At 45.3% G+C, this 61578-nt stretch overlaps 1 protein-coding gene and 3 long non-coding RNA genes across 4 annotated transcripts; 2 read left to right on the top strand and 2 right to left on the bottom strand.

Moving 5' to 3' along the window:
* Positions 1-9949: 9949 nt before the first annotated feature.
* LOC128314549 (uncharacterized) lies at positions 9950-20126 on the bottom strand. The gene is made up of 2 exons (XR_008296323.1): positions 12244-20126; positions 9950-10074 (listed from the first exon to the last, which is right to left on the bottom strand). It is a non-coding gene; the product is annotated as an uncharacterized LOC128314549 (long non-coding RNA).
* A 3353-nt stretch (positions 20127-23479) lies between these two features.
* Positions 23480-34795, bottom strand: LOC113598688 (uncharacterized). Its single transcript, XR_003419356.2, has 3 exons — positions 34649-34795; positions 27651-27816; positions 23480-24595 (listed from the first exon to the last, which is right to left on the bottom strand). It is a non-coding gene; the product is annotated as an uncharacterized LOC113598688 (long non-coding RNA).
* Positions 24235-29425, top strand: LOC113598690 (uncharacterized). Its single transcript, XR_003419359.2, has 3 exons — positions 24235-24581; positions 27625-27784; positions 29059-29425. It is a non-coding gene; the product is annotated as an uncharacterized LOC113598690 (long non-coding RNA).
* Positions 33955-36415, top strand: GSX2 (GS homeobox 2). The gene is made up of 2 exons (XM_027056906.2): positions 33955-34711; positions 35386-36415. Exons 1-2 carry the CDS (start codon positions 34141-34143, stop codon positions 35724-35726), a joined length of 912 nt encoding a protein of 303 aa, XP_026912707.2. The 5' UTR covers positions 33955-34140; the 3' UTR covers positions 35727-36415.
* Positions 36416-61578: the final 25163 nt, after the last annotated feature.

The following is a 61578-nucleotide window of genomic DNA, read 5'->3' as shown; positions in this document are numbered from 1 at the left end:
TAAGAATAATAGTACCCACCCCCCACCCCCACAATGGCCTCCTCCGCAGATGCATGAAATGCCTAGAAGAAGGTCTGGCACACAGCAAATAAGGGCTGTCTAAGGCCCCATCCCACTAATCAGCTCTATGAGGATCAGCACAATTGCTCGCATTATGTAATGCTTTACTGTTTATAAAGCACATACATATCATTGAATATTCCCCCAAGACTCCTATGAGGTAACCAAGGAGGATGTAATTTAGTCCTTCATCTCGGAGACGCTATGTGACTTCCTCATGGCCAAATAGCTATGTAATAGTCAAACCCACGGCTTCAACCTCAGTGCACTGGGTAGGCCAAGCTCCTGAGTTTCCTTCTTAGCAGGAGCCAAGAGGCCAGTGGCTGCCCTCCGTTGAAGGAGCCGCTGCAAATGGGAGGGTGAAAAAAGGGAACAAGAGGAAGCAAGGTCAGCGTGTTCTAAGCGTGGCCCACACCCAGCGTGCTGTGACTGAGAATTCACCTTTCTGTGGAAACAGTGGCCGAGATAAGGGGCTGGGGCCCCAAAGTATCTAAACCATCACATAGCTGGAAACTTCCCAAGGGCAGAGGAAGTCACCCACAGCAACTCACAGCTCAGCCACAGCTCCTGCTTCAGAAAAGGAGCTGGATAAATGTTCTCTGAATGGACACATATTGCTACTAGTGCTAGTTCCAGAACAGCACGAGTTAACTAGGCTTCTGAGGACTGTGTGAATGTCACCCTTTATCTTAACACTGGTTCTGTGTGGGAGAAATGTTCTTAGTCTAAGATCTATTCAACAGAGAGATCTTTGTATCTCCCACTGCCTCGGTGTAAGGTGGGGGGCTGTTTTATTTTTGTTCTTCCTATTTTGCTCTTCTTTTTCCTGCTCTGAAAAAAACCTGTCAGAGCTAGCAAAGGGGTGTGGGACCTGGGAACGAGGCGGAGAGGATGAGAGAAGATGAGTCCAAAGTTTCCCTAATGATCGATGACATCACAATCCCAAACTCCACCCCCCAACCTTCCAGGGCCCAGTTTCCTGTCAAACTTCTTCCCCAGTTTCTCCCCGGGAACAAACTCCCCTTCTCAATATCTTTTCCCTCAGTGTTCAGTGTTCTCCAGCTCTCTACTGTACAGGCTCCTCTCCATTTGGCTCCCCTTTACATTCCTACCTCACACGCTGTCACGTTTACCTTCAGACTAAATGGCTCAAAACCAAATGAGATAATGCCTCAGAGGCCTCATGAGGCAACAGACAGACATTCAGTTGCTTTTAAGGCAGATATTCCTAGATTTGAAAACTTACCAGTTCTATCACTACCTAGCCAGTGGCTTTGGGCAGATTCAACTTCCTAAGCCTCCTTTTCTTCATTCTGAAATGGAACTCATGCCATTGAGGTTGTCAAAGATCAAATGAGGTAATGCTGTGGACTGAATTGTATCCCCCCACCTAAAATTTATATGTAGGAATCCTAACCCTCCAATGTGATGGTATTGGGGAAGTCAGGCCTCTGGAGGTAATTAGGTTTAGGTGAGGTCCCGAGAGTAGGTCCTTAGGATTTAGTGCCTTTGTAAGAAGAGACCAAAGAGCTTGCTCTCCCCACCAATCTCCCCTTGGTGTGAGGACACAGAAAAAAAGATTGCCACTGGCCTCACAGGAAGCTATCTCTCACCAGGAGCCAAATAAGCCAGCCCTTTGATCTTGGACTTCCAGTCTCCAGAACTGTGAGAAATAATCTTCGGTTTTTGAAGCCACCCAGCCTGTGGTATTTTGTCATGACAGCCCGAACTGACTATGACAGCATGTCAACCCTCCCTTTTTCACTCATTTATTCATTAAATAAATATGCATTGACTTATTCCCATGTGCCATATTCTGTGTCAGGAACGAGGGCTTAGCAATAAGATATTAAAACACAATCCATGCCTCCATGTAGCATAAAATACATTGGGGCACGAGGGAGGGCTGACGAGTAATTTCAAAAATGATTAACTATTAGAATTGTAGTCAGTCCTGTGGAGAAGTTTAGGGACCATGAGAACAGTTAATGGTTGTAACTCAACTCTGAGAAATCAGCAAAAGTATAAGGATGGGAAACAGAACAGAAGAGAAAGTTCCAGGTAGTGGGACAAGCATGTTTGTAGCAACAGAGGCTGCTATAATGGAGTACTATAGATATATAAAAAACAGAAATTTATTTCTCCACCCTCATGACCTATTCTTCTACCAAAGACCCCACCTCCCAACACCATCACATTGGGGGTTAAGACTTCAACCTATGAATTGTGGGGAAACACAAACATTCAGTCTATAGCAATGGTTAAAGAACCTGAAGCAGAAAAGAGCATGGCCTAAATCAGGTACAAACCAAAGCCACTGTGGTTGGACCATAATAAGGAAGGCAGAGCCAAACTGAGATGGGTTCAAAGAGGTTGATAGAAATTTGAAGGCCTTGCTAAGGAGTCTGAACTTCATCCTGAAAGTAAAGGTGATACACTGAGGATGTGAAGCCAGGCAATGGGTCCAAAAAAGCCAGTGCATTTTAAAATTTTCAAGTGGGAGGGGCACCTGGATGGCTCAGTTGGTTAGGCATCCAACTTTGGCTCAGGTCATGATCTTGCAGTTCGTGGGTTCGAGTCCCACGTCTGGCTCTGTGCTGACAGCTCAGAGCCTGGAGCCTGCTTCAGATTCTGTGTCTCTCTCTCTCTCTCTCTCTCTCTCTCTCTCTGCCTGTTCCCTGCTCACGCTCTGTCTCTCTCAAAAATGAATAAACTTAAAAAAGATTTTTTTTAATTTTCAAGTGGGAGACCAGTAGTCCAACCTACCCAGAATACATCTCCCACTTCTTCTGAAACCAGCATATCCCCAGATGATTTGCGGTAAATCATACCTCCCCCACTCTAAGTACTTGTGATTGGGTTAAGCTGACCATATCATCAATTCCAAGAGTGGGCTCATGGCCTAAAGCTGGCAAATCAGAGGCCATGGGATACCTTGGGGCACAGTGATTGCTTTGAATGGACACATGATTCAGACAACACCAATGAGATTCAATACCAGGACTTTTAATAGAACTATGGGGAAGAGGGAAAACTCCTTTTGTATGAAACAGGAGCTATGTCGCTCTTGCCATGGTAGAAAATGCTTAGAAATGTTGCCAACCCTGAGGAAAATAGGGTCAAGGGATGAAACAAACATGACTTTGTCTTCATGATCATGTTTGAATCTCCTGCGTTCAGCCCAGGTTTATAGGAGAGGATAGTGGATTCAGTTTGTGGAATGGGAGACACCAAATGGAGATGCCCAGTAGAACATAGATAAAGACATTAGAAAGATAGACGGATAGATGTGTGCATGGGCGAATGGATAGACAGACAATGCAGGGCAAAGGGAAGAAAGGGAAGAAAGGGAAGGAGGAGATGCAAAACAGAATTCTTGGCAGGGAATGCAGTCTCTCCTATGCTGTCCTGTCCTCCACTCCCTTGTGGTGTATTCAATAAACTCCTGTCGCCTTAAAAAACTATTCTTGACAGGAAATACATTGGGATCCATCAGATCCCATAGATGGTAAAAGCAGCCATAGAAATGACCGAGATGGGGGTGCCTGGGTGGCTCAGTTCCTTAAGCGCCAACTTCGGATCAGGTCATGATCTCAAGGCTCCGTGAGTTCAAGCCCCGCGTCAGGCTCAGTGCTGACAGCTCAGAGCCTGAAGTCTGCTTCGGATTCTGCGTCTCTGTCTCACTGCCCCTCCCCCGTGTGTGTGTGTGTGTGTGTGTGTGTGTGTGTGTGTGTGTGTACGCGCATAAACATTTAAAAAATTTAAAAAAAAAAAAAAAAGAAAGAAAGAAATGACTGAGATGGCTCAAGAGCCAAGAGGTGAGATGGCCTAGGGAGACTGGAAGAAGATAAGAGGATCTAAGATAAAGGAATTTCAGTGATTAGCAATAGGGAGAGGAAGAGGGACCGATGAAGGAAATTGAGAGGAAAAAGCTAAACTGGTGAAAGGCAAACTGAGACAGTGTGGTGTTACGAATGGAAAAGAAGGGAAGGGAAGGGAGGGGAGGGGAGGGAAGGAATAAGGAGATAGTAATTGTCCACATGAGATGCTGCAGAGATGATGTAAGATAGGAATCAAAGAATATCCGCTGTATTTAGAAGAGCAAATCCTAGGGAAGGACTTAATTCTGTAACCAGCAATTGACAGAGCCAACCAGAACCCCTTGACTCTGCAAACACATAGGAATCCTAAATCAATATAATCATTAAAAAACAGTAACAAAAGGGGAGCAAAACTCCCCACTCCTTAAGTGGAGACTATGCAGAGACTTCCCTCCAAAGAGTGCAGCGTGGGGGCGCCTGGGTGGCTCAGTCAGTTAAGCGGCCGACTTCGGCTCAGGTCATGATTTCGCAGTCCGTGGGTTCGAGCCCCGCGTCGGGCTCTGTGCTGACAGCTCAGAGCCTGGAGCCTGTTTCAGATTCTGTGTCTCTCTCTCTCTGACCCTCCCCCATTCATGCTCTGTCTCTCTCTGTCTCAAAAATAAATAAACGTTAAAAAAAAAATTCAAAGAGTGCAGCGTGGAAAGTAGAGATGACTAACTACAATGGCAACACCTCACAAATGCTACTGCAGCCAGGAAATCAAGGTCAATATCAACAGCTGTAAATCATGTTGATAATATGTACCTTTGTTATGATATGGTGAAAATGGCACCTAACCTTTCTGATCTTCCTCCTAAATACCCATAGCACCACCCTAACCATGAGAAAAACATTAGACAAATTCCAATAGTGAGGCATCCTACAAAATACCTGGTAGCTGTATTCCTCACGGCTGTCAAGGTCATCAAAAACAAGAACAGTCTGAGAAACTGTCACAGCCCAGAGGAGCCTAAGGAGACATGATGACTAAACACAATGTGATATCCTGAATGGGATTCTGGAATAGATAAAGGAAATTAGGTAAAAACTAAGGAAATCTGAATAAACTGGGGACTTTAGTTGATAATAATGTATCACCCACAACTGTATGGTCAACTAATCTTTGACAAAGCAGGATTCACTATCCAATTAAAAAAAGAGTCTTTCCAACAAATGGTGTTGGGAAATGGACAGCAACATGCAGAAGAATGAAACGGGACCACTTTCTTACACCATACACAACAATAAGTTTAAAATAGATGAAAGACCTAAATGTGAGATAGGAAACCATCAAAAATTCTAGAGGAGAACACAGACAGCAACCTCTTTAACCTTGGCTGGGGCCAGTTCTTACTAGACACATCTCTACAGGTAAGGGAAACAAAAGCAAACATGAACTATTGGGACCTCATCAAAATAAGAAGCTTCTGCACAGTGAGGGCAACAATCAACAAAACCAAAACGCTATCCATGGAATGGGAGAAGATATTTGTGGAATGCTGGGGTGGCTTAGTCAGTTAAGTGACCAACTCTTGATTTTGGCTTAGGTTATGACCTCACAATCATGGGCATGGAGCCTGCTTGGGATTCTCTCTCTCTCTCTCTCTCTCTCTCTCTCAGCAGCCCCCTCAAAATAAATAAATACACTTAAATTTAAGAAAAAATAAAAAAGAAGATATTTTCAAATGACATATATGATAAAGAGTTAGTATCCCAAATCTATAAAGAACTTATCAAACCCAACACCCAAAAAACAAATAATCTAGCCAAGAAATGGGCAGAAAGTATGAACAGACATTTTCCCAAAGACAACCAGATGGCTAACAGAAACATGAAAAGATGCTCAATATCATTCATCATCAGGGAAATACTTATCAAAACTATGATGAGATATGACCTCATGCCTGTAAGAATGGCTAAAATTAACAACACAAAAAGACCACAGGTGTTGGTGAGAAGGCAGAGAAAGGGGAACACTTTCACTCTGTTGGTGGGAATGCAAACAGGTGCAGCCGCTCTGGAGAACAGTATAGAGGTTCCTCAAAAAGTTAATAATAAAACTACCCTATGATCCAGCAATTGCACTATGAGGTACTTACCCAAAGGATGCAAAAATACTGATTTGAAGGGATACATCCACCCCAATGTTTATAGCATCATTATCGACAATAGTCAAACTATAGAAAGAGCCCAAATGTCCACCGATTGATGAATAGATAAAAAAGATGTGTTGTATATATATATGCATATAATGCAATTTTACTCAGCCTTCAAAAAGAATGAAATCGTGCCATTTGCTATGCTGTGGATAGAGCAGGAGTGTATTATGCTAAGTGAAATAAGTTAGTCAAAGAAAGACAAATGCCATGTGATTTCACTTACATGTGGAATTTAAGAAACAAAACAGAGGCACCTGCGTGGCTCAGTCGGTTAAGCATTCGACTCTTGGTTTTGGCTCAGGTCATGATCTCACGGTTTTGTTTGTTCAAGCCCTGTGTCGGGCTTTGTGCTGGCAGCACAGAGCCTGTTTGGGATCCTCTCTCTCTCTTCCTCTCTCTGCCCCTCCCCACTTGTGCTGTCTCTGTCTCTCTCAAAATAAATAAATAAACTTAAAAAAAAAAAAGAAGAAACAAAACAGATGAACATATGGGACGGGGGGAAAAGAGAGAGAGGGAAGCAAACTCTAAGAGACTTCTTTAAAAATATTTTTTAGGTTTAAAAAATGTCTCAATTGGGGTGTCTGGGTGGCTCAGTCAGTTATTTGTTTTTTGGGTGTTGAGTTTGATAAGTTCTTTATAGATTTGGGATACTAACTCTTTATCATATATGTCATTTGCAAATATTTTCTTTTTTATTTTTTTATTAAAAAAATTAAGTTTATTTATTTATTTTGAGGGGGCTGCCAAGAGAGAGGGAGAGAGAGAATCCCAAGCAGGCTCCATACCACGACTGTGAGATCATAACCTAAGCCAAAAGCATCTGGTTAAGCATCTGTGCTGATAGCTCAGAGCCTGGAGCCTGCTTCAGATTCTGTGTCTCCCTCTCTCAATCTCTGCCCCTCTCCTGCTTGCTCTCTGTCTCACTCTCTCTTGAAAATAAATAAATATTTTAAAAATTTTTTTAAAAAGAAATAAGAATTTTTTTAAAAAGGCTCAATATACACCAAACTTGTGATATAGGAATGGCCAACCTAAGAAATTAGTTGGAGAAAGGATCATATCAAGTATATGATTCCTGAAAAGGGCAAATGAGATAGGATCTATAATAAAGTGCCTGGAACCTGGTAATCACAGAGAATATGTCAGCTATTTTTCTTCTTATTATTTTATCGCTATTAAAACATGACAAGAGTGAACAAGAGTAATAGGAACGATTGTACTGAGATTAACATATGCTTTTCTTTAATGTTCCTGAACTTACTTATTTGCATGAAGTAGATATGATATTAGGATACCTGGCAACAGGAGTAGAAATGTGTAGTGCCAGCCATGAGCACTATGTTCCAGCCCTAAGCACCATCTTCCTAGGGGTGAGGAAGAATTTTTCTTTTTTAATTTTTTTTTCAACGTTTATTTATTTTTGGGGGGACAGAGAGAGACAGAGCATGAACGGGGGAGGGGCAGAGAGAGAGGGAGACACAGAATCGGAAACAGGCTCCAGGCTCTGAGCCATCAGCCCAGAGCCTGACGTGGGGCTCGAACTCACAGACCGCGAGATCGTGACCTGGCTGAAGTCGGACGCTTAACCGACTGCGCCACCCAGGCGCCCCTGGGCGAGGAAGAATTTTAAAACACGTCAAGAGGGTTTTATATTGTTTTGAGAAACTCAAACTTCTTGGTTCTCTGGGAAGACAAACAAAATGTCTTACTTAGTCTTTACTCACAGGTATGGTTCCAAAAACAGAAATTGATCATCTCAACCCTCACCGATCATTTTAAAAGATCTTTTTCAACGTAAAATTTGTGTGATGGGTGCCACCCTTAGAGTTTGTGGTCCCCAGAGCATAAGTAATGTAAAATAGCACTGCTTAACTCCAGTGGATGAAGTAAAGGTTGCCTGCCATACGATGTCAAAAGCTCTGAGGAAGCAACAGATACCCTCTGCTGCTTCCATAGTCACCTCAACAATTGTGCTCCTGAGGGAGAGGGAAAAAAGGTGATATAAACGGACTTGGAGCCTCCTGAAAGCAGAATCTATTTTGTTTGGGAAAAGAAACAAACACTTATGAGGCAGACATGCCATCAGGCACTGTTCTAAACCCTTTGCCCACAGCAACTCACCTAGGCTCACAAACATCCTTAGAATGTAAGATCTTCATCCCTACCTCACATGTGTGCAAATTGAGGCAAAAGGAAATTAGGTAACTTGGCCCAAGGTCACACACCTAGGAAGTGGTAGAACCAGGACTGGAGCCTAAACAGCGAGTTTCCTCTTCCCATTGTCTTTCCACTTTGTTTTTAAACTCCAGCAAGAGAACTATTCAGATTACTTCCCTCTACCTTCCCAATAACTACAATAGTGCTTAGCACATGTTTGGTGCCTTAAAAATATTAGATACATGAAATCATCCCGTTTCTTTTTTTCCTTGATTTCACACTGCATATACATATTTACTGTGTCTTCCCCCAGATATTTTTATAAAGAACGGTAAAATAGGGGCGCCTGGGTGGCTCAGTCGGTTGAGCATCAGACTTCGGCTCAGGTCATGATCTCGCGGTTCGTGAGTTCGAGCCCTGCATCGGGCTTTGTGCTGACAGCTCAGAGCCTGGAACCGGCTTCAGATTCTGTGCCTCCCTCTCTCTCAGCCCCTCCCCTGCTCATGCTCTGTCTCTCCCTGTGTCTCAATAATAAATAAACATTTAAAAAAATTTTTAATAAAAATAAAAAAGATCGGTAAAATATATGGATTTTCTTAGATTGCCCTAGAATATCTGTGGCTGCTTACCTGATTTAAACCAACACTGTAAATATGACATACAAGTTGTACTGGCTTTTCTTCTCTGCCATCTTTTAAATTCACAAATGTCTGGACACTACCCCTAAAATTATAGGCTCACAGAAACAGAATGGTGCCCAGAAGTCATCTTGTCCACACTGGCTCCAGAACTTTGCTTCAGTCTAAACCATGTGGTGCTTCCTTCTTTATTGAGCATCTCAATAATTACATTAAATAGCTATAGCATATTGAGCATAAGCAAAAATATGATGTTCTTCCATAGTTTTTAAAGACTATATTCTTTAAGGTCTAAGATTATGTCTTGGCGCTTTTTTTTCCTTTTTTTTTTCTCCAAGCCCTTGAATATAGCCTGGAATCCAAGAGTCATTCAATACAACCTCATCCATTAATTCTCATTCCAATCTCTGGGGACACAAGTTTACTCTTTCTTCTATGTGACAGTCCTTCGAATAAGTGAAGATATCCCCACCTAAAATCATTTTTCTTTGAGCTAAACCTGCCCATTTACTTCAACCAATTTTTCTTCAAGAAGGTAGATGCAAGTTCCTGACTCTTTGCAGAGGCTGTATTCGACTCCCACACCTTTTTTATTATTTGGGGATCAGAACCAGATATAGTGTGATTTGACCAGGGTGAGAGCCAGCCTCCAAGAAGATCCCTCCTGAGCCTCATTATCCAGTATTCATGCCCTTCTGTAGTCCCCTCCCACACTGAATAGAGCTGACTGGTACGACCAATAGGATTTGTGAACATGACAGCATGTGATTTCTGAAGCTAGGCTATTAAAGACATGGCGGCAACTATATTATTCTCTTAAATCACCCACTCTGGGGGAATGCCAGCTGAAATGTCACGAGGACACTCAAACTCCACCATAAGTAGGCTCAGATGGAGAGGAACTGAGGTTTTCTGTCACTCATGCGAATTAAGCCATCTTAAAAGCAGATTCTCCAGCCCTAATCAAGCCTTCAGATGACTGCAGCCCCAACTACCATGATGACTGCAATATTATGAGAGACCCTGTTCCAGACCACCCAGCTAAGCCACTTACCAATTCCGAACACACAGAAACTGCCGGAAATAACAAACATTTATTCTTCCTTAAGCCACAAGGTTTTGAGGTACTCAGTTACGTAGTAAGAGATGATTATTCCAACTAAGTCAGAAGACAAAAGGATTAGCTCTTCCTTCTTGACCCTGGATATCATAAGAAATGGCAGAAAGACCATTTGAAAGAAAGACCATTGAAAGGAATCTTTCAATCAATAGACTGATCAAACCATTAATTTTTAAGATTTGGGGGAGATGTGTGTGTGTGTCCATGTGTAAAAATTTCTCTGGTATCTTTTTTAGGTAAGTTGTGTGTGTGTGTGTGTGTGTGTGTGTGTGTGTGTGTGTGTGTGTTTTAAGTTTATTAAGTAATCTCTACACCCAACACAGGGCTTGAACTCACAGCCCAAGATCAAGACTCACATGCTCCTCGCACTGAGCCAAACAGGTGCCTCAGTTAAGCTGTTTTATTTTATGCCTCTGCAGCATTGCCATAATGCCATACTTACATAGACACTTAGCACGTAACTTTTTAAATATTGTGCTTCACCTTTAAGGCTTGAGAAGCACAACCAATTTTTGCTCATGAATGGATGAGATGGAAATCTATTCTGCACCCTTTTGGAACTCTCACTGGGAGCCAGTGGTCCTCTTGTTCACCAATGTTAAGATTTTTCTACACCTCTTTGAGCGTGGTACAGGGAAGAGTTGGATTTAATAGTCAGGCTGGACTTCTCACATGATTCAGTTTAGACAACGCCTAGCTTCGAACAGGAACTTAGAAGACAGTCTGCCTCTGTGTCCTTGTCTCACTTCTCACCCCACCCCCCACACTTAGGCACTAGCCTTGCTATGGTGTTTTCACTCACATCTAGTTTGTTCTTACAATATTTTCTCATAGCATTTTCTTTCTGAATGTCTGCTTCTTACATTTATACTTTGAAGTTTCTTTCTTTTCTACTACCATTGGGTAGTATGTCCCAACCTCTTCTGCAAACATGAGTTACTTTTATATAGAACTTAATTTATTTTTTTATATATTGAACTACATTTTTTTTAAGTTTATTCATTTAAAAATTTTTTTTTAATGTTTATTTATTTTTGAGAAACAGAGAGAGACAGACAGAGTGCGAGTGGGAGAGGTGCAGAGAGAGAGAGGGAGACACAAAATTGGAAGCAGGCTCCAGGCTCTGAGCTGTCAGCACAGAGCCCGACGTGGGGCTCAAACTCACAGACTGCATGATCATAACCTGAGCCAGTCGGACACTTACCCGACTGAGCCAGGCAGGGGCAGAAAGAGAGAGAGAATCCAAGCGGGCTCTGCACTGTCAGCCCGGAGCCCCACGCAGGGTTTGAAACTAAGATCATGACCTGAGCCAAAATCAAGAAATGAAGAATCGGATGCTTAACCAACTGAGCCTACCCAGGTACCCTGATATAGAACTAAATTTCAAAGATAAAATTCTCTCAAGTTAACTTTAGGCCTTCAATATTCAAGGTATTATATTGCTCCTAATGACATTAAGCACTTAAGAAGATGCGTGAACAATTTTAGGCTTTGGGAGATCCACTGATAGCTCTGTGCTTGATATATTTAAAGATACTAGTGTGTCCTTAGAAGATATAATGAACTTTGAGATACTCAGGGGGTTCAGAAAAATAAATGCACCTTACTACCATGAGAATAACTTAAACCTGGAGGAACAAAATAGTTCTAAGTGAACTTCAGAAATCTTGCTATTATTATTTTTTTTAATTTGTTAACGTTATTTTTAAGAGAGAGAGAAGGAGAGTGAATGGGGGAGGGTCAGAGAGAGAGGGAGTCATAGAATCCGAAGCAGGCTCCAGGCTCTGAGCTGTCAGCACAGAGCTCGACGTGGGGCTGGAACCCACGAACCGTGAGATCATGATCTGAGCCGAAGTCAGACGCTTAACTGACTGAGCCACAAAGGTGCAACCCCTCTTTTTCAAAAAAAAAAAAATGTTTAATGTTTATTTGCGAGAGAGAGAGAGACAGAGCATGAAATCTTGCTATTATTTTTATTGTTGTAGTTAATTGCACCACAGGAAGACATTTGGATTGAACATGTAAAAGAATGCACTCTTTGTTCAGAAAAATAAGGGGGAAATGAGGCAAAGAAAAAAGACCATCTACGTTAAAAATAATATTTATATCAGTGTTTATACACAGTGCAAAACATTTTACAAAACATTTCACCTATGTCTCATCTCACCCTCACAACAATCCAATGAACTAAACAGTGGGATGTTATTCCCATTCTATACATTTCAGAGGAAACAGGTTAAATGACTTACTCAAGCTCAAATGGCTCCTGAAAGGCTGAGATGTAGTGAAGATCAAAGACTCCTTTTGTTTCTGTGGGTAAGTTTCCACTATCAGGAAGGGAAGATAAATAAGAAGGAAAAAAATACAAACTTAATGGGAAAATGCGGCTAACCGTTTTTTACACAGTATAACGAGGCACTGCTGAGTGGTTATAAAAAAGCTCATTTACCTCCCCAAACACTTAACATTCCCAGGATGATATTTAAGAAACAGGAAGCTGGGTTGACTCAATACTTGTTATCCTCAGTTGTGCGGCGAAGCTAATTATAGTATACATTGCGTGGAGTTGTTGGGAGGATTAAATAAGATAATATATTTAAAGAATGGTAAGTATTCAATAGGTGTTAGTTGTTATTATTGATGACTGTGTTATTTCAATCAGGGTGGATCGAATACTAGAATAAGGAGCAGTAGATATGCATTTTCATGCCGCATTGTAATCAGCCTACCCTGAATTATCTTCCTTCAGTTCTCTTATCTAGAGAATGAAGACAATGTTCCTTTCTAGCTGCCTCCTTCACAGAAACAATTCATCATGCTGGATCGTGTTCTGAGCATCGAAAAGCTGTATAGAAATACAAGAAAATACCGCAACTATTTCTCTCCCCGTTTTTGTCTCTCCTTGCCCTCCTGAGCAAAGCCATACAACAGGGCAATGGAAGGGGTTTATGAGTAGTCATCCATTCAGACCTACGCAGTTGCCCGACAGCTTAAAAATTCAATGGCTGAACTGGAAAGAACAGTCAACTTGACTTCATTGTTTTCTGAGATTCAGACGAATAGCTCTTACCATCTGTAAGAGGTTCATGTACCATCTAAGGAACGGACAGATTATTTTGCCATGGATTAGCATAGTGATTAGCCCATGAGAGGTTTGTGCACAAGGAGATACTTCCTCCAAATGTCCTTGCAAGGCTGTTGTGGCTGCTGTTTACCTTAGAAGTGATCCCACTTTGGGGGTGCCTAGCTGGCTCAGTCAGTTGAGCATCCAGCTTCAGCTCAGGTCATGATCTCGTGGTTCTTGAGTTCGAGCACGAGTCAGGCTCTGTGCTGACAGTGCCGATCCTGGAGCCCGCTTTGGATTCTGTGTCTCCCTCTCTCTCTGACCCTTTCCCACTCTCTCTCTCTCTCTCAAAAATAAATAAGCATTTTAAAAAATTAAAAAAAAAAAAAAAGAAGTCTTTCTCTGTATGACTTACTTAACAGAAGACCATGGGGGAGGGGAAGGGGAAAAAAAAAGTTAGAGAGGGAGGGAGGCAAACCACAAGAGACTCTTAAAAACTGAGAACAAACTGAGGGTTGATGGGGGGTGGGAGGGAGGGGAACGTGGGTGATGGGCATTGAGGAGGGCACCTGCTGGGAGGAGCACTGGGTGTTGTATGGAAACCGGCTTGACAATAAACTTCATATTAAAGAAATAATAATAAAATAAAAGATTGAAATTAAAAAACAAGGAGTGATCTCACTTTGGTTCAGAGATCTCACTCTGTTGGGTCCCTGTAACTTCATTCCAACAGCATTCCTCCTGCCACCCCACGGCCAACCACTGGGAACAGATGTTCAAGGGCTTGTCACATGAGTAAGTGATCATTCTTGTCAGTATCACAGAGCAGCTCATCATTCATGATCAGATCATGATGGTTGACTAAGTCAGGGTCATTCGGACCCAACTACACGCTGTGGTAATAGCATGCGATTCTACACTGTCCTGCTTGATTTGAGATGTTTCAGGAATGATGTAACTTGGCAAATGAATCTAGAATCAAAAGCTCTTTAGATGATAATCTTAGGTCAACTGCGAGCGATGCCAATCAACCCATGAACGTAATGTTTCTCACATGTTGATTTTAAAATTAGTGCCCACTAATATGGGCTATTTCAGGTTAGTGAAATGAGCTTATAAATTTTAGATAGTTCAGGTCCCCTATCACCACATACGTGTCAAACGTCATTTGATAAATGCCATTGCCAAAGGCTTAGGTATTACTTTCTGTTCTCATTCCTGAGATGATCAAAAACAACATTATGATGGTCATGTTGAACAGAACAGTTCAGTCAGATTGAATTGAGTCAGATTAGGCTCAAATCATTAGGGAACATTCTTACAATCCTTTTTAATACCCCTTTTGTCTCGGATCATAATTAAAATAATATAGAAACAACTTTATTAATATAGTTGCAACTATATTCATCTGTATTGAGCCTGTCTTTCAGTTTTCTGTCCACTCAAACTTAAGAGATCTTCTTGTGATTTATCAACTATTATCTTCACATTTGCCTGCATGACACTGAATTACACAATCGAGAAATTTTACTGTATACTTTCTCTTCCAGGTTAGTGTTAAAACTTCCCTTTCTAGAAAATTGACTTTCATCCACATCTTTTGATTTCTTCCATCTTTTCTATATTTTCTTTCTCCTGAGACATGTTATTTCTTTCCTTTGGCTATAATCACAGTGACCTCTTTTTTTCTCTTCCTTTCCTTAACTAATATCTCAAAGATAGTTTAAATACTGACCGAACAACTGTATTAAAAATTTTAACCACATGCCGTTTTCGAAGATTAACAGTGAAGAAGATTTCTTTGCATTTAGACTACATTGCAGTAGATACAAAAATATTTCTTAAGAATATTTGGTCAAGGGGCGCCTGGGTGGCTCAGTCGGTTAAGTATCTGACTTTGGTCCAGGTCATGATCTCACAGTTCGTGAGTTCGAGCCCTGCGTCAGGCACTGTGCTGACAGCTCAGAGCCTGGAGCCTGCTTCAGATTCTGTGTCTCCCTCTCTCTCTCTCTGCCCCTCCCCAGCTCATGCTCGCACTCTGTCTCTGTCAAAAATAAATAAACTTAAAAAAAAAAAAGAATATTTGGTCAAAGGGGGGCATAGTTTGTCCTCTCTGGGACATTGGCTTATAGCCATCTAACTGTCAAAATCAGCATTTCTCACTGTGATTTTTTTAAGTTTCTTTATTTACTTTGAGAGAGAGAGAGAGCACTTGAGTAGGGGAGGAGCAGAGAGAAAGGGAGAGAGAGAGAATCCCAAGAAGGCTCTGCACTGTCAGTGCAGAGCAGAGCCCAATGTGTGGCTCAAACATATGAACCATGAGATCATGACCTAAGCCGAAATTGAACGCTTAACCAAATGAGTCACCCAGGCACCTCTCCCAATGTGATTTTATTCTGAGAAAATCTAGTTCTATGAAATGCTTCCAGAAAAAAAACAAAAACAAAAAAACAGAGAAGCGTATTTTTCTTTTTTCCTTTCTTTTCTTCTTTTTTCTTTTCTTAGTACCGATTGCTATGCTTTAAGTTGTAGCTAACAAAATTAAATTCAAACTGTTTCAAAACATGGAGATATTTATTGGCTTCACTGATGGCTAGAGTCTAGAGGTGGGGCAGGCAAAATGCAGTTTGCCCAGGCCTCCAGATCTATTTCTGGACTCTGCTTACATCTGTATATTAGACTCTTCCCTCTTCTCTGCAAAATGACTGCAGCAGATCCAGCCCTCATAGTCTCCAGAGTATTAAAGAGAATCAGTATTCTTTAAAATTTTTGAGATTGGCTCTTATTGGACCGTCTCAGGTCACCTGCTATTTACCAAGCCAATACCGTGGAAGGGATAACATACTGATTGGCTTAGCCTAGATCACATGTTCCTCTGTGGAGCCATAGATAGTGTCAGGTTCCCCAGAATTCCAAGGCTGAGACCACACACTATGAGTGCTGTAGAAGCAACTAACAGGTGTCCACTATCAATAAATTTGGAAAACACAGGCTTATACTCACTTCTAAGTTCAAGCACAGTCCTGAAAAGGAGGAAGCCTTCAAGCCTAGAGAATAAGCATCAGGAAGAGATCAGTCCCATGAGATTTATGATCACCAAAACTTAATATAAGACTGTTGGAACAGAAGCCCTCTTAGGAGAAAAGGTATCTGTTATGCTCACCACTTTTCCCTGGTGCATTGGAGAATGGCTGACATATTGTAAGCACTCAATAAATATTTGTTGAATTAATGAAAGAACTGTTTTGTTTTGTTTTTTACTTTAGAGAGAGAGTTCAAGCAGGGGAAAGGGGGGCAGACGGAGACAGAATCTTAAGCAGGCTCCATGCTCAAGACAGAGCCTGACACAGGGCTTTGATCCCACGACCCTGGGATCACGACCGGAGCCAAAATCAAGAGTCAGACATTCACCCAACTAAGCCACTCAGGCAGTCCTGAAAGAACTGGTTTCTAATGAAGGGCGTTTTATCTGAAAGCTTTGTTCTCATAGGGAAAGAAAATCCATAAAACTCTGAGTAAGCCCCTTCTGAGGAAATGGACATAAGGAGGGAATTTTTTCAATGCTCTATGAGGTCTTGTTGTGCAGTTGCTGAGGCGGACCTACTTTCCTTTACTTCCCCACCTATCCTTACCAAAACACTCATCTGCTGAGGGAAGCTATCATCCATGTGTTCCTGCAACCTAAAATTAAATTACAACGTTCAGTACACAGCCCTATACGAGGAGGAATGGAAAGAGATCCAGACGATACCAGAAACTGTTTTTGTCCTTTAAAAAATGAACACTAGGGGCGCCTGGGTGGCTCAGTGGGTTAAGCGTCCAACTTCAGCTCAGGTCATGATCTCCCGGCTTGTGAGTTCAAGCCCCGCGTTGGGCCCTGTGCTGACAGCTCAGGGCCTGGAGCTTGCTTCTGATTCTGTCTCCCTCTCTCTCTTCTCCTCCCCTGTTCACTCTCTCTCTCTCTCTCTCTCTCAAAAATTAATAAACATTAAAAAAAATTTTTTTAATTATTTAAAAAAAATTTTTTTAAATGAACACTAAAAACATGGCAAGATTATGAACTGTAGAGTTTCAAAGACAGGGGTGTGAATCGAGGCTCTGCTCTTTACTAATCATGTGACCTCAAGCAAATCACTTAACCTCTTAGAACCTGTTTTGTCATCTGTAAAATGAAGATGATCTCTCCTCATTCTTTAGTGTGACATGGCAAAATGCTTAGTACATTGTCTGCCACAATATTCAGTGAATGAATCATCATTATTATTCTCCTCATCCAAAAAACTTCAAACTGATTTAACTGAATAGTTCATTCAACTCACCAATTTTTCTAGGTGATGCCGAAGGCTAGTCTATAAGATATTGCTCTGGAAAAATTAACGGTATTCACAAACAAGTCTTAAGAAATTATGCCTCAGGATATAAACAGAGACGAAACTGACGGTTACCATATACGGAAACACTGAGGAATTGTGAACAATTTGAGTGGTTACCCTTAGGAAGAAAAAGTCATATGAAGACGCTACCATTTTGAGGAGCATTTTAAAGATTACAAATGGATTAGTGAGAAAAAGGTAGAAGCACTTTAAGTGGGGAAAGATGTAGGTAAGAAGCCTTGGATATGGGGCTGTGTGTGCTATGACCACAAACAGTCCCACCTGGTTGAGGCAGAGAGGTTGATCAGAATGCCATAGCACTAGGGCAGTGAGGCAATGTGGTAACTGATGGGAAATTAACAGGACCAATGACCAATTCTAGCTGATGATAAATGATGATACTGGATTTGATTCTGTGCATTGATTTGCCATTTCCTCCTCCTTTTTCCATTTACCTGCAATCTCAAAGATGAGCAATCTTCCTTCTGGAGGTGGGTATGACAGACCATTTTGCAAGCACTTTAAATCCTTCGGGAAACACAAACATCTTGTGACCTGGAACAGTCACTTAGGATTCTGACTCAGACTGGGAATCTGAGTAATGCTGTGCTAATAAGCCAGAACGAGGCCAGAAACATCTGGCTGCCCTACTTGATGGATCTTTGGCATTTGTCAGCAGGCCCTGTGAAGGTAAGGTTGAGTCTATCAGAAAATGTTTAAGGTCTACATGGGAAAAGAAGTCTTTTGGAATGAAAACAAGGCAGGGTACCTGAATATGACACCAGGATTTCCCTACTTTACTCTATTTCTATTATATAGGATGGGATGAGCAGAGAGTGCTCAGGCCAACCTTCTAAGGCACCTGGTTGGCCAAAGGAAGCCATTTTTATTATTTTTTAAAGTGTTTTATTTACTTTTGAGAGAGAAAGAGCACAAGCCGGGAAGAGGCAGAGAGAGGCAGAAGATCCAAAGCAGGTGCCCACTGACACAGCAGTGAGCCCGACACGGGGCTCAAACGAACAAACTGTGAGATCATGACCTAAGCTGAAGTTGGACACTCAACCAGCTGAGCCACACAGGTGCCTCTAAAGGAGGCTATTTTTACCTCTAATCCCATATTCACACCAAGCTGCCTTCCAATCTTGTTTTGGTTTCCAAATCCACTGTATTCCAGTCCCACTGTTGAGTGGTAGGTATTTGATTACATCTCAATAGACTGACCAAGAGATTATACAATTCCCAAGAGTAGAAAGTAAAACTCTGGAACAGAGTCAGCATTCAACAAATATGTTAAATACGATGTGCCAATTAGTCAGAAAGATACTATACCAAAGCAATGAGCTTGGCTGTCCTAACCATCACCTCAAACCCCAGTAATTTCATTTTACCCTGATGTTCCAACAATTATATATAATTTAAATACAATAGGCTGATGGAATCTTTATTTCCAACCCCAATTTCTCTGAAGTTCAGATCCATATTTCCAACTGCTATTACACATCAAAAATGTCCCATTGGTTGTTCTAACAGTACTTAAAACTCAAAGTGCTTACAATCAAAACCTTCACCTTCTTCCTCGTTCATCCACCCTATCCACAAGCCTATCTGAAACAAGGAAAAACTGCTTATCTTCTGTAACCACTATTTTGTTAACACTACCATTGCTAACAGGGATAGCTGAGCCAGAAATCCAACTCTGCACTGACTCATTTCTCTTTCTGTACCCACATCCCATCTAATTAGCAACCGAGGATTGTTGGCACTCCCTTCCAAACGACTCTTGAATTTAACTTCTCCTCTCCTTTCCCATCACCACGGATTAATGTGACCCTCATCACCTTGAGACTGACTCTAAGACTTTAACTGCTCTGGGTTTTCTCTCTTTCAATCCACCCTGTTAGTGATTTCAATATAATCTTTTCAATTCTCTACTTAGCATCCCTCAAAGACAATCCATCTAATATAGAGATATCTCGTACTCCTTCACCTACTACTCAGACCCTTTGTTTCTGCTGCCAAGCAGCCCTTGCCGTTTCTCCCTGTTGCATGCAGCCATTCTACCTTTACAGGGTGCATCTTCCAGGTCTGGGCTCATGAATGGACCCTTAGCCTAGAAGTCTCTTCTCTGTTGTTGTGCTATTGTTGTTGCTGTGTTGTTTTTTAATCTGAGCATATACTATAAATAGTTCAAAGCCCAACCCCAGAGTCCCTGATGCCGGCTGGAAGAAGGGATGGCTCTCTCTTCCATGGTTCCATAGATTATTACATTCCATCATCACACACCTATTAGATTTCATTGAGGGCTGTGATGAGGCTTTGGCCACCTTTGTATCCCAGCACCTAGCACATGCAGGCACCCAGTAAATAATGGCGAACTTCAGTAGCAACTGTAGCTCTGTTTCCAGAGGTCCATCTAACAGTATGACCGAGGCCTTATATTTAAAAGTAGCCATTAATCTGTTATGCTTTGTCTTTTGTTGACAACTAAATACACTAAAAGTTCTCTGACTAGGGGTTATTCTCAGGCCAATATAAATGGTATTATGGGACACCTGGCTGGCTCAGCTGGTTAATTGTCCCACTCTTGATTTTGGCTCCGGTCATGATTTCATGGTTCGTGAGATGGAGCCTCTCGTCTGGCTCTGCATTGGCAGCACAGAGCCTGCTTGGGATTCTCTGTCTCTCTGTCTCTATCTCTCTCTCTCTCTCACACACACACACACACACACACACGCACGCACGCACACACTCAGCCCCTCCCCCACTCACACACGTTCTTTCTCAAAATACATAAACATTTTTTAAAAATGGTATTATGGGGCACCTGGGTGGCTCAGTCGGTTAAGCATCCGACTTCGGCTCAGGTCACGACCTCACGGTCCGTGAGTAAGAGCCCCGCGTCGGGCTCTGGGCTGATGGCTCAGAGCCTGGAGCCTGCTTCTGATTCTGTGTCTCCCTCTCTCTCTGCCCCTCCCCCATTCATGCTCTGTCTCTCTCTGTCTCAAAAATAAATAAAAATGTTAAAAAAAATGGTATTACGATCATTCCTGCATATGTTGTTTGGAACTCCGTTAACTTGCTCAGTCTCAACAACAACAACAACAAATCACAGGTAAAAAGCCCCCTTCAGAAAGGCAATGATGCAGTTAACTTTGGCTGCCATTACACCTTTCTGAACTATGTCTTCTGCATTCATAATTAACATCTCTGTTGCTCTAAGCACCTGGAACAGAAAAAGAGTGTATAACTGAGACATGTGTTACATTCTAGTGGAGATGGCATGGGTTAATCTGTGAATAATCAAACATTGAATTGATACTTCAATACACAAATTATTCTGTTCCTTTTCTTGTCTCAAAATGCTTAAATTTTCCTCATTCACATTAAAAAGTAATAATTTATGATATATGAGAGATAGCAAAGAAGTAACTATCATTTATTTTACTACATGTGAACATCTTTGAGGAAATACTGTTATCTTTTTTCAAATTTATCTATTTATTTTTAGTAATCTCTACACTCAGAGTGGGGCTTGAACCCATAGTCCCAAGGTCAAAAGTCGAACACTCTTTCAATGGAGCCAGCCAGGTGCCCTGGAAATCGTGTTATCTTAAAAACTTGCTCAGAATTGGTAAATTTGTATTTACATCTATTTTTCTGAATCATAGTATTTTCTTGCTACCTTTGTAGTTCAATATGATAAATTCTGGCTCTAACAGCAGTTATTGATTAGCAACTTGAGATATTAACGTCCTCATAAGGGGATGTCAATTATTACTAGTATCTGTGGAAGACAATGGTGCTGTGTGTGCCCAGAGAATGAGGGACATTGTCTTGCTCAATTGGTTTTCAGTCAATGAGCTCATCAGCTAAATCTGATGGACTGACAGAGAACCCAAACATGAGGAAGGAACTGTAATGGACTAAGACAGTATGTTGGAATGCCCAGAGCAGTCAGATGAGGAAGGGCATCCAGCCAAGTCAAGAGATTCAGGCCAGACTCCAAATGAACTGGAGCTAACAACAAAACAATATCTCTTGTTTTCGACCCTGTGCAAATTATAAAAACAAGAGGATGTGGCCATTGTGACATGTTCCCCCAAGCACCACTCATTTAGCTGGGGATTGAACAACTACCTAATAGCAGAAGCAGGCAGTGGAGAAAGGACCCCAGCCCTCATCCCAAAATTTAGAAGGAGCCACAGTGAATCCAGTAACCTGTAACTTTTCCTCTTTTAGCCAAGAAGTTTAGAATAGAGAACTTGTCTCCCACCAAAAGCGACACTCTGATTTAGATCTTAGTCCTGGATTTGATTTGGACACATCCTTTAACCTCTGAATACATCATTGTGGAAGTAACAGTTTATTTTTTAAAAGTCCTATCCAGCTTATATAATCGTACACATCCAATGATATTTAAGAGTCTTTGTAAACCCCAAAGTGCTACACAGAGGTAAGATAGAATTGTGGTCAGGCATCTACCAAGAACACTGGCTTTCTTCTTTTAATCCCTCGTCAACTATTGACCAAGCAACTATTATGCCAGCCACTGTTCTTAGTGACCCCACGGACATAAATATCCTCCAGGAGTATTTGTTCCCTCAGGGAGATCCAGATAATAAACACATAAGCTCAGTATGTTATATACTATGTTGGAAAGTGGCAAATGCTATGGAGAACAAAATGAAGCATGGGTAAAGGGGGGGAGGGAGTTCAGAGGGAATAGTAGGAGCTTCAGTTATTTTTAAAAAGAGTGAGGACTGCACGGGTGGCTCAGTTCATTAAGCATCAAGTGACTCCTGATTTCGGCTCAGGTCATCACCTCCCAGATTGGTGAGACTGAGCCCTGCATTGGGCTCTGTGCTGACAGCCTGACAGGGGTAAGCCTGCTTGGGATTCTCTCTCTCCGCCCCTTGCCCTGTTCGGCGCAGTGTTGAACTTGTGCTCTCTCTCTCTCACACACACACACACACACAAAATAAACATACATACATACATACATACATACATACATACATAAATAAATAACAAAGTGAGCAAGTGGACTTGTAGGGAAGAGTTCCCGGAAGAGGGGAGGGCAGTGCAGGAGAGGGCCAGACAAGAAAGGAAAGCAGAGTGGGTGAGTGAGTAGGCCAATAGGAGGGGAGGAGTTCAGAGAGACAGCCACCGTTAAGATCATGGAGGGCCATTCTAAGTCCTTTGGGTCTTGCTCTGACCCAATCTGACTTCTGTTTTCAGAGGCTTCTTCTGGCTGCTGAATTGAGAACAGATTGTAGAGGCAAGTATGGGAGGAAGGAGCCCAGTCAGAAGACTCTGCGGGAGACCACAGAGTGTGATTTGGACCAGTGTGATAGTGGTGGGGACGCTGAAAGCGGGCAGTTTCTGGATGTGTTTAAAGGTCAAGCCATCAGGACTTCCTGACAAATTAAATGTACAGAGAGAAAGAGGATTTGAGGAAGCTTCCAAGGGTTTGGGTCTGAGACACCAGAAGACAGAGCGGCCAGCGATCGAGATGTGTTGATACAGAAGGGAACGGGAAGTCCTCTCCCTTTTCTCCTCCTGGTTGCTCAGGCAACCAGGAGGAGAAATGTGTAAGTGTGGATAGTGTGGACAGAGGAACAAAACTGAGATAGTCCTACTTGGTGACTGCTGGAAGGGACTGACCACTTTTACCACTTCATCTCTCTGCACCTCAGTTTCTCGTACTGTAACACGAGATGGATAGGCCAGCTGGATAATGGTAAAATTCCTTTTCAGTGGCTAAATTTGAGAACCTACATGCTACAACCAATTCTCACACTTTTCAACATTTTTTTTTAAATATATTTTTTTCTTGAAAAGTCTCCATAAGTAAATTCAATTGTTAAAAATATTCTTTTTGGGGTTTTCTTTTTGGCTTAAAACAAAATTATTTTGTGATCCTAGTCTGAACACCGCCCTCCCCCCACCAAGAAAGAATCTTAGTAAGACATTTAAAACAACAGCAACAGGGGTGCCTAGGTGCCTCAGTCGGTTAAGTGTCCGACTCGGCTCAGGTCATGATCTCACGGTTCATGGGTTCAAGCCCCGCATGGGCTCTGTGCTGACAGCTCAGAGCCTGGAACCTGCTTCAGATTCTGTGTCTCCCTCTCTCTCTGCCCCTCCCCTGTTCACACTGTCTCTCTCTGTCTCTCAAAAATAAATAAATGTAAAAAAAATTTTTTTAACAACATGTCCTGCAACTGTTTATACAATACCTCGTTCCAGGGAGGTACATGGCTAATCAGGACACCTATTTCCTACTGTCATACTTAATTGGAAGTTTTGCTCACGAGGTTAAATTACAGCAAGCATTGTGTGTCACTGTGAAAATATTCCCTTTCGCTTTAATGGCACATGGGTGGACAAAAATGCTTCTAAGGCTGCCTGAAAGGACACCGGGCTCCTGTGGGTTCTTGCTGTCTTCTGCCAATACTTTTTCATTTTCCCTTAACAACGGCAGTACATTGGTCCAGGAAGTTAGGAAGTTAGTAGAGAAGAATAAAGACCAAGCATCTGATATTCACAACCTGACGCAACAGAAGAATATAAATATACACAAATTAATTTAAGCCCATAGAAAATCTCTCAAACTGTGTAGCCTACAGCACATCTCCCCTTGTCCACAACATTCCATCAGGCCAGCGGAACATCATCAGCATCATTATAGCTTGTATATACTGAGTGCTAACCCTGTGCCAGGCATTGTGCCAAGGGTTGTCATGACAACTCAACCCCGTAAGAAGAGTGCCATCATAATTTCCATTGTCAAAGGAACAGGATGCACATCTAGGACCGCCTCACCTCAAGCCCAAGCTCAAGAGCACAGTGGGAGGATTGAGGCTTGGATGGAGATGGAATGCATCGTTTTCAATATACTGTCTCATTGTCATTATACTGTCTTCTAAGCCCTCCATTACCCGCCCTCTGCTTGAGGGTAGAGACCAAAGTGTGTGTTCGTACCACCAGCGTTCTGCAAAGCAGTTACGCACGAACAGAAAGTCCCGCGGACGCTCCATGATGAGTGGCACCTAAGCTGTCCGGTTCTTCGGGTTTTCCCAGCGCAGAGCCCGGTATATACTGCAGGCACTCCATCAATATTCGTTGGGTAAATAGAAAGACGATCCAGAGGGTGAGTGAGGAAACCTGAGGACAGGTGAAAAAGGGCACGCCTGGTGATGCCTCCAGAGCTCCTCCCACTTATTTGCGCTCCTGCAGGTTTCTACCATGAGGGGCCCCTGGTGTCCCCTCCTCCCTTCCCTACCCCTCTCGGCGACCTCGCTCAGCCAGAGGGGCGGCTGGCTGCGACGACCGCCCACTGGGTGGGTGGGGGCGAGCGGCGGAGGTCGGACCCCGGGAGCCACGCCCCACGCACGCGTCCCACGCACGCACACGCTCACGGGCAAACTCCACAGGCGCGCGCTCTGCCGCACCCCTGCTCATACTCTTTACACGCACCCCGGCGCGCGCGCACGTTTTTACACATCCTCCTACGCACAGACTGACCGGAGCACACGCTCACGTTCACACACACGCTGTTCACACCCACCCGCCCTCACACACCCGGCCTCATCCGCCCCGTCGTGTATTCACACACTCCTGTATCACACAGTCCTGCTTACAACCTCCACTCAAGCTCTCACACACCCACCCTCCTCAGTTGTATACACATCACACGCGCGCATGCTACTAACACTCGCACTCTTCACCTCGTCACACACACCCCGTCACCCGCTGTCACACGGTCACGTACGCCCCCGTTCTCAACTCTCACGCACACTTCACGCGCGCTTGCGCACACGGACTCACGGCAAATTCTCCCTCCTTGCACGCGCGCGCGCATGCGCACCTGTCGCGGAGGGGACGAAGGGCCCAGCGTGGGGGATGCGGTGTGTTTGGAGTTTGGGGGCGGTTACTGGTCGCGATGTCGTCGGGCTGTAGGTTCAATACGATCCCTTAGAGTCGCTTCGTTTTCCAATGAGAAGTTAGGGAGAAGGAGAGACTGACGCCAGGAAGGGGGTAGGGTGCGGGTCTGGAGCTCTAGCAGCGAAAGCGCCCGGAGCAGCGGACACGGCGCAGCGCCTCGCAGGGTCTCAGAGCCGATTTACCCCCATCCAGGGAGCGGCCTCTCGAGCCTCTTAGAGCCTCGGCCTCCCCGGGCTTCACCCACGCGTGGGGTTTGGGGGTTGAGTGAGGACCGACTTCAAACTGTCCTCACCACCCGCCCCCCCCCATCCCGCAGCCGCGCAGCCCGGTTCCCGCGCTCAGTCCCTGTGGCCCAGGGGACACAGCGCAGGACGCTGTGGGCTAGGGTGAAAAGAGGAAGACCTCGGTTTGAATCCTCCAACTGCCACTTGGAAGCTTGGGGCCTTGGACAATTTGGATAGCCTCTCTGAGCCTTAGTCTCCTTTAATGTAGGATGAGGAATCATTCAACAAATAGGTATCTCACTCCTAATCTATGCCAGCTCTAGGCTGGGTGTTTGGCATGCTCGGTGAATAAACAAAACAGACCCAGTCTCTTGCCCAGGTGCAGCTTGTAGTCAGTTGGGGAGGGACAGATACCCAACCAACCAGTGGACATATGTATTGATTATAATGAAGGCTTTTGGAGTAAAAGAATAAGCTGTTGTTTTCACCCACTTCAATGTCTTTCAGCACTTACTACGTTCAGGGTGCAGGTGAATAAAAACAATCACATTCAATACCTTCATCCCAATGCCAGTTTGTGCCCTATTGTATGGGCCACATTAGAATGGCTTTTGTGATCTTTTTGTGTGTGTGTGTTTATTTTTGAAAGAGAGAGAGAGAGACAGAGCTAATGGGGGAGGGGCAGAGAGAGAGGAAGAGAGAGGCTCCCAAGCAGTCTCCAAGCTGTCAGATTGGAACCTGATGGCAGGGCCTGAACCCACAAACCGTGAGATCATGACCTGGAGCTGAAACCGAGTCGGATGCTTAACCGACTGAGCCACCAAGGCGCCCTCTTTGTGATCTTTTACAGAAAACCCACACTAGCCAAGAAGTGAACAATAACCAAATGAGTAAATGATAAAAGTAACTACCTTGCTGGGTCATTGTGAAAAATAAATGATACATTAAAACTCTTACTCATACCCTGGCATATAACAGGCCCTCAATAAATGCCAGGTATTATTAGGCGATAGCAGTGCCTAAAACTCCAGATCCCCTGCATTAGATAAACAGCGTCTGAATCCTGGCTCTGCCACCTTTAGTTGTGTGACCTTGTAAGTCTTTGGACTTCATTAAGATTCAGGATTCTTAAACAAGAAACAGCCATAATATTGGTGTTTTATCCAACAGATCAAATAAGGTCATGCAGGCAAGGTTCCTCATTCAGGGCCAAGCACACAGGGAGCTCAGAAAATGGTGGTTATGAAGACTGGCCTACTGCGATGGCACCTGCTTCCTGTGCAACACAGACCAGCAAAGCTGCAAAGTTTCTCCAGGCCAAAGGACCCTTGAAATTTAAAGCTGAGTCCCAAGTAGGGTCTTTCAGGACCCGAGGTCTTTGATAGGGGTAAAGAGTAGGGTGTGGGGAAGTTCCCCTGGTAGGTCCAGGTTTGGGGGGCTGCTGAAGGAGACAGGTATGTCCAGAAATCAAAGGCTAGAGAAACTCCAACTTGGGCGTCTTCAGGGTGGGAGCACCAAGCTAGGAGACTTGGAAATAGAAGCTCAGCTTGGAAAAGGCAGGCCCTCGTGGAGAGATGATTGGGCTGCTCTAGCTTCCTGCTTCCTCCCTGTGAAGCCTGGGGCTCTGATGGGTCATTCCCCAGGTCTAGGGCACACAGACCTGCAGGTCCAGGATAATAATAAAAACTAGAGATGCCCAAGACACCAGGTACCAGGCCCAGCGCTAAGCAGTCCTTAATTCCTCCCAAGGACTGGAAGGTGGGGGCATTTTTCCTATCTACCAGGCACAGAAACAGATTTTTCCACCAATCTCCCTGGCTTCCTTTTAGTTCTTGCAATTAACTGAGCAAGAGAAACTCTTCCCTGCTTCTCTGTGCACCCTTCCGCGACCATCGAACACATTCCTCATGAGTCACTTCAGACTTCAGTTTTATCCACTCATAGAGCCAACTGGGCTTTTCTTTGATATTCATGCTACCTTTTGCAATTCACGGCCTCTGAATTCATTTGTTCATTCATTTTAAGGTACTAGAAACTCCCAAGGGACTTACCTGCCTTGTGCAACGGAATTCCCCTTACGCCCAGAGCCCAGCAGAGAGGAGGCACTCCATACACGCTTTCCAACCACCAACTGCTGAAGGAGGCTCAGGTTAAGTCATTCTCTTCAGGCTCCAGGATAAGCAGGGTAGGATTTCTCCCTGATTTCTCAACCCTCACCTGCATCAGAAACACACAAAGCCGGTTTTTGTTTGTTTCATTCTTAAGTTTGGGTCCCGCACCATTAAACCAAATCTCTTAGGCATTTATACATTATACTTTCATAATGCTGTCCAGGTGATTTTTGTAGATGACCAGAAAGGCCAGATCACTAAAAATGATAAAGGTTCACTCTCTTTTGGGTAGCATTAAAAAAACACAACAACAACAACAAAAAAACTGTCTTGGATTCCATTACTAAGCAGCTATTTCAGGCCAGTGCTTTCAGCAAATTTTGGGCCAAGGGATGTGGGGAACTCGAACGAGTGGACGCGTGTGAATAATTCCGCCTTCCCCTTAGGCTCCCAGCAACCTCCTCCCCAACCAAACAAAACCACCAACTCTGAAAAAGGTAGTGTTAAAAAAAAAAAAAAAAAAAAAAAAAAGGCCAGCGCAGGGAACCGGAGAGGGAGGGAGGGAGGTGGAGCATTTGCTTCAATTATCCGGATAATTGTTCCCTACCTCAGGCCATTGTTACCGAAATGAAACAATATTCTATTGGATCCAGTCCTCGCCTTTTCAGGCGTGCTCCCCGCAGGGCCTAGCACACGCTGGGCACCGAGTAGGCGCTCAATAAATTTTATTCTGATGACAGAGGAGAGCTTTTAAGGGTGGGGGAGGGATGTCCTGTTAGGCTTAAGGATTTGGGGGGGGGGGGTGAATGTCAATTAAGGTGAGGCGGGGAGCAGAGGGGCTGTGTGGTAGGCCCTCGGTATCACCAAAACTCTGTTCAGAGGGTACGGAGCCCGGGCCGCTCCCGAAATTCTGAGCCAGACTCCTCACTCTTTTCCCACAAGCCTCTTCCCACCCCCTTCTCCGGGGGCCGAATTGAACTCTCGCGCCTGTGGCGAGCACAAAGGCGAACTGAGGTTTCTCAATGGCCCCTTCGCTCTGAATGCGCACTAGGCAGAAGCAAGACCACTTTTTGGCGGTGGGTGAACACGCGGCCCGCAGCCTGCCCTCTCCGCGCAACGCGCTGGCCCGGCGCTGCGTTAGAAATAACACTAGTCGCGCAGCTGAAGGCAGAGCCGGGCACCGGCCCCTCTTCACGCTGCCAGCGTAGGAATGTGGGGGCTGACTCCTAAGTGCCCTGCTTTCATCCCGACTCCAGGCTTTTCAAGAGAGGCTTAGATTCTCTGAGTGTGTATTTGCTAATTGCAGCCTCGGCTTTAATGAGATTCTTTGAACTCCCCCACCCCCCAGTCCGGTTTGTAGGTTACAGCCTTATCTGGGGACCCTCGTTTTCCACCCCAGCTACACGTCTGTGAACAATCGCCTCTCCGGCCCCTGAAAGGAGAGCGAGCGCCCCATTTCTGCTGAATGCACGTCTCAGTTCATCCAAGGCTGGCGGGCTTTTGATGGCCACAATGCGAGTTACGCCCAAAGAGTGTCTCTTTGGTCAGATCGACAACGCTTGGCTTCACGTTTGCAAGTTAAACGGGCAGAAACCCGGCTGAAACTCCCACGCCAGACGCCGGGGACGCTTCCCTCCGCCCAGTTCAGAGCAGCCCTGGGGACTGGGTCTGGGCAGGGGGAAGAAGGGAGGGAGCGGGAGTTGTCAGGGGGCGGCGCGGGAAAACAGTCCTGATTCTAGGCCGCCATCTAGAAGAAAGGGGGGGGGGGCAGGGCCATTTTCTCTAGTATATCCCTCTTGTTTTTATTTTTATTTTTTTCAGTTTGCTTTGTCGGCAGCTTTACCCCAACAAACAAACAAAAAATGAGAGCGTTTTTCTGCTTGTCTTCACCTAGGTAGCTGCTTTCCTCCAACCCCTGAAAATGTGACTCCTTCATAAAATCAAAATTTATGATTATTCAAATGTTGGGGACTGTGAAAAGAGAGGAAGAAAGAGAGAAAATTAATATTGCAGCTGTTCTTCTGATTAATGAGAGATAATTGCTCATGAAAAGTCACCCCTGTGGCATTTTGTTGTCTCCTGGATCTTTGTTCTTTTCCACTATTATTGAGGACTTTCTTGAAGACTAAGCGGTTCTTTTCAATTTTTGGGTATTCAGAAAGGGTTGCCTGGTTACAGAGAATGGGGAAATCTCGGGCTATATCGGGTAAGATGTGCCACAGACAGCAATATCACAATGCCACTCGGAGAAAAGGATGGATACAAGTTAACGATGCGCTTTCAATAAAACATTCATAGACTTGTTCACGCTTTGATAATGACCTCATTAAAGGGAGCTGGGGGCAAGTAAGTCCTGTCTCCTGTTTGTGTTCGGCTAACAAAACCCAGCTTTGAGATCATTCATCGCTTTGGAAACTAATATGAAATCAATGTAAGAGGAGCAAATAAATCCGAGGCCGGCCCCGCCGACTCCTGGGCTGTCCCGCCCTGCTCTCGGCCTCCGTTTGGGGCAGAAGAACCGTGTAGGCAAATGCTAAAACTGAGAGGAAAAAGGAGGACTGGGGATGGGGAGGGGGGTACTTTGGAGGGGGTGCAGAGGGAAAGACAATGTGGGAGTTACGGATGGAAAAACAGCTAAGCACATCAGTAGGTCAGAACTCTAGGGCCTGTGGAATAAGCAACGGCTAAGTCCACATTCTTTGCTTTTCCTGACTTTGCCCATGAAAGGAAATAGAAAGAGTGGGAAGCAAGAGGGGAATGTGAGGTCCAGGTCAGGTGTGACCCTGGATGGGGGAAGTACTGGAACACTTCTCGAAAGCTACAACCAAGAATTGAAATCTCAAGGTTGAGCTAGGAGGAAACTGCTCCTCCAGGCTCAAGTTGGAGGATCCAGGGGCAAGAAGACGGCACCTCTAAACTGCTTTGATTTTTTTTCTCACTTGAGGGTAGGGGTGGGGTACCCTGACTGGTGTGTGTTAGGGGGAGAGGAGGGGACAGTTTTGTTACCTTCATATCTGTGACATTGTCTTGCACTCAAGGAAGACAAAGCCATCCTCTGTCATCCCAGCAAAAGAGAGGAAATCAAAGGATCCCCCCTCCCCTTAAAAGAACTAATTTTCTCCTTGAATTATGAAAGTAATGGCTTAGGTAACAGCCTGTACTCTGTACCCGACTGCTTAATACCGAATAAATCCTTCCACGTGGCTCCCCGAGTCGTGGCAATTAGAGCTCATTATAGGCTCATAAGAGCTCTCATTTCAGGGATTACTTAATGGACGATGAAATTTTATCGGACAGAATCACTGAGAAATAAAATTGCGTGGCAGCGGGGGCACGGTGGGGGCACACTGACGGGCTGCCCAGGGGTCCCCTTCTGCTTTGAGCAGGTTCGAGGTTCTGCTATCCTGGGGAAGGGTCTGGCTGGTAGCTGCTCAGGGCCATGGAGAATAGGCTTCCTTTGGGAGTGGGGGTGGCAAGGCACAGTGGGGCCAACTTCTGAAGATAGGGCTAACGAGAAAGAGGGAAACTGAGAGAGCCAAAGAGAATTAATGAGAAGAACCTGAGAACCTCCAATGTGGAACATGACCCCAAAAGACTTGCTTTTGGTGGGCTTGAGCAATGTATTTATTTTTCTGAGCAATTTACTTTAAAAATGTTTTTAATTGCACTTAGTTAACATACAATGTTATGTTAGTTTCAGGTGGACAATACAGTGACCCAGCACTGCCAAACATCGCCCTGTGTTCATCACGAAGGCTCAAGCAATTTCACCAGGTCCTCTTACAAGCAGGTTTCTCTGACATGGTCTGCTTTCAGCCCCAGTCTGGCCCCAAGCTACTGTACCCCTTACAGCCCTAAGTGACCCCCACTCCCCCCCCAGCCTCTCACTTTTTGCAAAATTCCTTAGCACTCCAACTGGATGTTTCCATATTTATACAGAAGTTAAATTAGTTGTTCGAGCTTCATAATTAGGATTCTCTAAAGTAAAATTGGGCCTTCTATAAGCACACATTCCAGCACATCAACATGGGGATTCTAGAGTGAGCATACCCAGAATCACCGGGAACACAGTGACCCAAACGGTAAGCCCAAAACAAACCTCAGATAACCTACTACCTAACCCAGAAGACGAAAAAGGAGAGGGAAAAGTTATTACTTTTCTTTGAGCACTCACAAAGTGAATAAATACATACATATAGGTATGTATTAGATAAATTTTTAAAAGTGTATGTATACATAGATGTGCACATACAAATATACATCCACACACTTGCAAAGTGAATGGGAAAATCATGTCACCTATTTGGACAATTTAGGCCTTTAAAAAACACCCAGCCATCAAACATCTCTTAGTGGTTGAGCTTCCAGGGTTCTCAGGGTTGGAATGATTTCGGGACTAGCTGCGTCCTCCCAACTGGAGCGAGGGCGGGTGGGCAGGCAGGCTGGGTTGAGGCTGAACGTCTGTGATGGCTGCATCGTCAAACCTTGTGGTACAAAAGTAGTTACAGCTGAGCTGCCCTGAGTTAAGCCCTGAGACTCCTTAATTGTTGTCACAAGATGTTGGATTAGCACATTTCTGGAATAGCTGTCTGTTTACACTCTGGAGACCCACCGTCCACTAACCGCTTTCTAATTGAATTCTAATCACATTCAAATAGCTCAATAACCAGCCTCAGCTGCAATTCATAAAACTTTAATTGCCATCCATAAATCCTGGGCTCCCCAGAGCGGGGCGTCCATACAACGCAATTACACTTCTCCGGCAGGCAAGAGAAACTGTCCCAGAGATGAAAAAGGGGAGAGAAGAGACAGAGGGCAGAGAGGTGGCCATGCCTCCAGCGGAGAAGCTGTTGCTCCCCTGGGATTTGGGCACTTGGTTCTCACAGGTGGAGGGAGTCCCGTCCCCAAGTTTCTTAACACCAGTGTGAACTCAGGTCTGAAGTCTGCTGTTTGGGAAAAAGGATCAGACTCTATTGCTTGCTCCCTGCCCCGACCAGATTTTCTCCAGCGGGGGTGGGGGGGAGGGGAAGACCTCACCTTCCCCAAAGATCAACAGCCCCTAGCTTGACAGCCACCTTCTGTCACACAGCCCCTAATACACATCTTCCACTGAAGACGGTGCCCCCCAGATTTCCTTTACCAAGCCACTTCTCCCATCCTGAGGCAGGATTCCTCCCGTAGGTCAAATCCCTTCAACCTCTCTCAGCTTTTAAAGGGGTGCAGGGTGGAGAGTGCTTGCTGGTTAGGCTGCCAGCCGCCCAAGGTCAGGCTGTGAAATGTAAAGGGGCAGGAAGTGGCGGGACCCAGAGCAAAGGCCTTCCCCAAGCCCTGCCCAGTCTCCAGGAGGGCTAGGGTTTGGGTCCTCTCCAAAATCTTAGGGATGGAGTTTGCAGGGGTGTCCCGGGAAAGGCATCGGCTTGGAGAAAGGAGAGTGACGCTTCAACGCCTCTCTCCGCCACAGGGCATGCTGCCGATTACAAAGGAGCGCGAGGAAGTGTCGCTGATCCCAGCGGCCCCAGGGAAGCCCCAAGTGCAAAGGCATCTTGGAGCTTCTCAAGCATTCGAATGAAAAGCTCGGCAGCTTCTTAGCTGGGAGGCCTCACTGGTACGCCCCGGATCCGTCACGAACTAACCACCCGAATGACTGTGGCCAAGTCCAAATGCTGGGGGACTGTGTGTGTGTGTGTGTGTGTGTGTGTGTGTGTGTGAGTGTGCGCGCGCGCGCCTGTGTCCGTGGTGCAAACCGCGATCCCGGGCTGGGCTACTGCCAGTCCGCCGCCCACACGGTCGTGCTCCAAACTGCAGGCCTCACGCTTTACCGCGCCTCAGCCTCGGCTGGTACAGAAGGGCAGGGAGCATTGGGCATCCCTATTACAAAGGCCTCAAGGTCCCCACCTGGGGCGCTTTTCGGCCGGGCGTGGGGAAGAGTTGGGCTGGGGCCCAGGCCAGGGAAAGGGGTAGAATGGGGGATGCAGCTCTGATTTCTCGAGAAAGCGTGGAGAAAGAGGGGGAGGAGGCCGGCGTCCCCGCGAAATTCACAAAACCTACACTTTGCAAAGTCCCCCCCCTCCCCCTCCCTCGAGTTCTTCCCTGCAGCGCGCCCGCCCCTCCTCGCCGCTTCTGTTGTGACTCGGGCAGCCTATCCCGAGGGTGGGGAGCTGCTGAGGAGCCTGAGCCGAGCGGTACTCTGCAGCATCACGTGCCGGGGTGGGGGCTATAAAATCCCGGAGCCGGGGCGCCGGGCGGGGGACGTGAGGACCAGCCCTCTCCAGGGACCCCTTTGTTCGCAGCCCAGACGCCGAACACCTCCGCGTCCCCAAGGGCTTGACCGCCTGCGTCCGCGCCGCACCCGGGGCAGAGCTCAGAACAGGAGAGGGGAGGGGGCGCCAGCGCCGGCCACCGGGCCCTCCAGCCACCCACCCCTCCCGACATGTCGCGCTCCTTCTATGTCGACTCGCTCATCATCAAGGACTCCTCGCGGCCCGCGCCCTCGCTGCCTGAGCCGCACCCCGGGCCAGATTTCTTCATCCCGCTGGGCATGCCATCCCCGCTGGTGATGTCTGTGTCGGGGCCCGGCTGCCCGTCCCGCAAGAGTGGCGCGTTCTGCGTTTGCCCACTCTGCGTCACTTCGCACCTGCACTCCTCTCGTGGGCCGGCGGGCTCCGGCGGCGGGGGCGCCGGGGCGGGGGGCGCAGGGGCCGGGAGTGGTGGGGGAGCGCCGGGGGGCGCCGGGACCCTGCCCCTGCTCAAGAGTCAGTTCTCTTCGGGTCCTGGGGACGCTCAGTTCTGCCCGCGCGTCAGCCACGCGCACCATCATCACCACCCGCCGCAGCACCACCATCACCACCATCAGCCCCAGCAGCCAGGCTCGGCCGCCGCTGCCGCAGCCGCGGCCGCGGCGGCCGCGGCGGCCTTGGGGCACCCTCAGCACCACGCACCTGTCTGCGCCGCCACCACCTACAACGTAGGGGACCCGCGGAGATTCCACTGCCTCACCATGGGTAGGGTGGGGTCTCTGGGCACCTGCGCGCCGCGCCTTCGCGGCTCCCGGGAGCAAACTTTCCGCCTCCAGGGGAGGAAATGGCAGCCTGGGGGGCGGGGTGGGGTGGGAGGAGGGGCTTTTCGTGTAACTGTGGAGACGTCCCCAGAAGTTCCACGAAAGTGGAAGTTAGCTTCGAACCTCTCCAAGCAGCCTGGTGCTTTCACGCCCGCTACCTGGTGTGCGAGTCTTGCACAGTATCGGGGCCTTTGGGACCTCGCACTCGAGGGCTGAGAAAGCGAAGGCTAACTGCGTGAGGGTTGGGGGTGGGTATGTTGGAACTTCGGTGTGGCAGTCCGTCGTCGAGGCTAGCTGAAGCGTTTCGATGCTCTGGGCTAAGCCTGCTTGCCTCTCTGCTGGGCTTGAAGGGAGACGACCGGACAGCGCAAGCCCTTTAAGCCTCTGACTTTACATCTCGCACAGCATAGGCCTTCCTTCACTTGCTTTGGGCGTCTCTGTCCTTCCGTGCTGAGTAACGAAGTGCCGTGGAATGGGAAGGGGTGAGGGATGGATACAGGTGTTTGGTTGAGCTCCGCGGAAGGGTCCTTGAGAGGCGTCCCTTCCAAGGGATGGCGCGTGGGGTGGGAACACGTCATCCGAGAATGACCTCTCTGCCCTCTCTTGGCCGGTCTGCAGGAGGCTCGGACGCCAGCCAGGTACCCAATGGCAAGAGGATGAGGACAGCGTTCACCAGCACGCAGCTCCTGGAGTTGGAGCGGGAATTCTCCTCCAACATGTACCTGTCTCGACTCCGGAGGATCGAAATCGCGACCTACCTGAACCTGTCGGAGAAACAGGTGAAAATCTGGTTTCAGAACCGCCGGGTGAAGCATAAGAAGGAAGGGAAGGGCACACAGAGGAACAGTCACGCGGGCTGCAAGTGTGTCGGCAGCCAGGCGCACTACCCGCGCTCGGAGGATGAGGACTCCCTGTCGCCGGCCTCGGCCAATGATGACAAGGAGATTTCTCCCTTGTGAGGGAGGGATGCTTCCGCCGCACCACACGCTCCTGGCAGCCCCCACGCCACCAACGCGCCTGGCACGTAGGGCGCCAGATCCTCAGCCACTACGTGGTCCCATTTGGAGAAGGAGGGAGCTGAGTACTGGCCGAGCGGAGTAGTCTGGCCTGACCCTTCGCATCTCCTCCTTGACCTATATGTTTGAAGATCCACTCGAAGTTATAGATCGTTTTTTTTTTTAATGTAAATAATCTAGATTCAACTCAGTCTTGTCATATAACGGGGGGGGGGGCGGGGGGAGAAACAGGGTTGATTCAAGTTTAACACTGTGTGGGGCTTTTTGAAAGCTCATGTCCTTTCCCCTTCCCTACAGTCTTACAGGACCTAAGAAGAACACCGGGTTTCTTGATTATTTTCTTTTGTTGTTGTTGTTGTTTTAGTGAAAGCGTATGAACTTCAAATAACTTAGAAAATAAAATACTGTAGGTCTCGCTTTCTGAAAATTTGCCTGGGGAGAGATTGGAATTCAAGTTGCTGGAAGTCCCTTTGTATGTGAATAGTTTTATATAAAATTTATATTTATATTTATTTAAATAAATGAAACAAAATCAAGGTTTTAAACTTGTGGTGCTTGCTCTCACCATCTTTCCCCATCTTCCTCTCACCTGTATCTTGAAAAAAAACATGGACGGGGCAGAAAACGTGTCTGAGAATTTAGAGGAAAGTGTTGACCAAAACCTGGTAATGTAGGTCTTTGGTTGAGGGAGTATGTGGTACACCATCAGGCATGATTTTCACCTACCAAGTAGTAACTCCCCATCCTCAAAACAGCTAAGCCATTCACAGTGGCTAGGACAGGTCACTCCGTTTAAAGTGACACTGACAATTAATGACAGACAAACCTTTTGATTTATTTAACAGGGAAAGATTCTTTCTGTGGCAGTTCCCCTCTCCCTGCCTTTCCCCCTCCATCTCTCTCAGTACTAAAACCCAAGTCATGTGAAGGAATTTGAATAGTCAGAATAGTTTTAGGAAGAGCAGCAATCCATCATCAGGGTGGAAGCACACACAAGGAAACTTACAAATGATGCTGCAAGTGACTAGAAACCTTACTTCCTGGCTGTTCCAGTAGCTAAGAAATTAGCTGGTTTCCACGGTGCCAAGGAAACAAACAGACAGGCACAGGGAATTATTCTTCCCAAAGGTTTATATTCTCACTTTTCCAAAATAGCTCAGAGGTGCTTTGGACTCTTGCAGGGTTTTTTTGGTCTCCCTAACTTTAGCCTAAACCTGTTCCCTTATAGTCCCTCTCTTCCTCATAGTCTTGCGGAGTTAATTTCTGCAAACCTGGTCCTGGAGATTTACTCTAGCTCTGCCTTTAGCAGGGCCACCTGGCACTCTGCTCAGTGCAGCCAGGACCTGTCATCCAAGGGAGAGAAGTGAAGCTGGAAATGTGGAAACTAGATCTCATTCCCTGCAAGCTGAGCCCACTAACATCCATTAGCGTTATTATTATATAATTATTTTCTGGAAAGAAGCCACCCAAGAGGTTCAAGCCATAGGAACTGTTTACAACACACATTTCTTTAGGTCTGATTTACTTTAGGTATGTAGGAACTGACACCTCACCAGGTGGGATGGGGCTCTAAAACGAGGTCTGGAAGCTAGTTTGGGAAAAGGGGGAAAGGAGGGAGGATGTGATCATGGTCTTTCTTTCTTTCTCCCCCCCCCCACGTGCCCCCCCCCTCTCTCTCTCTCACACACACACACACACACACACACACACACTCACGGGAGGCTCAGGAGAAGGAAAGCCCCCCTCCCAACTTCCGAGGCCCGCCGTGGTCAGTTCCCATTCGGGTACCGGCTGGGGCAGGAGGGAGGGAGGAGGGATCGCGCAGAGTCGGACTGAATAGGGTGCGGCCGAGGCTTTGTGCAGAGACGTGGGCCTGGTCCTGCGCAGCGGTCACAGGCATCCAGCTCTCTCCTGCCCGGGCTTGGGAGGCTCAGCCTCCGGGTCTCTCTATCACGCGCGGAGCCCCGGGCCGGTCACGCCGGCCCACTGCCTTTCCTGAAGGTCCCGTCTCCCTCTTTCCCAATCAACAGTCCTCTCTCTGCACGAGTCCAGGGGTGGGAGGAAAGGGGTTTCGAGGCGAGAACCGGCATTTATGGAGAATTCTTTTCTCGGGAAAGAACAGGAAGGACAAAGCGCCCCTGCGGCAGCTCTCTGCGCTCCTGCTCAAAGCGAAGCCTCAGCGGGGAGGTCAGCACACACCTCCGTCCCCCTCCCACCCACTCCGGGCTCTGCCCCCGAGCCGTCCCGCGCTCAGGCCTGGCCCTTCCCAAGTTCTAGCCGAGGACGAACCCGAGCTTCTGCGCCTCGCCTGGCTTCACCCCAGGCCCTGCACCCGGAGCGCGGAGCCACGCACCTGCCACACCCGTGCCGCGCGGCGCGCCCAGCTCCACCGCCCTGCGAGGGACACGCGGCGCCAGCCCTTCTCGCCAGGTTTTGGGCTGCTTGGATGGTCTCAGCCCCTCTCCTTCCTGTCTTTGGGGGGAAATTCCTCAGGGAAGAGAGAATAAACAATGCACTCCCCGCCCCCCCACACACCACTACCAGAGGCAAAAAGTTTCAGGCACAGATACCTATCTAGACTTTGGACATTCTCCAAAGACACCTTCTCTAGGGTTTTCAGGGAGGTTCTAGGATATTAGGTGCGGAGTGGACCTTCTTCTCACTGTAAGAGTGAACCATGAGGTCTCCTTGTCTACTAGGGTAGATTTTACATCTCTCCCAAACCCCCTCCCCCTCTCCACCCCCCAAAGTAATCAGTTGATGTTTCTGAAGTTTACAAATCTGAACAAGGCTTTGGGAATCTCCTATTTAATTTTTTTTAACGGGAGGGGCAGAGAGAGAGGGAGACAGGATCTGAAGCAGGCTCCAGGCTCTGAGCTGTCAGCCCCGAGCTGGTGGAGGGGCTTGAACCCGCGAACCATGAAATCATGACCTGAGCCAAAGTCTTACACTCAGCTAACTGAGCCACCCAGGCACCCCGGGAATCTCTGATTTTAAAGGCCTACAGTTTCACTTAGGTTAAGAAATCCTAGGCCAACCCTGGGACACACAATTGCCCTGCTAAACAATCTTGATATCAAACACTCTAAGTGAAATATCCACAGATTTATTAAAGAGGACTGTTTAGGGTGTGTGGGGCCACCCTTGACAATTTATCTACCTGGGAAGCACCAGATGCCAGCTTTTCATTATGCCCCCACTTGAAAAACAGAATTCTGTCCTCCCTCCCCAAACTGTGGCCTCTTAGGGGACTATACACACATATTGGAAAGAGAGAGGGAGAATGAACATAAGAATTAGAAATTAGGATCTTGCTCCACGAAGAGAAAAGGAATGAGCAGCAGGAGCCATTAGTGTGGTTGAGCCCATCTCTGAAAGCAAGTCCTGTGGTGGCTTCACACAGGAAGAGGTCCTGGGTGGGAGTGGATGGACCCTGCCCTTGTGCCCTAACCCAGTCCTAATATTCTGAGAGAAAAAGAGGAACAGAGACCTTTCTCCTTCATCCTCCTACAGTGACCAACACAAGCCCAAGGCCAAGGGCCTATCATTGATAGGAGCACTTGGCAAGTCTTTTTGGATGCAAACCATACCCAGAGCAGAAGACAACCAGCAGCCTATCCCTGGGGTGGGGGTGTCAACCCACGCAGGTGATAGAGACACTGATGACTCCTCTCATTCTGAACTATTCTGCAGTGGCCTTCTTACCTTGGTCCGCCTCCGCCTGGCACATCCATAATCCCACTCCCCTCAAGGATGGCAAAGGGTATTTTAAGAGAAGGAAAACTTGGGGATGTGACGTCTTTGATTTTGGGCTCCCTCCTTCATTTCCTCACCAGCACCCTATACCAAACACGATCAGGATTAGAAATGCATGCTAAGTGAAATTAGCCAGTCAGAGAAAGACAAAGATCATATGACTTCACTCGTATGAGGACTTTAAGAGACAAACCAGATGAACATAAGGGAAGGGAAACAAAAATCATATAAAAACAGGGAGGGGGACAAAGCAGAAGAGACTCATAAATATGGAGAACACACTGAGGGTTGCTGGAGGGGTTGTGGGAGGGGGGATGGGCTAAATGGGTAAGGGGCATTAAGGAATCTACTCCTGAAATCACTGTTGCACCTAGATGCTAACTAATTTGGATGTAAATTTTAAAAAATTAAAAAATTTAAAAAAGGGATTAGAAATGCAGTTTGCTTGGCTTACTCTGGTCAGAGAATTGTCAGAAAGGTGATTGATTGTTCTAACTGAAAGTGGTCACAGAAAGCAACAGGGGGTGTGTGTGTGCGCGCGCGCGCGCGCGCGCGCGCGCCCGCCTGCATGTGTATGTGTGTGTATGTGTGAGTGAGAGCTCTCCACTGGTAGTGGTCATATATACAGAAAGAAAAGAGTTATTTGCACCAGATTTTGTCTTGTTTCGTTTTCCGTCCCACCTCTACCTTTCTTGCAGGTTCCACTCACTTTTCCTGGCACTCCTTGGGAGATTTGTTGGAGGGAGGTAGGAAGGTGTTTAGAGCTGGGTTGGGGGGAGGAGAAAAAGTTGAGAGAGCCAGGAGAGAGGTCTGGGTAGGATCTCAGGCCCGGCCTTCGGGGTGCTGGGAGAGGAGAACGACAGAGCAACAGAACCTATTTGCTAGAGGAAATGGGGTTTAAAGGAGCAATCACTGCTTTAAAAGGAGCTCCTCCCACCCTCTCCAAACACAGCCTAAAGCCGTCCTAGACGATGAATACAGCTCAGTGCATCAAAGCAATTGTTCCTGTTTTCATTATTCACAGGGAATCTTTGAATGTACCTGTTAAGGTGACAGACCTCTTAAAAGAGAACATTTTTTCCATGCAATTAAATGGTGCATTTACTAGGCTTCTATTAACATAATTTAATATAAATCTATTTTATAAATCTTTAGGCTCACATTACTGAAAATTGAGCTTCTCTGAAAAAAAAAAAAAAATGCCCGTGTCTCTCCGCTAAATTAGATGGAATAGAATCCAATCCAAAAACTTGCTATTCTAAGCCAATGGAAATACTAAAAGTAGGAGAATCTTTTGCATTGTCTTTTGTTAATGGTGCAAGCGTGAAGAGTTAAGGCAGTTTGTTTCACAGAAGGTAAGACAGGTTTCCTACACCCAAGGCCCGGCGCATGGGGTGACTGACACAGGCTGGAAGTGAGGACCGGCCAAAAAAAAGCAGGAACTTGAAGAGACCTCTCAGTGTCAGAGTTGAATCCGAGCGCAGATGAAAAACAAAAGCCAGCCCCGACTCATATTTGGAAGTAAGGTGCTTCTGTTTGGGGGAAAGGAAACCTAAAGGCCGTGGGACCTCACAGTCCTGAAAGCTATGCCACATCAACGTAGATATTTTTGTCTGTTCCCATGGCTGTGTTCCTTGTTCTCCAAAATTCTGGGCATCCCATTGTCTCTGAGAAGAGTGTTTTGTGTGCCCTTACATTGATGTCGATGCCTGCCTTTCTGCACTGGGCACTGCCTTTCTTCAAGTTGAGCCCTATGTTTTCCTGAGCCCTTGTCCTACCTTTGTTGAGCCTTCCAAATCCCAAACCCAGGAAGGCCCCAGGGGCTCCTCTGAGTGAATCCTGGCAGATCGGAAGTGTGTGCTGTGTGCTTAGGAAAGTAACTAGTTTCAGATTAATGAAGCAGTGACAATTTCAATCTGCTTAAAGGCGGAGGTTGGCACTGCCCAGGCCTGAGCGTGGGGAGCTCGCCAGGCTGGGCTTTATATTGTCCGCTTTTCTGAAGAGCAGACAAAGATGGATAGAGAGACATTGAAAAGCAGGGGGCGTATTTTAAACAGCCCCATAAAGAGGGCTGTCACTTTAAGACAAGAACCATAGTGCTTTGATGACTTTGTATTAGCTGCACCATTTCAAATAAGGAACTCAAGTCTCAAGCCAGAGGGTGGAAAAGGAGAGAGGGAGAGGGAGGGAGCAAAGGAAGGGAAGGGAAGAGAGAGGAACAGGGAGAGAGAGGGAGAGAGAAGGTGGAGAAAACAGCAAATGTTGCAATGTTTAGCCTGTAGGAACACTACACCCCGGCCAATTCTCAGGCAACGACCTGATGTCTGAAGTTCAGGGAGAAACAACCCACAGCAGGTGCAGAGAAAAAAAGGCAGGTGATGCTGTTCGGATGGCAAAGAGTTCCCTGCCCGTGGGCAGCAGCCGGCTCCCACCCGCACGGCCTCAGTTTGCGGGGAAGGGCTGGCTAGAGAGGGACACGCAGCTCGCCGGGCCCAGACCGCTGAGGATTATAATGGAAATTTTTGAGAGCGTGAAAGAGAAAGAATAGGAAGGGGGGGGGGGAGGGCAGGCTTCGGGAGTCCACCTTCACAAAGCCTAATTTAAATTGTTTGGGGTCAAGCAGCAGCAAGCCACCTCCCCCCTTTCCTCCTTAATTAATTAATGACCACGATTAATTATTAGGGTCTCGCATTTCAAGACTTCAAAACGCCTTCCCCGAGGGCCTGAAGAGTTGCTGGAGCCAGACACGTGGTTTAAACTTGGAAGAAGGGAGTCGAGAGTCGGTAGTATTTATTGTCTGTCTCCCTGTATCTGCTATCCTCTCGGCCTCTGCCAGCTTCTCTCCGTCTCTTTCTGCCTTGGGGTCTCTCTCTCTTTCTCTCCCTCCCTCGGCCTCGTTCTCTCTCCTTTGTTCTCCAGGCTGACCTGCGTAGCCTCCTCCAATCTCCCCCGGTCCTGGCTGAACCCTCCCGACGCCAGGCCCCCAGCGGTCTGGTGAGAGGCGAGAATACCCACACTGGGGTCCACACCCGGGCGCCCCACCGCGTCGTCGGTGGTGAGGAGTAGGCAGAAACGGAGGTTCGCGGGTCGCAGCAAGAGTTATTGACAGCATAGATGTTTTTCTTTCTACCCAAGAAACGATTTTTTTCTTTTCCTTTCTTTCTTCTTCTTTTTTCTTTTATTTTTTTAAATTAAAGCATAGGGGAACTGGGACGGGGAGATGGCTCAGCTTTAAAGGCCGGCGACAGGGCTCTCCCCACCGTGGCGCTGGCGGGAGAAGCGTTTGGTCACTGTTTCCTTTAGGCACTATTTGAACCTTGCAACATGTGGTAATTTCTGGAAGCTGAAAAGGGGGGATTATGTAGGAGGGACACAAGGAAATTAGCGAACGGTTAATTTAACTCGTTTTCTGCTAGACTTTTCGATACATTCCTAATTGACTGAGGGGCAGGTGAAGCTCCCGCCCCATGCAGGCTCATTCACGGTGGGAATAAATGGTTCTTTTTCAGCTCACACTGCTCACAATATATCATCGGGGAAAAGACATGCAATGAATATGTTGATTTTTTTTTTTTTATTAATGGAATTATACCCTGCCACGCAGGTGTGGGGGTAAAAACCTACACTGCAATGAAATAAGATTAACAATGAAATTAGAATTTTATTAGCTTTATATGTCACACAGACCTGGATTTGAACTGTCAAAACAAGCAACCAGAAAAGATATTCTGAAGGCAGCCCTGCCAATCAACCAGGAGAAACGGAATAGCGTCGAATCCAAATCATAATCGGCTTCCAGTACCTTCGGCGCCTCACCGGGGCCTGGAGCTGGAGGCAAGTGGGCGGTGCGCCTCGCAGGGGTACCCGCCGGGTACTCCGGACCCGCAGTTCGTGGGCGACAACACCGCATGGGCTCAGGAGGCCTGGCCCGGAGCAGGCCCCGGCTGAGGGCGGAGGGGCCGAGAAGGCCCGAGGCCACCGAGAGGTCAGCCTGAGCGGCCGGGCCACCGCGGCCCGCGGGCCTCCGGCTTCGCATCCTCTGCGTCAGCTGCCCCGGCTGGCTGTGAACCACACTGAGTCTGGTCACCCCCGGGGCTTCGGAGCTTAGGAGCTGCTACCTGGGTCTGGCAGGCGCGGAGGTGCCCTATGCAAATGGTTCACTATTAGGGGAGAAAGAAATACTTCAAATGGCCCTTTGTAACCTTCTATAGAAAATCGAGGTACTCTGCATGACAAAGCACAATTAAGCTTTCTATTCAGGAGTTCTGCAGCTGGTAGCCCATTGGGAAAGTGGGAGGAAACGCGAATATATTAATAGTGTGTGGCAAAAGTTTTTGTGTGCGTGTCCTTTTCTGGGTCCGGGGTGGGGAGGGGCGGTGGGTGGACCCGGAGGGGAAGAAGGCTCCGCCTTGGATCTTTGCCACCCGAACCTCAGCGCCTCTGCCCGCAGGGAAAGCTCCGCTCGTCTGGCGTCCAGGGCCTTCCGAAAGGTCGCGGCGACCCCCGTGCGCACCCCTCGGCTGGGCGGACCCCGCGGGCACCAGCGCCCCGGCGGGGCGAGGCGGGACGCGTGCCCCGGTCTGGCCTCCTCGTCCGCTCGACGCAGGTCCGAGTCCCCCGGCCCGGCTGTTCCCGGCCGCCGAGCACGACGGTGGGCCGCCAGGCCTGGTGCTTCGCCCAGACACCGCGACAGGTGGGGCGCACCGGAGCGCGCCGGGGGGCAGTGCCGAGAGCAGAGCCAGATTTTCCGTTTCAGCTCCAATTTTCTCCGCCCCTCTGCCCCCGCAGTTGAGTTTCATCTCCTAATCGTTCATTTTTACGGGGAGAATGTTTTGCTTCTTAGCAAAGAAGGGTCCTGAGGCAACTGCGCTGGTTATTCTCTGGGCTCCACCCTCCTCTCACCCGCAGGGTGCCCGCAGACCCCGGCCTTTGGGGACTGTACCATTTCCTCCATTAACTGCACCTCCGGGGGTAGCCAAGCGGGAGGCTGGCTCCATATGGGTTTGGAGAGCCCGCGGCACAGCCAATGACAGACCACACTGAGGAGAGAGAAGAGGTGTGTTGTTGGTTTCTGGGGATGTTTCTGCTGCATCGTTCCAGTTGTGACAGTTGCCGCTATGCTCCAGAAACTTCCTTTCCGAGAGCCTCTTTTACCAAGGCTCTAGCTCTAGCTGGGATCCCCCGCACCTTCATGGAAAAGGGTGGAGATGCCTTCTGGCCTCTGTGGGTCACTAGGGGCATCAACATTCTTGTTAGCTCCCTCAGCCCTCCACGCATCTCTGCCAAGAGTCATCTTGTTGAAATATTTCCTCGAAAATCCCAGCTCAAAGTGGTTGCCTAGTGGCTGACCAGCCACGTTGCTTCCCTCATAGTTCCTATCCATGGGTGCTACCTAGTTCTTTCCTCTATGGGGCTTCTAGGTGACTTCTTCCCTTTTCCCGACTCTGAGGACCTTGATGACAGCGACTGAATCCTCAGCACTGATCATAGTGCCTAGCGCTTAGTAGATGTCTAGTAAATACTAGCTGGATCCATGCTTCCAAGTCTCCAAGTTCCCCCAAACAGGGAGGTTAGAAATAGACATATTTCATGGTAGTTGTATATGCATCTATATGATAAATAATATATACATCTATAGAATAAATATCCTACATATAGGAGATGTATATATATATATATAGAGAGAGAGAGAGAGAGAGGTGTTTCTGGAATCATTCTGCATGCCTTACTATTTACTAACAGTGTGACTTTGGGCAACTCACTTAACTTCTCTAACTTCCATTTTCCTCATTTGTAAAATGGGGATAATTACTAGTCTCTTCCTTATAAGGGTGTGGAGGAGTAAAGAAGGAAAAATACATATGAAGATATGTAGATATTTAGGTAGATTTGAGAAGGTCTAAGTGAAAAAGGAACTTTGGAATAAAAGCCTGAAGGGAGCGTGGAGAAAATGCCACGTGGAATTTCAGTGGAGGTAACAAGTGCAAAGGTCTGGGTGGGGATAGGGCTGAAATTGTTCAGAAACAGTGAAGAGGCAGAGGGAGTGGAGAGAGTATGTGCCTGCGGGGGTGGAAAGGTCAGAGTGGTCCTGGGTCCTGTGGGTCATCGTAGGGACTTGGGTTTTTATTTTTAGTCAACTGGGAAGCTTTTGGAGGATTTTGAGCAGAGGCGTGTTATGCTACGACCTATGACTAACCAGGATGAATTTGGCTATGGTGTTCAAGGAAGCAGGGAACTTAAGACTGTCATATGAAGCCAGGTAAGGGATGATGGTGGTGTGGACCAGGGTGGAGGTGTCCACTGGTGTGGACCAGTGCTGAATTCTTGGGTGTGATTTGGTAGAGTGGCCAGGATTTTCTGAGAAACTGAATCTGAAGAGTAAAGAGAAAGAAAAGGGCCAGGGAGGACACCAAGGTATTTACCTCCTGCATTTAGAAGAGAAAAGATTGCCATTAGGGGCGCCTGGGTGGCTCAGTCGGTTAAGCGGTTAAGCGTCCGACTTCAGCTCAGGTCATGATCTCGCAGTTCATGAGTTCAAGCCCCATGTTGGGCTCTGTGCTGACAGCTCAGAGCCTGGAGCTTGTTTCAGATTCTGTGTCTCCCTCTCTCCCTCTGATCCTCCCCCATTCATGCTCTGTCTCTCTCTGTCTCAAAAATAAATAAACGTTAAAAAAAATTAAAAAAAAGTTGCCATTAAGAAGAATATAGGTGGGGGTGGGGGGGCTCCTGGGTGGCTCAGTCGGTTGAGCGTCCTACTTCAGCTCAGGTCATGATCTCAATGTCTGTGAGTTTCAGCCCAGAGTTTCAGCTCAGAGCCTGGAGTCTGCTTCGGATTCTGTGTCTCCCTCTCTCTCTGCCCCTACCCCACTCATGATGTTTCTCTCTCTCTCTCTCTCTCTCTCTCTCTCTCTCTCTCTCTCTCTCCCTCCCTCCCTCAAAAATAAATAAACATAAAAAAAAAAGACTGATTAAAAATAAAGAATATAGGAGGAACCAATTTTAGGATATGTTAAGTTTGAGATAACAGTGAGACATCAAAGTGCTATTAGGGGAGCATGAAGGCAATTGGAAAAATAAGTCTGGCTTCTGAAGTGAGATGCAGACTGGAGAACAGAATGGAGAAGTCATGGGCATGATGAGGATGTTAAAACCACGTGACAAGGTGAGCTCATCAGAGAGTGAATATAGAGTAAAGAGGGAAGAACCCCAAGGACTAAGTGCTGGAGCCTCACAAATCTAAGACTTAAAAGTATGGGGAAAAGTCATGGAAATGAGAAAGAACTAGCAGACAAAGAGACAAGGAGCCAAGTTGTCTGACTGACCCAGCTTCCTGCCTGGAGAAAATTTCCTGCGCTTGGGAAGGCTAACCCGAACAAAGTCCGCCAGTCTCCCTGAATTGAGGAGACGGAATTCAGAAGCAGAGGACTCCAGGGTGGCTAGAATTCATACGACACAGTACCTAAGCAGTAGCAAATTGCTCAGAAAGAAAGTTCTAGAAATCTGCAGAAATGTCCCCTCAGGATTTCAGCTGAGTGTTCATCAGTACCTGGATAGAAAGAACCTACCTGAGACCAAAGAAAGAACACCAGGAAGAAGCAAGCGGAACAAAAAGAAAGTTCTAGAAATCTGCAGAAATGTCCCCTCAGGATTTCAGCTGAGTGTTCATCAGTACCTGGATAGAAAGAACCTACCTGAGACCAGAGAAAGAACACCAGGAAGAAGTCAGCACCTCACACGTTATGTACCTGGTAATACTTGGGCTCCCTGTGGCCAAAATGAAAAGGCCTCCTATCAGACAGGGGGCCTTTCATTCAATTAGAGTACTCAGGAAGGTATTGCCTCAGTAGTAGGGCAAATTAGCCCTGGGCTGAAGGCTACTCTCATCCCATCTAACAAAGCTTAAAAGCAAATCTCAAAAGGATCAAACTGTTTCCAGATAACCTAACTGCATCCTGGAGCAAAGCTCAAAATTATTTAAAGGAATTAAAAAAACCCTAGTGCCCTAGACGGTCAAATTCATAATGACAAGTTATGAGGTATGCAATCAAAACATACCAGACACGAAAAGAAGCTGCAAATTATGACAATGAGAAAAAAAATCAATCAATAGAAACAGACACAGAAATGACATGTTTGGTAGAATTAGTAGACAAAGATATTAACACAATTAGTACACTTAAAAATCTCTTCCATATATAGTTGACTCTCAAAAGATATGGGTTTAAGCTGCACCAGTCAACTTATTTTGATAAACACAGTACAGCATTGTAAATGTATTTTCTCTTCCTCGTGATTTTCTAAATAACCTTTTCTCTAACTTATTTTATGGTAAGAATACAGCATATAATACATATACAGAATATGAGTTAATTCACTGTTTATGTTATCGGTAAGGCTTTTAATCAACTGTAGGCTATTGGTAGTTAAGTTTTGGGGGAGTCAGAGGTTGTATATAGATTTTTGACAGTTTGGGGGGTCAGCGCCCCAACTCCAACATTGTTCAATGATCAGCTATATTCAAGAAAGTAGAGTGAAGCATAAGCATGATAATGAGAAATCTGGAAATTACTTTTTTTTTTTTTTGAGAGAAAGAGAGGGTCAAGAGAGTGAAGGACAGAGAGAGAGAGAGAGAGAGAATCCCATGAGGGGCAGAGAGAGAGAAATGGGGTTCATTTGAAGCAGGCCTCGTGTTCACCCAAAGTGGGGCTTGTGCTCATCGAAGCCAGGCTCGAGCTCACCTGATGTGGGACTCGAACTCATTAACTATGAGATCATGACCTGAGCTGAAATCAGATGCCTAAGAGACTGAGCCACTCAGGCTCCCTGGATTCAGCTGTTTTTAAAATAATTTCCACAGGGGCGCCTGGGTGGCTCAGTCGGTTAGGCGTCTGACTTTGGCTCAGGTCACGATCTCACTGTCCATGGGTTCGTGCCCCGCTTCGGGCTCTGTGCTGACTGCTCAGAGCCTGGAGCCTGTTTCAGATTCTGTGTCTCCCTCTCTCTCTGACCCTCCCCCGTTCATGCTCAGTCTCTCTCTGTCTCAAAAATAAATAAATGTTAAAAAAAAATAAAAAAAAGTAATTTCCACAAATCAGGAAACTATAGATGCTGGTGAGGATGTGGAGAAACTGGAACCCGCTTGCACTGTTGGTGGGAATGCAAACTGGTACAGCCGCTCTGGAAAACAGTATGGAGGTTCCTCCAAAAATTAAAAACAGCTAGAATTGATTCATGAATTCAGCAAAGTTGCAGGATATAAAATCAATGTACAGAAATCGGTTGCATTCCTATACACCAACAATGAAGCAACAGAAAGAGAAATCAAGGAATCGATCCCATTTACAGTTGCACCAAAAACCGATAAAATACCTAGGAATAAATCTAACCAAAGAGGTGAAAAATCTATACACTGAAAACTACAGAAAGCTTATGAAAGAAATTGAAGAAGACAAAATAAAATGGAAAAAGATTCCATGCTCCTGGATAGGAAGAACAAATATTGTTAAAATGTCAATACTATCCAAAGCAATCTACATATTCAATACAATCCCTACCAAAATAATACCAGCATTCCTCACAGAGCTAGAACAAACAATCCTAAAATTTGTATGGAACCAGAAAAGACCCTGAATAGCTAAAGCAATCTTGAAAAAGAAAACCAAAGCAGGAGGCATCACAATCCCAGACTTCAAGCTGTATTACTAAGCTGTAATTATCAAGACAGTATGGTACTGGCACAAGAACAGACACTCAGATCAATGGAACAGAATAGAGAACCCAGAAATGGGCTCACAAACGTATGGCCAACTAATCTTTGACAAAGCAGGAAAGAATATTCAGTGGAATAAAGATAGTCTCTTCAGCAAGTGGTGCTGGGAAAACTGGACAGTGACATGCAGAAGAATGAACCTGGACCACTTTCTTACACCATACACAAAAATAAACTCAAAATGGATGAAGGACCTAAATGTAAGACAGGAAGCCATCAAAATCCTTGAGGAGAAAGCAGGCAAAAACCTCTTTGATCTTGGCCGCAGCAAGTTCTTACTCAACAAGTCTCTGGAGGCAAGGGAAACAAAAGCCAAAATGAATTATTGGAACCTCATCAAAATAAAACTTCTGCACCGTGAAGGAAACAATCAGCAAAACTAAAAGGCAACTGACAGAATGGGAGAAGATATTTATAAATGACATATCAGATAAAGGGTTAGTATCCAAAATCTATAAAGAACTGATCAAACTCAACACCCAAAAAACAAATAATCCAGTGAAGAAATGGGCAAAAGACATGAATAGGCACTTCTCCAAAGAAGACCTCCAGATGGCCAACCGACACATGGAAAAATCCTCAACATCACTCATCATCAGGGAAATACAAATCAAAACCACAATGAGATACCACCTCACACCTGTCAGAATGGCCAACATTAACAACTCAGGCAAAAACAGATGTTGGCGAGGATGCGGAGAAAGAGGATCTGTTTTGCATTGTTGGTGGGAATGCAAGCTGGTGCAGCCACTCTGGAAACCAGTATGGGGGTTCCTCAAAAAACTAAAAATAGAACTACCCTACGACCCAGCAATTGCACTACTAGGCATTTATCCACGGGATACCAGTGTGCTGTTTTGAAGGGGCACATGCACCCCCATGTTTATAGCAGCACTGTCAACAATAGCCAAAGTATGGAAAGAGCCTAATTGTCCATTGATAGATGAATGGATAAAGAAGATGTGATATATATATATATATATATATATATATATATATATATATATATATAATGGAGTATTACTTGGCAATCAAAAAGAATGAAATCTTGCCATTTGCAACTACATGGATGGAACTGGAGGGTATTACGCTAAGTGAAATTAGTCAGTCAGAGAAAGACAAAAATCCTATGACCTCACTCATATGAGGACTTTAAGAGACAAAACAGATGAACATATGGGAAGGGAAACAAAAATCATATAAAAACAGGGAGGGGGACAAAACAGAAGAGACTCATAAATATGGAGAACAAACTGAGGGTTACAGGAGGGTTTGTGGGAGGAGAAGTGGGCTAAATGGGTAAGGGACACTAAGGAATCTACTCATGAAATCATTGTTGCACTATATGCTAACTAATTTGGATGTAAATTAAAAAAAAATTAAAAATTAAATTAAATTAAATTAAAAATAGAACTATCCTATGACCCAGCAATAGCACTTCTAGGAATTTACCCAAGAGATACAGGAGTGCTGATGTGTAAAAGCACATGTACCCCAATGTTTATAATAGTACTTTCAACAATAGCCAAATTCAACAATAGCCGCCTAAATGTCCATCATCTGATGAATAGATAAAGAAGACGTGGTTTATATATATAATGGAATACTACTTGGCAATGAGAAAGAATGAAATCTGGCCATTTGTAGCAGCGTGTGGAACTGGAGGGTATTATGCTAAGTGAAATAAGTCAGGCAGAGAAAGACAGATCATATGTTTTCACTCATATGGGAGCTTGAGAAACTTAACAGAGACCATGGGGGAAGTGAAGGGGGAAAAATAGTTACAAACAGAGAGGGAGGGATGCAAACCATAAGAGACTTTTAACTACAGAGAACAAACTGAGGGTTGATGGAGGGGGTGGGGGAGAGGGGAAAGTGGATGATGGGCATTCACGAGGGCACTTGTTGGGATGAGCACTGAGCGTTGTATGTAAGCCAATTTGACAATAAATTATATTTAAAAAAATAAAATAATTTCCAGATGGCAGATATAAAGTATGCTTTAAGAATTCTTTAAAAGAGAATTGACTGAAAAAAAAAAAAGGAGAATGGGCTGTTTAAAGCAAAATAATGCATTGTGGAGTTTAAAACATATGGTTGATTCTTGTCATTCATGTAGTCAGGTTCTATAAAGTTGTCACACGCAATTAATTTGTAAACATTAAACATTGCTTGTGGGAGAGATATAGGTTAGGTTCTTGTGGGCCTCTGGCTGCATTTTAATCAACTGATCAATATATACTCATCTTAGGTGTGTTTCTGTTTAAAGATGGTTTATGTAATATGTGTGGGCGACACACAGCTTACTAACATTCAGTTCACAATTCATAGCTCGTGTGTCTTCGTCCTTTTGGGCTGCTGTGACAAACACTATAGACCGGAGGAGCTTATAAACAGCAGACTTTCTCATGGTTCTGGAGGTTGGGAAGTTCAAGATCAAGGTTCTGGCAGATGATGTGTCTAGTGAAAGCCTCCTGGGTCAAAGATGCCTTGCTGTGTCTTCACAAGGTGGAAGGGGATAGGGAGGTTTCTGGAGTGTCATTTTTAAGGGCACCAATCTCATGGGGGCAGAGCCTTCATGACCCAGTCACCTCCCAAAGACCTCACCTCTTAATACCATCGCATTGAGGGGTAAGATTTCACCATATGAATTTATAATCTTCCTGCACTTAAGAACACTAAGCAATAGTTGGGGGCATATTTTTTTTATTGTGGTAAATCATCTATGACATAAAACTTCCCATTTTAACTATTTTTAACTATATAGTTCAGTGACATTAAATACTTTCATATTGTTGTGCAACCATCACCACCATCAACATTTCCAGGATATTTCCATCTGCCCAAACTGAAACCCCATTAGCCATTAAACAATACCCCCCCAGTCCTCCTCACCTCAGCCCTGGCAACTAGAATTCTGTTTCTCGTCTCACGAATTTGACTATTCCAGGTACCTCATATGAGTGGAGTTATACAATATGTGTTCTTTGTGACTGACGTTTTTCACTTAGCATAATGTTTTCAAGGTCCATCTATGTTGTAGCTTATGTCAGAATTCCTTTCCTTCTTAAGGCTAAATGATATTCTATTACATGTGCATACTATCTTTTGTTCATCCACTCATCCGTCAATAAATATTTGACTTGCTTCTACTTTTGGGTTATTGTGGATAACACTACTGTGAACTTGGGTGTTCAAATATCTGTTTAGGTCTTTGTTTTCATGTCTTTTGGTATGCAACCAGAGGAGGAATTGCTGGATCACGTGATAATTTTGTGTATGACTTCTTTAGGAATTGCCATACTGTTTTCCACAGCAGCCACACCATTTTACATTCTCACCAGCAGGGCACAGGGATTCCAATTTCCCCATATCGCTGTCATCACTTGCTTGTTTGTTGTTTGGGTTTTTTGTTGTTGATGCTGTTGTTTGTTTTTGCTTTTTACGTTTTTTAAGAAATGTATTTATTTGGGGGAAGGCGCAAGCAGGGTAAAGGCAGAAAGAGGGGGACAGAAGATCCGACGTGGCATCTGCGCTGACGGGCTGACACCATCAAGCCCGATGTGGGGCTCAGACTCACGAGTTTGAGTTGGGCACTTAAATCCCAATCAAAATTGCCCCAGCACTCTTCTCAGAGCTAGAACAAACAATCCTGTCATTTGTATGGAACCACAAAAGATCCCAAATAGCCACAGTGATGTTGAAAAAGAAAACCAAAGTGGGAGGTATCACAATCGCAGTCTTTAGCCTCTACTACAAAGCTGTCATCATCAAGACAGCGTGGTATTGGCCCCAAAACAGACACATAAACCAATGGGAATAGAATAGAGACCCCAGAATTGGACCCACAAATGTATGGCCAACTAACCTTTGACAAAGCAGGAAAGAGTATCCAATGGAAAAAAGACAGTCTCTTTAGCAAATGGTGCTGGGAGAACTGGACAGCGACATGCTGAAGAATGAAACTGGACCACTTTCTTACACCATGCACAAAAATAAACTCAAAATGGATGAAAGACCTAAATGTGAGACAGGAAACCATCAAAACCCTAGAAGAGAAAACAGGCAGTAATCTCTTTGACCTCAGCCACAGCAACTTCTTGCTCAACACGTCTCTGAAGACAAGGGAAATAAAAGCAAAAAGGAACTACCGGGGTCTCATTAAGACAAAAAGCTTCTGCACTGCAAAGGAAACAATCAACAAAACTAAAAGGCAACCAGTGGAATGGGAGAAGATATTTGCAAATGACATCAGATAAATGACATCCAAAATGTATAAAGAACTTACCAAACTCAACACCCAAAAGACAAATAATCCAGTGAAGAAAGGGGCAGAACACATGGATAGACACTTTTCCAAAGAAGACATCCAGATGGCCACCAGACAAATGAAAAGGTGCTCAACATCACTCATCATCAGGGAACTACAAATCAAAGCCACATTGAGATATCAGCTCGCACCGGTCAGAGTGGCTAAAATTGATAACTCAGGAAACAAGAGATGCTGGTGAGGATGTGGAGAAAAGGGAACCCTCTTGCACTATTGGTGGGAATGCAAACTGGTGCAGCCACTCTGGAAAACAGTGTGGAGGTTCCTCAAAAAATTAAAAATAGAACTACCCTACAACCCAGCAGTAGCACTACTAGGAATTTATCTAAAAAATACAGGAGTGCTGACTCATAGAGGCACAAATACCCCGATATTTATAGCAGCACTTTCAACAATAGCCAAATCACGGAAAGAGCCCAAATGTCCATCAACTGATGAATGGATAAAGAAGATGTGGTTTACATACACATTGGAATACTACTTGCCAATGAGAAAGAATGAAATCTTGCCATTTGCAACTACGTGGATGTAACTGGAGGGTATGCTAAGCGAAATAAGTCAGTCAGAGAAGGACAGATATCTTATGGTTTCACCCTTTTGTGGAATTTGAGAAACTTAACAGAAGACTTTGGGGGAAGGGAAGGGGAAAAAATAGTTTCAAACAGAGAGGGAGGCAAACCATAAGAGACTCTTAAATACAGAGAACAAACTGAGGGTTGATGGGGGGTGGGGCAGAGGGGGAAATGGGTGATGGGCATTGAGGAGGACGCTCGTTGGGATGAGGCCTGGGTGCTATTATGTAAGCGATGAATCATGGGAATCTACCCCCAAAACCATGAGCACACTGTATATACAGTGTACATTAGCCAGCTTGACAATAAATTATATTTAGAAAAAAAGAAGGAAGTCTCTGAAAGATTAAAACGAAAAAAAAAAAGAGTTGGACACTTAACCGAATGACCACCCACGTGCCCTTAAAAACACATCTTTAAAGAACACATATTTTTAAAATGCCAGGAAAGATCGTGGCCCAAATATTGAGATAGAGTGTTAGAGACATGCTAATTAATAAGTGTAAAATTGCTTCCCCAAACTGTAAAGAACTAAGAAAATAATCATGAAGAATAAGAATAGTCACAAAAAAAATTTTAACTCTTGTGACCTGTTTGGAATGATTGATCTGGAAGATACCAAAAGGAAATTTGTTCTTGGACTAGTCCTCGAGTAGCAGAAGAACTAGTGCACATTTAGAATGAGTTCTTGGTCAGTGTCTGAATTACTTTCGTAACTATTTTTGAATTGATTCTGTCCCCTACAGTGTGATAGATAGAGATATTCAAGACGTGGACATATATATAAAAAGGTCGTGTTTTTTAAAAACACTTTCCTCCGTGTTGAAAGTTTTATAGCACCAAACAATTTCCTTTCAGTTACTTTTATTTCCTAGACTTTCCTTATGAAGTTGAAGTTGGTAAATCTCTTCCCCAAGAGGCCAAAGCACACAGAATCAGGTATAGTCTTCAAGGTGGCCATGCCTGAGCAAAAAATTCCATTCCCAACTTCCATTTCTTTTAAAAAAATTTTTTTAAATGTTATTTATTATTGAGAGAGAGAGAGAGAGAGAGAGAGAGAGAGAGAGACAGAGCATGACAGGGAGAGGGGCAGAGGGAGAGGGAGACACAAAATCTGAAGCAGGTTCTAGGCTCTGAGCTGTCAGCACAGAGCCCAACGCGGGGCTCAAACTCACGGACTGCGAGATCATGACCTGAGCCGAAGTCAGATGCTTAACTGACTGAGCCACCCGGGTGCCCCACCCCCAAACTTCCATTTCTGATACAAATTTTTAGTATGCTAGAAACAAAAAGAAGTTATTTTGAACTGGTAGGAAATATTTGTCAGATGCTAATGGCAAATATCTTACACTCACCATATCCCCCATTAAAGTTGGGAACAAGAAAAGCTGCCCACTCTGATCATTTTACTTAACGATGTTCTGTACGTTCTATCTAGCAAGCCATAAAAAAGGAAAGTGGATCAAGAGGTATCAGTGTTAAAAAGGAAGAGAGTTAATTATACAAATAAATAAAGACCCAAATTGTTACTCAAACAGGTGGGGCAAGCTTCCAAAAAGTTTCTAAGCTTTTGAACCCATGAAGTCCAATGGCTCAGTAATATTTCTCAAAAAACCTATCTGATGGGCAGAGAGCACATATTGCTTTCAGTCTACGGAGAAATTCACAAACTTGTAAGAAGTTGTGCCAACAAAACATAAATCTGAAGTTCAGAATGCAGTATTTTTTTTAAAATAAAAATGATCTATGTAAAATTAAGTGGATTCTGAATTTACAGACTATCTTGTCCTCTAATAGGCCTTGAACTTAAAATGCAGGAATATGATAATACCTTTTTTCTTTGTATTGCTTAGACAACAATGAAATTGTATCCTTCTAAAGACCTCTCATAAAGCTGCACAATTTCATAGGCTATATTTAGAAATAAGCCATACTTTCACAGCACAGAGTACTAGCCACTATATGATCACAGCAGAAATAAGCCTCACTTTCAATCATATCAAGAATTTCAAACTTTTTCCACCTTTTTGCAGGAAAAAGTGGCAGGAAAAGAGTACTGAACTAGAAGATAAAGGCCCGCCTGGGTTTTAGCTCTTGCTCCTTTTCCCATGAGCTGTGTGTCCTTGGGCAATTGTTTCACCTTTTTGGTCTACAGTTTTCTCTTATCTGTAAAGTTGAGAGCTGTGAAGATTAAGACATAACTTGAGTACAGTGCTCTGCAAGCTATAAAATGCTGTGCAGATATTGAGCTTTGAGGCAGTTCCCAAATCCCAACAACTGTGAGACGATTGACAATAAAAGATACAATTTTTGCGATGAACAAGAAGACGGCCAGAATGGTGATGGATGTTGAGACTTTGTCATCAGGGTTGTGGCTGAAGGCCTTAGCCAGTAAGCTGTAGACCCCATACTCAGGTTTCAGGGAGGAGGCATCAGTATTTCCCTCCTGTGCCTGGAAGTCCTGCCGTATTATTTGGTTTTCAGTAGTGTCTGAGTTTAAAAAATATTTCTGTTTTATTCAGACAAGAGTTGTCCATCTCCCCTCACCCATTTTTTTCTCTCATCATGACATTCCCTTAACCTAAAACCCGGAAAGGGTGAAGGCTGTCTTCAAATGGGGACTTTGGCTGACTTCTCTGTACTTGTAGAATCTTTCCAAGAGGGGTGGATGGCGTTCGGATGCGGTCTCAGAACAAAAGTCAACACGGGTATCTGGGGGGAAAGGGGAGGAAGCTGAAGGATATGGAAAAGGAACGGGAGGATATTGGACAAAGGTTCAACCTTTGAGGCACACACGCACCGGAAGTACTGAGTGGCAGGTCTGGACACCCTTGGGAATTCTCGGAAGAGCATGCTCATGACAAGAGAAGTGGGGGGCCGATACCTAGTTAGAAAATTGCACAGGAACGCACAAATTAAGATTGATGTTTGGAGCTCCAAATTTCCATACTTTCTATTGTTTCTCCTTTTTCAGAATAATGAGTCTTCCTGCCTGTCTTTATTCAATCAAGCAAGATACAGTGAGTTTAATGAGTTTTGATTTTTCCTAGTCAGGAAGACCTGTCAATATTTCATAGGCAAGCAGAAAGAGGCACTAAAAGAGCCCCATTAAAATATTTTAGTCACTTCTGCAGATCCAAAGACAGTTCCTTTTTGCAAAGCTTTATTCTCTTTTATGAATTCCTGTCTTGGCAGATTTGTCTTGTGATCACTCAAAGATCGAGCGGCTCGTACAATGTACCCGAGTCGGCTATAGATCCAGCAGGGTGGCCTGTCACTTTGCCTGGGTAGCTGTCAAGCTGCAATTCGGTGGTCAAAAATGTCCAGCTTGCTAGCTATTTACAATGTCAACAAATGTTTGCTAATATCAAACCGTTTGTGAACACAGGAGTTTTGCACATTTCCTTGGCTAAAAGGGCTTCCTCAAAAAAAAAAAGAAACTTGCAAAATAGTGGAGGTGTTTACTAGAGACACGAAGATATAATTTGAGTTGTGATTTTTGTCATAATAAAGAGTGAAGTGAAGTTTTTGAGAGAGCTGAGCTCTCTCATTGTGTTAATCAACAGATATGTGTATGATTATAAAACATCACTGTCTCCGTGGATGTGGCTTCCGTCAATGGAAAATATTACATTTACTTTATATAAATAATTAGAAGTATGCTGTTCTGAGTGCTCCTTTAAAAGTTTTTTAAATTGTTACTTTATTTTTTTCCAGCTTTACTGAGGTATAATTGACAAATAAAATTGAACATAGTTAAATTGTACAACATAATAATTTGCTCCTTCTTTTGTCTATTTGTACTCACAAATGTATCAAGGAAAAGCTTTCCTTCAGATAGAGTGGGGTAGATGTGAATTGCTTTATGACACTTGGGTGTGTGAATTGTTACTGTGATCTATGTATTCGAAATGGAGTAACTTGAGTTCTTAGTCCTTACTAGCCAGATTGGTAAGAAAGTCAATATTCATGCAATCCCTATCAAAATAACACCAGCATTCCTCACAGAGCTAGAACAAACAATCCTAAAATTTGCATGGAACCACAAAAGACCCTGAATAGCCAAAGCAATTTGAAAAAGAAAACCAAAACTGGAGGCATCACAATCCCAGACTTCAAGCTGTATTACAAAGCTGTAATCATCATGGCAGTGTGGTACTGGCACAAAAACAGACACTCAGATCAACAGAACAGAATGGAAAAACCAGAAATGGACCCACAAATGTATGGCCAACTAATCTTTGACAAAGCGGGAAAGAATATCCAGTGGAATAAAGATAGTCTCTTCAGCAAGTGGTACTGGGAAAACTGGACAGTGACATGCAGAAGAATGAACCTGGACCACTTTCTTGCACCATACACAAAAATAAACTCAAAATGGATGAAGGACCTAAATGTAAGACAGGAAGCCATCAAAATCCTCGAGGAGAAAGCAGGAAAAGCCTCTTTGACCTCTGCTGCAGCAACTTCTTACTCAACACATTTCCAGAGGCAAGGGAAACAAAAGCAAAAATGAATTATTGGGGCCTCATCAAAATAAAAAGCTTCTGCACCGTGAAGGAAACGATCAGCAAAACTAAAAGGCAACTGACAGAATGGGAGAAGATATTTACAAATGACATATCAGATAAAGGGTTAGTATCCAAAATCTATAAAGAACTGATCAAACTCAACACCCAAAAAACAAATAATCCAGTGAAGAAATGGGCAAAAGACATGAATAGGCACTTCTCCAAAGAAGACCTCCTGATGGCCAACCGACACATGAAAAAATCCTCAACATCACTCATCATCAGGGAAATACAAATCAAAACCACAATGAGATACCACCTCACACCTGTCAGAATGGCCAACATTAACAACTCAGGCAAAAACAGATGTTGGTGAGGATGCGGAGAAAGAGGATCTCTTTTGCATTGTTGGTGGGAATGCAAGCTGGTGCAGCCATTCTGGAAAACAGTATGGAGGTTCCTGAAAAAATTACAAATAGAACTACCCCACGATCGAACAATAGCACTACTAGGTATTAATCCAAGGGATACAGGTGTCCTGTTTTGAAGGGGCACATGCACCCCAATGTTTATAGCAGTGCTATCGACAAGAGCCAAAGTATAGAAAGAACCCAAATGTCCATCGATGGATGAATGGATAAAGAAGATGTGGTATATATATACAATGGACATGACAATGAAAAAGAATGAAATCTTGCCATTTGGAACTACGTGGATGGAACTGGAGGGTATTAGGCTAAGCGAAATTAGTCAGAGAAAGACAAATACCATAGGACTTCACCCATATGAGGACTTTAAGAGACAAAACAGACGAACATAAGGGAAGGGAAGCAAAAATAATATAAAAACATGGAGGGGGACAAAACATAAGAGACTCTTAAATATAGAGAACAAACAAGGGGTTATTGGAGGGGTCAGGGGTGGGCTAAATGGGTAAAAGGCATTAAGGAATCTACTCCTGAAATCATTGCACCATATGCTAACTAACTTGGATATAAATAAATAAATAAATAGCCCTGCAGTGGAAAAAAAAAAAGTTAATATTCATTATATTTTGGGGAATTTCACCCTCTTGTTAAGGTTTTCTAAAAATCCACATGGGGTGGGTGGGGTTTGCCCTGTCTAGCAAATGAGGACGGGCCAAGGTTTTAGCTGAAAGCTTCGGGCTTTACTGCTCTAGCTTCTTTTTTGCTACGTGACTCTGTTGCCCAGAACAGCTCTCCCCATCTGTCAGATTCTGATGTCTAGGGCAGGCTCAAAGACATCATTCTGGTAGGGCTCTCTCCCGACCGCTGCCTCAGCCTTAGTGACCCTCCCTGTTATTCCCAAGGCTGAGGTGGTCAGGCAATACTTCACTGAGACGTTGTCATTTGAATTAGACCTGAAGGAGGTGAAGAGTTATCATATAGGTGTCTGAGAGAATAGCATTCCAGGCAGAAGTTACAGTCTGTGCAAAGGCCCTGAGGCAGGAGCTTGCCCGGAACGTTTGAGGAGCAGCAAAGTGGCCAGGGCAGCTATGGCAGAGTAAAAGGGTAGTGAAAGCAAGATTATAGTAGTGTAGGGTTCTGGAGGCCACTGTGAGGACCTCAGGGTTTACTTTGAGTAAAACGGGTACCTACTGAAGTGCTTTGAGGATCAGTCTGGCAGTGTAGAGAACAGATTGCCCATTTTCCTAATGTCCACTTCCAATCTTGCCTCCACCTCTGTGTTTGGGGATTATGCCCCTGAGATGGTGCACAGAGGAAAGCTTCAGTTGGACCCTGAGTTGGTTACGGTTCTTGTAAGTGTGCCTTAAGAAATGTGTCACTTGGAAAGTGAATGCTGGTGGCAGTACGGCTTCACCCGCTGTGAGTCAAATAAACGTACAGCTGCAAACTTTGCAAAGTGCTGTCAAGAAAAAGTACGTGACTGAGCCAAGGGTTGCCAACACCCGTCACAAGCTGGAAGGGGCAGGAAGCATTCTTCCGTAGAGCCGTTGGGAGAGGGCACGGTCCAGCCGACACCGAGCCTCCAGAACTGTGATTATTTGTTTTAAGTCTTAAAAAAAACTTTTTTTAATGTTTGCTTATTTTTGAGAGAGAGAGAGATAGAGCACGAGAGGGGGAGGGGCAGAGAGAGAGGGAGACACAGACTCTGAAGCAGGCTCCAGGCTCTGAGCTGTCAGCACACAGCCCGACGCGGGGCTCGAATTTACGACCCATGAGATCATGTTGAGCCAAAGTCGGATGTTTAATCGACTGAGCCACCCAGGCGCCCCTCCAGAATTGTGATTATTACACCACACACGCTCACACACACACACACACACACACACACACACAGTAGAAAGTACTTGGATAGCGTATGAGAGGAAAAGAGACTTTGGTTAAGTCTCCTTGAGCAGGAGCCTCTAAACAAGATCTGGAGAACGAGTAGGGTTTAAAAAAGTGAGAATGGGGGTGGAGGGTATATTTGTGCAGATGAAACAGTATGTACAAAGGCTCTAGAGAAGGTGAAGCCAGTGTGGCATTGAAGCACCAGGGCGGGGAGAGGGACAGGGCCGAGCGTGGGACAGTACATCATGTAAACAACTTGGGTGTTCGGATTTGGCCTTAAATCTTTAAACACTGTCTTAGCGCACTCAGGCTGCTATCAGAGAAATACCATAGACCGACCTATGAACAACAGAATTTATTTCGCACAGCTCTGGAGGCTGGAGGTCTGAGAGCACGGTGTCAGCATACTCAGGCGAAGGCCCTTCTGGAATGCAGACTTCTTGCTGTATACACATGTGGTACACGCTGGGGAAAGGACAGTCTCTTTAATTAAATGGTACTGGGAAAACCGGGGAGCCACATGCAAAAGAATGAAACCGGAC

This window comes from Acinonyx jubatus, chromosome B1 (assembly GCF_027475565.1).
Source record: "Acinonyx jubatus isolate Ajub_Pintada_27869175 chromosome B1, VMU_Ajub_asm_v1.0, whole genome shotgun sequence".
Classification (NCBI taxonomy): domain Eukaryota; kingdom Metazoa; phylum Chordata; class Mammalia; order Carnivora; family Felidae; genus Acinonyx; species Acinonyx jubatus.
The sequence above is the reverse complement of the archived record's forward strand: the minus strand, read 5'-3'. Positions and strand labels throughout refer to the sequence as shown.

What these genes read in the sequence shown, in the direction of transcription:
- GSX2 (XM_027056906.2), top strand. Translation starts at nt 34,141, where the DNA reads ATGTCGCGCTCCTTCTATGTCGACTCGCTCATCATCAAGGACTCCTCG. An exon ending in ATTCCACTGCCTCACCATGG is followed by an intron (nt 34,712 to 35,385) that starts GTAGGGTGGGGT and finishes GCCGGTCTGCAG; the next exon opens with GAGGCTCGGACGCCAGCCAG.